The sequence below is a fragment of the Silene latifolia genome, chromosome Y (genome assembly GCF_048544455.1).
Source record: "Silene latifolia isolate original U9 population chromosome Y, ASM4854445v1, whole genome shotgun sequence".
Taxonomy (NCBI): Eukaryota; Viridiplantae; Streptophyta; class Magnoliopsida; order Caryophyllales; family Caryophyllaceae; genus Silene; species Silene latifolia.
In genome coordinates, this window is record NC_133538.1 from 426,237,531 (window position 1) to 426,309,619 (window position 72,089).

A 72,089-nucleotide genomic window follows, 5' to 3' on the forward strand; every position below is an offset into this window, starting at 1 on the left:
TGATCTGGCCTGGAATATGGAGTAGGCCTATAGATGTTTCCTTTGTTGCTCTTCCTACTGCTCCTTTCATGATCCTTTGGTCTACTGGGTGATCCAAGTTTATAGCTTTTATCTTCCTCTAGCCCGATGAAGGCAAGAGTCTTGGCCTGAACGTCCTCGAAGGTGTGGTAGGGATACTTAGTGAGCTCGCTATATAAGTCACTATATGGTAGTAACCCCTGTCTGAATGCCTCCACTGCTGTTCCAACGTCACACCTGGGTATGGATACTTTTTCCTTGTTGAATCTTGCAAGGAATGTCCTGAGAGTTTCATCAGGCTTCTGTGTAACTCGGTAAAGGTTCTTGGATCGTTTCTCCAACTCCTGCTACTTGCGAACTGCTGGTTGAAACTGTGATCAGGTTGGCGAAGGAATGGATGCTCCCGGTTGGCGAGGTTGATGTACCATTGCGAGCATGGCCGGTCGGTCGTTCAATCCCTTACACATGCCGACTTGTCTAAATTCGGCCGGGGATAGATGCGACCAGACATTTTTGTTTATAAAGAGCCACGTGATTTTGTGGATCCGTGGTTCCATCATAGACCCTCATGGATGGAACTACGAAATTCTTTGGTAGGTCTACTTTTGCTATTTCGTCTATGAAAGGCGAATCAGCATAGCTGTCAGGGGCAGCTTCTTCCATGCTGGGAGGTACTCCGGCTATCTTATCGAATTTTTCATTGAGTTTCTTGATCTCCTGAACCACTGCCATCATGATGGCTGCTGCAGATTCATCAGGTTTCTCCTTGTCTTTGTTTGGTTCACCATCACCATCAACATCAACATCAATAGATTTAGAAACACTTGGGCTCCCAAAACTGGAAAAATCGATATTTTTGATGATTGATGCAAATGGGGTTTTTGGTTGGAATCTAGAGCCTGCTCCTTGAGTTTTTTCTAATTTCTGTTTCAGGGCTGACTCGGATTCTCTTAATTGCAGGATTTCTGCTTCAGTTTGGGCTACTTTTTTCTTTCAGGCTCTCCAACTCAGCGATTTGCTGGAGAGCTGCATTCAATTGTTCTTCAACGGTAGGTTGGGCCATTTTTTGTACGATTTTTGAATTTTTGTAAGATAAGAAAAAAGGATTGGTCAGGTCGTCAAGGTCAAATATAAAGCTGTAAATATAATAACAATAACAATAATGAGACAAAGAATTTTGTATGTGGAAAAGCCTTGAATGGGAAAAAACCACGGGCACCAAGCCAGGAGAGGATTTCACTATGTAATTGGGAGGATTAAGTGTATTAGACAACGTCTAATATCTTTCCAACTATATGTGGACGTATGATTTTTCTTGTGCAAGGATCAGATGATTCCAATGTCTTCAAAGTGTTCCTTATATAAGCTCTAATCTTGAACGGCTGCCTGATACTGTATTGAATGCGGATTATTCTCCATTATTGCCTGTAATAATTGTTAATATTCCTCCCTTAATTACTGCATTTACTGCGAGATTTTCTCATTCAATGCCGCACACATCCTTTCATAATATGCGTTTCCGGTCTGATATCGTCCTGATATTTTGACCGTTGTCCTCTCCATGGCCTGGCGCCTATCTTCGTATGCCCTGATAGCCTGACAGCCTGACAGCCTGATGGTCAGGTTGAGATAAGATATTGATCAGGGGCTTCTGCGGATTTCCAGGCCTATCATAATGCAAAGACCTGAGAGACGTCCTAAAGTCGCAATCTCGCCCTACAACTTTGAACCGGTCACTATGGGGTGTGTCTTGGGATCGTTATGTGTTTATCTATGTAAGTTGCATGTCTATATAGAAATGTGTTATGTGAATTGGTGGATGAATGCATGTGGAGGATGGAGAATGTTGTGGTGAAAGGTGATAAGTAATATGAGTATATGTGCTAATGTGAATGGTGGAATGGCATGATAAATGATTTCTAATGTGGCTTATTAGAACCATGTGAAATAGGGCGTTGTTTGCTTTGTATGCATATGTATGTTTGTCAATATATATATATATATATATATATATATATATATATATATATATATATATATATATATATATATAGTTGGTTGGAAAGTGTTGAGTTGAGCATGCGGGTAGTGTACGAGTCAGCATGACTTGATCGAGTAGGTGAGTGACTCGATCGAGAAGCGTGGATATCGTTTCTGGACAGTGTATTGTTTTTGGGCACTCGATCGACTAAGTAGGGGGACTCAATCGAGCAGGGTCACCTCGATCGAGTAAGTATGTGGCTCGATCGAGTGAGGTTTGATGCATTCTGGTCGGATTAAGAGTCGAGGCACTCGATCGAGTAAGTGGGCAACTCGATCGAGTGCCTCAACTCGATTGAGTAAGTTGTGTTGCTCGATCGAGTAGGTTCTGCACAGGTCATATACGTGTTTGAGTTGTGGGATGTGTGTTTATGTTTACCTTTTCTCTTATATAGTTCAAAGATGCCGCCAAAGAGAAATGTGTTGTATGCTAGGGCTGAGAACATGAGCATTGTTGAGATAGTTAAGATGCTAGAGCATCAAGACGCGCTTACTGATGCTTTAAAGAAGTTTGGGAAGGATAAAGAGGCTGGGGTGGACTTTGCTAAGATGATTATCAACATCCCTCGTTTCAACCCAAAAGAGTATATGGGTACAGGTGCACCAATCTTGCTTGATAATTGGCACAGATTCGGCCGGAGAGTGGTGAGATAAGGTTAGGGAGTGTGCCTTAGACCTATATGTGAAACAGGGGTTGTCAGCTATACGTTGGAGTGAGTTCACGAGAGCCATGCATCGAGAGTTTATGCCGTAGCATGTCCGTAGTAAGTTGAGGGAGGAAATTGATGATTTCAAGATGGCTCCGGATATGATAGTGGTTGAGTACTATTACAATTTTAATGGAAAGTCTAGGTACGCAGAGGATACGGGGCTGAGTCAGAAGAACTTAGCATTGAGGTTTGAGAAGGGTTTGACACCTAAGATCATAGAGAAGCTGCCTGTAGGAGTCCTTACTAATGTTAAGGAAGTGTATGAGTGAGCCGGGAGAGCTGAGAGGTTGGTTGAGATGGCTAAGAAGAATAGGGAGAGAGGTTCTGAGAAGAGGAAGGCTGGGAGCGAGGGTGGTGGTCAGTCTAGTTACAAGAGGGGCAACCATAACCAGGCGAGGGCTTACTCTTCGGGGTCGTGGTTCAGTGGTGGAGCTTCTTTTGGGCGTGGCCAAGGTGGTGGTAGTAGCAGCTGGGAGATATCTTGCTTTAACTGTGGCGGTATGGGCCACAAGAGACATGAGTGCACCACTGCTGTGACCAGGTGTTTCTAGAGGCCATCACAAGAGAGTTTCACTCAGGGTTCGTCTCAGAGCTATGCCAGCAACAGGCCGGCTGGGTCATAGAACAATCATGGTGGTCAGAACAACAACAACAGTTGGGGCTAACCGCAATTGTGGTAATTTATATCAGAGACCAGCGACGAACAACAATCAGGGGTCGGCTGCTAAGTCGTCTACTTCTGCCAGTACTGTCCAGAGGTGGACAGAACACCAGTGGCAAGCTTTTCATGATGGAGAAGAAAGGAGCCGAGGATAATGATCACGTAATCATGGGTACTTTTCTTGTTAATGGTATCTTTACTTTTGTTTTGTTTGATTCGGGGGCGTCACAATCTTTTGTATCATCGAGTCATGCTAAGCTTTTGGGTTTGAGAGAGTTTGAGTCTGTAAAAGAGGAAGTTTTTATACCGTCGGGTGAGTCTTTATCTTATGGGAGGTTGTATAAGGGTGTGTCTATGATAGTTGGGCAGGTTGACCTACCAGTGGACTAATTAGAGTTTCCTATGGACGGTTTTGAGATGATAGTTGGCATTGATTGGTTGGGTAAGTATAAAGCTAGGATAGACTGTCACCAAAAGAGAGTCTCTTTGAGAGGTCCTAAGGGAGTTAGTGTGTCTTATTGTGGGTATGTTGTCAAACCCAAAGTCAAAGTGATTGCAGCGGTGACATTGAAGTCTTATCTGAGGAAGGGGTGTCCGTTGATTCTATGCCATGTGAAAGACCATAGTATAGTGAGTTCGACAGTTGATCAGATACCAGTGGTGGGTGAGTTTCCAGATGTTTTTCCAGAGGAGATACCAGGTTTACCACCAAAGAGGGAGATAGATTTCAGGGTGGAGTTGAAACCAAGAACGGGACCAATCTCTAAGGCCCCGTACCGCATGGGTCCTAAGGAGTTGGAGGAGCTGCAAAAACATCTGGATGATTTGATTGATAAGGGATACATTAGACCTAGTGTATCACCGTGGGGAGCACCAGTTCTGTTTGTGAAAAAGAAAGATGGGAGTTTGAGGTTGTGCATCGATTACAGAACAAAGTCAGAGTGAAGAATAAGTATCCTTTTCCAAGGATAGATGACTTGTTTGACCAGTTGAACGGGGCATCAGTCTTTTCTAAGATTGATTTGTGGTCGGGTTACCATCAAGTGAAGATTCGGGATGAGGACATACCGAAGACAGGTTTTACATCGAGGTATGGTCACTATGAGTATGTGGTGATGCCGTTTGGGTTGTCTAATGCACTTGCAGTGTTTATGGATTTGATGAACCTGGTCTTCAGTCAGTTTTTGGATCGGTTTGTTGTGGTCTTCATCAATGATATCTTAGTCTATTCTAAGACTAAGGAGGAGCATGAGGAGTACTTAAGGTTGGTGTTGCAGACTTTGCGTGACAATCAGCTATATGCAAAGTTGTCAAAGTGTGAGTTCTGGCTCGAGAAGGTTGCCTTTCTGGGGCATGTGATTTCAAAGATAGGTGTAGTTGTGGGTCCGGCAAAGATAGAGGCAGTCACTAGGTGGGAAGCACCGGAGAATGTAGCAGAGATCAGGAATTTCTTGGGTTTGGCAGGGTACTACCATCAGTTTGTGAAAGACTTTTCTAAGATAGCCAGACCTATGATAGCGTTGATGAGGAAAGAGAATAGGTTATGTTGGGATGAAAGTTGTGAGACAGCGTTCCAAACAGTAAAGGAGCGTTTGACCACAGCTCCAGTCTTAGCATTACCTTAATGGTGTGAGAACTTTGAGGTATATACAAATGCTTCAAATAATGGATTGGGATGTGTGTTGATGCAGAACGGGAAAGTAGTTGCCCATGCTTCTAATAAATTGAAACCTTATGAGGAGAACTATCCGACAAATGATTTGGAGTTGGGTGGAGTTGTGTTTGCTCTCAATATTTGAAGGCACTATCTTTATGGGGAGACCTTTAAGGTGTTTTCAGATCACAAGATTCTCAAGTACATCTTTACTCAAAAGGAGCTGAACATGAGATAGAGGACGTAGATGGAGCTGATAGAGGACTATGACATGGATATTATATACCATGAAGGGAAGGCAAACGTGGTTGCTGATGCGCTGAGTAGGAAGAGTGTGCATTCTCTATGCACAGCTATGTCTTTGATGAGGTTGAGAGATGAGGTGGGGAAGATGGGGATACATATGATACAGAAAGGGGGATGCTAGAGGGGACTTGACAGTGGAGCCAGATCTTTATGAGGATATTCGTAGTAAACAGGCTTTGGATCCTAAGATTGAGGAGTAAAGAGCTGGAGTAGAGAAAGGGACAGTGTCTCGATTCTCTATTCATACAGTTGGCAGTGTGAGATTTGTTGGTAGGTGGTGTATTCCTAATGATGAGGAGTTGAGAAAGGAGATCATGACAGAGGCTCATTGCACACCATATTCAGTACATCCAGGTGGTGACAAGCTGTATAAGGATTTAAAGAAGACTTTCTGGTGGCCTGGGATGAAGAAGAAAACAGCTGAGTTTGTGGCTCGATGTTTGACATGTCAGAGGGTTAAGGGAGAATAGCGACGACCACAAGGTAATATTCAGTCTCTTGAGGTACCTGAGTGGAAATGGGAGTCTATCTCCATGGATTTTATAATGGGTTTGTCGAGGAGTCAATAAGGTAACAACATGATATGGGTAATAGTTGACCGTTTGACCAACTGAGCTCACTTTGTTCCGATGAAAGATACTTGGACTAAGATACAGTTAGCTTTGGCTTATAGGAAGCATGTGGTTCGTTTGCATGGGGTGCCTAAGGATATAGTGTCAGATAGAGATGCGAGGTTCATATCACGGTTTTGGAGAGAGTTGCCGGAGTTGATGGGAACTACGTTGAAGATGAGTACAACCTTTCATCCTGTGACAGATGGACAGATAGAGAGAACCATCAAGACTTTGGAGGATATGTTGCGAGCTTGTGTGATGGAGTTTGGTGGTAGCTGGGAGGATAAATTGGATCTGATTGAGTTTTCTTATAACAATAGCTATCACACAAGTATTGGGATGGCACCGTTTGAGGGTTTGTATGGGAGGAGGTGTAGGAGTCCGATTTGCTGGGATGATAGAGCTGAGGTCGTGCTTTTTGGACCACAAATGGTACAGGAGATGGTAGAATAGGTTAAGCTGATCAGACAAAAGATGAAAGCGGCCCAGGATCGACAAAAAAGTTATGCAGACTTACATCGTCGTGACATAGAGTTTCAGGTTGGGGATAAGGTTCTTTTGAAAGTGTCTCCTATGCGTGGGGTCATGAGGTTTTGTAATAAAGGGAAGCTGAGCCAGAAGTTTATGGGACCATATGAGATTTTGGATCGCGTGGGTGAGGTTGCTTACCGGTTAGCGTTGCCAGAAGCTTTGGACAGGGTGCATAATGTATTTCATATGTCTCAGCTATGGAAGTATGTGAGCGATCCTTCACATGTGTTAGAGGTGGAGAACATAGAGTTGGATAAGTTCTTGTCTTATCTTGAGGTGCCAACGTAGATTCTTGATCGCAAGGTTTGGAAAACTAGATATGGGAAAACAGTGTTGCTTAAGGTTCTTTGGTCTAACCATGAGGTTGAGGAGGCTACATGGGAGGCGGGAGAGGCTATGAGGGAGTGGTATCCGTCTCTTTTTGATCAGGTATGTGTGGTTACGGGGACGTAACCATGTTTCTTTTAGGGGGTAGGAGATGGTCGCATAAGGTTTAGTGTGGTTTTGTGTTAGTTTTAGTATAATTAGTAGTTGCTTTGAGTCAGTTTGAGTTTTGTTTGGGAGTTTTGGTTATGTTGTTGTGTCGGAGTTGAGATAGAATGTTTTGTTTTCGTGTATGGTGATACGTGCATTTTATATAGTCTTTTTGGCCTATTTTATGCACGTATTTCTATGCTTTTATCGTAGTTTCATGCTACGAAATGCCCCGAATATGCTACTTTGGTTTGTTTTGTCTTATTTGCAAGAATGAACCAGAAAGTAGTGAAAACGAGCCATTTATCGTCCGTTTTGCATGCATTTGGAGGAAGAGTGAATTTGGAGCGGAATTATTGCTGTCTTGGGATGCGTGAAGCCATTTCGGGAGCTAAAAGGACAAGTCAAATTCAAACTAACGAGATTAATGAGCTGCTGAAGTCAAGATTCACTCGATCGAGTACTTAACTGGTCGATCGAGTGGTTTTAGGTCAAATAATCAGTCGATCGAGTACTTTAGTTGGTCGATCGAACTGTTTCATATATGGGTTTAGTCGATCGAGTGCTTTGTTTGGTCGATCGAACGGTCTGAGCTCTATTTTGCTCGATCGAGTGGTTCTAAACCACTCGATCGAGTGGTTTATCCTACGGGCTTGGGCTTTTTAGGTTTATTTCCGTCATTAGGTTAAATAATTCCTATTTTCTTATAGATAGGAAGGTAGGACGTCATTGTAAGCTCTCTCTCCTCTCTTCTCTTCTCCCCTTTCTCGACACTTAATACATTGTTCCAGTTACTTTGTTCTTCCTCTATTCCGGATTTATTTCAGTAACATTTCTCTCCCTTTTCCTCATTAATTTAATGTTTACTTCTCTTCCTCTCTTTATTACTTATGTTCTTTATTTAATTATGTCTAGCTAATTCCTTTAGTATGTTAGGACTAGGGAAGCCGTGGTAGCAATATGTTAGGATTGACATGATTAGATTAGTTTGCGATATGAATTGTATTAGGCAATATAATTGTGATTAGGTTGAATGAATGCATGCAGGAGACCGATTTATTTAGTTACCCCCGACCTGGATCGAAATATTGGAAGGGAAGGCTTGCTTAATTACAATAGGTGAAACCTAATTAGGGCGAAAGCTAAGTTAGGGAGACCCTAGGGCGATTAGAGACCGAAAGGGTATAATCGTAGGTTTAAGGACCGAAAGGTGACGACCTCGCTCTTATTATCAATAATTTAATCGACTCAGTTGACCCGATAGTGTAGCTGCCACGGTAGACCGATTCCTAGCATATTACTCTCTTTTATCTGATTTACCCTTGCATTTCTCCTTTATTTCCTCTTATTCATTTCCCTCTTGCCTTTAGCCTCATTAGTTTAGTCAAAACATTTCAAACCTCCAATTGTGACATTAGACAGATAGAATAGACAAGTAGATAGTAAACCGCCTCCCTGTGGAGATCGACCCTACTTACCGCTGACTTCTGTTAGTAGTAGCTAGGTATTTATTTTTGATAGAGAAACGGCCGTATCAAATTTTGGCGCCGTTGTCGGGGAGGCAACTATTTATTTGTTTAATTCTGTCTGTTTTTAGCCTCAGGGGATTTTTCCCTTGAGGCCATTCTAATCTTTTCTTTAGTGCTGTTTTGATAGGCCTTACGGGTTCTACCTAGACTGTTCTAGGTGAAAGATCATCAAATGGAAAGCTTGAGTACCTTTGACCCATCACCCATGTCCCATTATATGGTACATCAGGTGATTTACTGCGGGAGATGTGGTTCTGCTGAGCACAATGCAGTTCTTTGTATGGCTGAAAATGACGCGGTCTACGAGTTCAAGCGTAGGGGACGTGTTAGCCATTCCCCTGTAGTTGTGCCGCCACATCCACCCTATCAATCGCCACGGCAACAAGATCCTCTTTATATACAGAAAGAAGAGACTGCGGAGCTGAAGTCTTTGTTGGAGACACTTGCATTCCAAATGCAAGATGATGATAGATGCACTTGTGCGCAATTTGATAAGCTCGAGTCCGAAATTGCTCAGTTAGTAGCTGAGTCAGATAGTTGGCAACCAGAAGAGGTATACTTCATTGAGAGCGGTTTTTCCCATGAAGAAACCGTGTTGCCCAATGCTGAGGATGATTTTTATGACTCGGACGACGAATTGCTATCTTATTTCAATAGCTTACGCGAAGATTTAAGCATTGTACAGGAAGAATCACTCGATCGAGTGACTTATATTAGTCGATCGAGTGAATTTCCAGAAGAAAGCTCTCGACCGAGTGATAATTCTGCTCGATTGAGTAAAAATCAGGAAGGAAGTGGTCGATCGAGTGACAATTCTACTCGATCGACTGAATTGGCTAGCGAGAGCATTGATTCGTCATGTGGATTTATTTTAGACGACGATTTTGATGATGACAATGCTTATGGTAAGTCTCCCTTATTCAACGCCGAGCTGGATGCGCTTGAGGCCGCGATCTACGAGACGAATTTATACTGAGGGCGACGAAAGGACAGCTGAGTCGGCATTTGCTTCAAGCACGGATGAGGTATTACATTCTTTTGTCGATGATTCCATTGAGAGCAACCTACCAGAGGTAATTAGCGATAATTTTATTATTATTGTTAATAATCAAAGTACGCTACCTCACTTGACTTATGCTTCGCCTTTTAATGCTATACCCCCTCCTATGTGCACGTTTAATTTAACGAATTTTCACCGTACTTGTCATTTCCATTATGTTAATCTAAAACGAAGCCTTAATTTATCGTCTATTGCTCCCGCGCTCCTATATTTTGTGGATAAATTTAGGAGCTCACATAGGAAATTTGTTAGGCTTAAACAGTTTTACATATTTATTTCCTATTTCTTTATTCCACTGTGGTGCTACTTACATTTTTGTGTAGCACATGCGCAGATGTACGATCTCATGCTGCGCGCTTTGAGCTGTTTTGATTATGACTAATTAGAGAGGCTCGAAGAAAAAGAAGGTCGAGCTGGGACCTGTCTGAAGCTAGCGCTACTCGGGAGGCAACCCGGAGATTTATTTTTAATTGTTCTTCATTTTATTTCAGTTTTAGTTGTCATAAATGGTCTTCGTACCATAAACTATCTCAGTATGCTTGTTTAGTTAGTTTGCGGGCTGTTTTTATTTGCGTTTTGCAGGAACACGCTGAGGATCACTCGATCAAGTACTTTTTGTACTCGATCGAGCGCTTTTGATGATAAATCCACTCGATCGAGTGATTATTTTACTCGATCGAGCACCTGCAAAGAGAGAACTACTCGATCGACTGCTATTCTTCTCGATCGAGCAGTTTTAGACGCCCAGTTCACTCGATCGACCACTGTTCGACTGCTATCGAGTGTTCTTGACTTGGATTCGCTTCCCGTGACGATATTTGAGCTGTTTAGCGACCTCCCACGTTGCTGCCTGGTTTGGGGAGGTCCCTTATTCGCGCAATCTTGTAAGTTTTCCGTATTCACTCTCTTTCTTCCTTTAGTTTGCATTTCCTTTCCATGTTTTGGTGCAATGAGGGCATTGTACAGTTTGGTTTGGGGAGGTTATGCATACATATCTGTGTCTGCATATTGTTTTTATTGCATTTCTGTTATCATATTTAATTTATGCATGCATTGTCCGTTATTTTTATAAAATTTGAAAACCTCATAAAAATTAAAAATTGTTAAAAATTCAAAAAAATTTCATGTTTATTTTTGCATATAGGTTGAGTCGGAACGGTAGATTTCAATGATGATACTGCACTATTATTTGTCTTTTTGCTTAAGCCTTGCATTGAACTATTATGTTTTTAGCTTGGTCTTTTGCATATCTACGAGTTTATGTTAAATTTAGCTGAACATATAGACTTGACCTGAAATTTTGGCAACCTACTTATAATTTCTAAGGATTAGAGCCTTATAAACTCAAAAATATTTATGACCGGTTTCATGTAGGATTGTGAGTAGTTATTCCTTGCATAGTATGTTCATTAATTTGCACGTATATGAAATTCAATTGCTTTTTGCCGTCATACATTCGGGTTAGTGGTTGGTGTCACATGCAGGGAGGTGCTTACAAATTTCCTTTTCTTTCATTTTTACCCATTTAACTCCACATTAGCCAAATTTGCCTGTTGACCCTTAGCTACATTCCAAATTTAGCCTGCCTTGTCAAGCTAGTTTAGATTGTTCTGCGGTATACTGTCCATTGTATCAAATTTTGGCGCGTATTCTGTTGATTCGGAGTTGGTATTCTATGAAGGAAGGGAGGATGTTGAAAAAGACGTGAAAAAGAAAAAGAAAAAAAGAGAAAAAAAAAAGAAAAAAAACGTGAAAAATAAAAAAAAAAATTCGAAAAAAAAAGAAAAGAAAAAAAGAAGAAATAGTGATTTAGAAATAGAAAAAAAAGTTGTTGTTTGATGATACGGTTTCGCTCCTATGCTTTATCTATATCTTTTGAGGAGTTAGTTCAGTTTGCTTTGATGAGTTTTATGCCAAATGAAGGGCATTGTGCTTAATTCATAATTGAGTTGGAAACGGATGTTGTCATATGGTTCTATTTAGGTACTATCTTGATCACCTAACCCTCCACATTCCCATAAATGTTTTGCTTTTTCTTACCCATTGCCTCACTTTACCATATTTTTGTAAGCCCTCGGCTGTGACCGGACCTCGTTTGGTTGGAATGTATGTACGGTAGCAAGAATTGTCTATCATATTAGTGGCATGCATGTTTATGTGTGTCGTAGTTTAGGTGAGCGACTATTTTTCTTTCTCTCTTACATATATATGTTCACCCTTTGCTTCATGAGAGAAGAGTGACCCGTGAGAGTCCATTATTAAAGGTCTTGCAAGGTCGACGGTTCAGCTTTATTATAAACATCTTATAACTCGTTTGCATTTGACTGTTTACTATAAGTGTTTAGTTTGCTTCCATTAAAGTGGTTTAAATGGGCATTTGTAGCTAGCTCTGAGTTATCTTTTCCGTTCCATTAGTTTGCATTTAGTTTACTCGAGGACAAGTAAAGGTTTGGCTTGGGGAGATTTGATACGTGCATTTTATATAGTCTTTTTGGCCTATTTTATGCACGTATTTCTATGCTTTTATCGTAGTTTTATGCTAGGAAATGCCCCGAATATGCTACTTTGGTTTGTTTTGTCTTATTTGCAGGAATGAACCAGAAAGTAGTGAAAACGAGCCATTTATCGTCCGTTTTGCATGCATTTGGAGGAAGAGTGAATTTGGAGCGGAATTATTGTTGTCTTGGGATGCGTGAAGCCATTTCGGGAGCTAAAAGGACAAGTCAAAGTCAAACTAACGAGATTAATGAGCTGCTGAAGTCAAGATTCACTCGATCGTGTACTTAACTGGTCGAACGAGTGGTTTTAGGTCAAATAATCAGTCGATCGAGTACTTTAGTTGGTCGATCGAACTGTTTAATATATATGGGTTTAGTCGATCGAGTGCTTTGTTTGGTCGATCGAACGGTCTGAGCTCTATTTTGCTCGATCGAGTGGTTCTAAACCACTCGATCGAGTGGTTTATCCTACGGGCTTGGGCTTTTTAGGTTTATTTCCGTCATTAGGTTAAATAATTCCTATTTTCTTATAAATAGGAAGGTAGGACGTCATTGTAAGCTCTCTCTCCTCTCTTCTCTTCTCCCCTTTCTCGACACTTAATACATTGTTCCAGTTACTTTGTTCTTCCTCTATTCCGGATTTATTTCAGTAACATTTCTCTCCCTTTTCCTCTTTAATTTAATGTTTATTTCTCTTCCTCTCTTTATTACTTATGTTCTTTATTTAATTATGTCTAGCTAATTCCTTTAGTATGTTAGGACTAGGGAAGTCGTGGTAGCAATATGTTAGGATTGACATGATTAGATTAGTTTGCGATAGGAATTGTATTAGGCAATATAATTGTGATTAGGTTCAATGAATGCATGCAGGAGACCGATTTATTTAGTTACCCCCCGACCTGGATCGAAAGATTGGAAGGGAAGGATTGCTTAATTACAATAGGTGAAACCTAATTAGGGCGAAAGCTAAGTTAGGGAGACCCTAGGGCGATTAGAGACTGAAAGGGTATAATCGTAGGTTTAAGGACCGAAAGGTGACGACCTCGCTCTTCTTATAAATAATTTAATCGACTCAGTTGACCCGATACTGTAACTGCCACGGTAGACCGATTCCTAGCATATTCCTCTCTTTTATCTGATTTACCCTTGCATTTCTCCTTTATTTCCTCTTATTCATAAATAATTCACAAAACATAAACCAATAATATCGCTCGAGAAGTTCCTCTTTTAAGTATATACTAGATTTAATGCCCGTGCGATGCACGGGCCTTTTTTACTATCATGTTTTTATAAACTGGTGATGAACATCACGTTATAGAAATTCCACTACAAATTTCAAATCCTACTCATGGAAAGACAAAATGCAAGCTCTAGGTAAATACTACTATACCTCCAGCTGTATACCTTCGGTTGTATTATAAGTATTGTAGAATCACTATACATTAGTTCGAGTTTATGTATTGAGCATTTTTAAAGTTTATTTTTTTATGTTTAAGTGTGTGTTCAGAAATTTGACAGTTAGCTCAGATTCTTTAAAATGAGATTTGAAAACTTTAGTACGGACCTCGGATTGCACTACTGGTGGTATAGTCTATTGATTGGTCTAGATCATCTCTAACTCCATGTTATCTCAACTATGCCTAGGATACATTTAACTCCATGTTAACTCATGCATTGTAAATTTTTAATATGATTGAATTTCAATTTGTTTCGAAAACTTACAGTTAACGTCGTATTGTCAGATATTATTTGTATGAAAGGTAACTTTGTTACATATTAAAATCTAACGGGCGACTTTTTAATGAATTGAACGTTGACTATAAATATTTCTGCATGTGCAAAATGTATTGCACATATTTTGTAATCCTCGTCTTGTGTGAATTGTATTATATACTCCGCCGTAAATAAAATTATTATAAAATCATGATTCCTAATTATTTTTTCTAAATCATTGTTTTTATTAAATTTTCAGTGAAAATTAAAGCAATTAAGTTAACTTTAATTATATTAACTTGAAAGGATTATAATTATCTTATTATCGATAATGAGATCTTCTCTATTTATTTATATTTTTTTTTTTTGTAAAAATCAGTATTAGAGAATACATTAGGAATATCCTTGTCTTCTCTAATATTCTCTAATATATTATAATAATCCTAATATATATTCTCTAATAATAATCAGTAATTTCGTTTCATAAGAAGCAAGGTTACAACTTACACAGATACATGTATTATATCTAGATCCTTACGAAGCATAACCTCCAAATTAGGCCAAAAGACTATATAAATTTACATCTGCTCGAACACTGACTTAAAATTGGATCCAACGAACAATGTCCTCAACTCTTCTGCTTCGACCAGTGAAAAATCTAATATTCCTTTCGCTCCATATTTCGTACACCTTGTCTAAGATAGATATCTTGCAGATTTTAATACGTGTGTTTTAAACATTGTTAGAGTCAAACTCGTTACCAACCTAGCTGAGTTGGATAGTAGTAACGAACACGGAACACCCATAACCACATGTACGATAACCATTTTATTTTACAACACAAACATTACCAAAGATGTGTCTTCAACCATTGATATTTTCTAGCAGTGTCGACGTGTCGTAAGTCATAACAAAACTTGTTAGTGTTAATCTAAAGTGTGTGTTCTATCATGTATTAGTAGATGTAGCACAACATATTGAATCTTGTTAGGAAGACGTGATAATGGAGCTCTTCTAGTTCCGATTAGCGGCAAAGCGACAGTTTTATCTCGCTCTTCTCCCATACATGATATGTAGACATAATAGTTTTATCAACCAAAATCTTAAGGTGATGGTTGAGGTCCAACTATTATAATTATTCCTATTATGCCTCCTCGCTAAAATGTCCGTTGGGCTTGAAGAGTGGTTAATGCATAGGCTCCGCCAAACCATGTGCTGAAATTCCACTTCATGAGTTATCGAGGTTGCCAGGATTCGAACCCTTGACCTGTCTCTGATACCATGATAGATGAACCATCTCAACCGGATCATTTTCAACCGTAATATTGATGTGTGCTTTACTAACGATGTCAGTTTCAACATTATAAATACACGTGCTCGTTCTTCCGCGTTTATCTCTTATCCTCTTCAATAATCTCCCCATCCTAACAAAAAACAAACAAAATTATTAGAAATCATTTTAAAAGAAATTAAGTATACAATAAATAATGTAATACTCTTTCTGTCTCAACCATTTATTTACCTTTAATTAAAATACTACTCACACAATTCACAAAAAATCAGTTTCTAGAAATTTTCTTTTCAATTGTTTTGTTAAGGTTAACTCTTTTTCCAATCACAATTTAATACTTACACAGTATGCAAAATCGATATGGCAGCACAATAGAAGCCCGATATTATTTAAATATACATATAAACTACGATAAACTTATATAAAAGGTGGTGAGATTTATTTCATGGAAGACATCGATTCTATCGGATACCAGTTTCCTCATTAGTGATCTTGGACATAAGTTTCGTAGGATTCTATTGATTGAATTATTGTATTAGAGCAACTCGTCCATACGACAGTATTATAATAAGTTAATATTTCACATGTATCTAATATTGAAGTTGGCTTAGAATATTAGGTTAAGATAGCATTATCTATTTACTACTCCATACGATTAATATATAAAAAACATGATTTAAGCAAATTACTTACCAGTACAATGGATGAATAGCAAATTAAGTCGGCTAATTTCCATGGCAAATAATTACTATAACAAAGACGTTAAATTTCATAAACAGAATGTAAATAGTTGTGTTACGATTTATCCACCAGAAAAATTGGGATACATAAAAAAATTGGAAAAGTTAATAATTTTATGATCAAAAGTAAAAAAAAATAAAATAAAATAAAACGTCATAAAAGTATACATAATTACCTTCTGTATGACCTTTATAACCATCTTTTGTCTCTTGTCTCATGGATATCTGCATGAATAATATAAATAGTGTATTATAAAAACTTAAAAATCAAAGCAAGCATCATGAGAATCAAAGGGGAAGGGAGATGAACGGTATTAAATAGACTCTTAAATAAGACAAAAATTGTGGAATGTAGCATTTCAGGAAAAAGAAGACGGGGTATCAGCATAATGTAATCGTAAACAATACAATTTCCTATGTATAAATTAGGGGGAAAAAAAGGAAATATGCACACAAGAAATTCTTAGACATCGTATATTCTATATATACACACACCGACAAATTAACTTGTATTCTACTTCTAGTTTCGTGCTCCCTATTACGTTATTATCTATCATTAAACTCACTATTCCAACGTGATAAAAGTTTATGTCTCTCATACTTTATCTATACTTATTATTCTTCTTATTTTATAGTTATACTTATTATTATTATTATTATTATTATTATTATTATTATTATTATTATTATTATTATTATTATTATTATTATTATTATTATTATTATTATTATTTATTTATTAAGGTGTTTCACAAAGGTTGGACTCTCTATAATTGCTCGGAAAAAACTTCCTTTATTAATATATATATATATATATATATATATATATATATATATATATATATATATGTATATAATCAAGATCTTGTACGAACCAAACAATCAGTGCGAAATTATGAACTCACTAAAAACCATTATATTCAAAGGACCACAATTAATTCACTTTTTCCTCCCACAAACCCAATCACGCAAACACATTTACCCAAAACCCAAACTCTGCATCCCCCTCACAAATCAGCCACCACCCCTGACGACTGGCTCACCTCCACCAGAGCCCCGACCGCCCAAATTTGGCCGGCAAATTTACCGACTTCTTGTTGCTGCATGTTCTTGACCATTCTTCTGATCTCGACAAAAGAGTTACACCCCCGTCAACGACAACGTTGTCGACAAAAGTTAAGATGGCGATCCAAAGGAGACGAAGAAGATGCGGATATCCTACCTTCTTCAAACCATGTCGACGCCATCAACACGATGACAACACTTAGCCGACATATAGATTGAGTATGTGGTCAGGATCTCACTCATTTTTGTAAAATTTGTTATTTGAATCCTAGATCTACTAAAAACATGTAGATTTTTTGAAAAATACATGTTTTCTTTGCTTATTAAGAAATCAATTGGTTGTTACTGACAATGAATTGGTGGTGGTGGTCGCTGGTTTAAGTGTTGTTGTCGGTGATAGTGGTGGTGCGCGACTTGAGCTGATGGTTGTTTTGGTAAAAATTTACCGAGTTATTATCTTAATTATGTGAGTGATAGCGATTATTCTTAATGCCAATTGTGGTTTAAATGCAACGACAGAAACAACGAATTAAAGACGAACAAAAGGAATGACACGGAGGATTTTTGGTGACGCGGAAAACCCGGTGTGGGAACAACCGCGGGGGGAGTCGGAATCCCGCCAACTTTGCACTATAATCGAGGTTTTTTGTAAACAATTAAGGAAATACAAGTGTTATATTGCTCGAAAGGTATTGCCAATTTGAGAAGTGAAGTGTTGCTTGAGATAATTGTTTTATGCCCCTTGTACGTTGCTCTTCCCTCGTTTTTATAGCTGCCAGAACCAGATTTTAGGATTATCAAACCGCTCCCTGCTTCTGCTCCTGGATACTCGGTCAATTTCCTTAAGAATAGGGGGTTGGTTAGTTGACTTGATAGATATTTCTTTATTGCATGTGTGATATTTTTTGCCTCAATGTGTGCTTGTTCCTCTTTCAATCTTATGGCCCATAACTCGCCACCTCAGCGATCCCTCTTTCCTTTCGTCTACCAACTACCGCATGCCACATCGTCACCCTATTGCCACTCTTTTTGCCAGTAAAACAATGTCACGTCACGGGGGATAAAATTTAATTTTATCCCTAACAATTGCCCCCAAATTTCCGTCTTAAATATTTTTAGGCGGGAATTTCTGTTTGCGATGCGGAGAACTGACGAAGCTGGGCAGTTATACCTGATGATTACAACTCCCCACTTATGACAAAATGCCGCCACTTTCCTACTTCCCCAAGAACTCTCTCCTCACCATAACTCTTCAACCTCCCTCTTTAATAAATCCCTCGGTATCCTTTCACTTTTCCTATTCCTCTTATTATTACTCCTTCTCTCTCTACTTCTCTCCATCAATCACCTCAACACTTCCTCTTTTCCGGCCGCTACATGTACTTCGTCTCCTTCCTTGCTTTCTTTTTCTTTTTTTTTGCATACAATGTCACAAAAAACCGCTTCTTCAACCTCTGCTTCGGATCCGGTGATGCCGCCTGACGTTTTCCTCTCCGGCGGCGTCCTCTCCGCCAAGCACTCTTGCGATTCTGACTTCACTCCAGAGGATCTTGCTTACATCAAGAGAACATTTGGTTTTTCTGATGATGTGGTATTTCACATTCCAACCCCTGGCCAAAAAGCCGATTCTGTGAGGGAAGAGTGGATATGCTTGTACGAGTATGCTTTCCGTCTGGGTCTGCGGTTTCCCTTTCCTCCCCTGATCCAGGAGTTTCTGAACCTGAATCATTTGGCTATCTGCCAAGTAGCTCCGTATACCTGGCGGACTTTGCTTGCTATTGTGGCTATGAATAGCTGCTTTGGCTATGATATCGGTCTCTCAGATCTCGCCCACTTTTTTTCGGTCAGGTCCCTTAGCCGGGGCCAAGTGACCATCCGAGTTCGGGATGGGGAGAAAAAATGTATTCTTTTTCCGGTGAAACCTGATGACAGAAAGTGATTTACTCATTTTATCTTTGTCAAATTTGACACCCTTCCTCCTCCGACTGACTATATTGTCAGTGCCTGGCGGTCAACTAACGGTATTTGCATGCTCTTATTTCTGTGAATTTTTCTTTGGCGCTTATACTTCCTTACTTGGTTTTTTGTTCAGATATGTGCCCTTTGCTCCATCCTCCGACGAAGCTGCGTCTCTTTCCAAGCTATTTAGTCCACCCCCTGAGCATAGGACCTTCCCCAATCTGGTTAAGGATTCTGCTTCTGCGGTGAAGGAGACAGTAGCTGAGGAAAAAGAACATTGTGAATCAATGTCGACTGGTGCGTTGTTCTTCTCTTTTAACTATGTTCTGTTTCTAGATACTTGATATTTCTGGTTCTGACTTGATCTTTGTTGCTTCCAGGCTCTGCAAAATGTAGAATTTCGCTGGACGATGTCTTGGCCCAGAGAGAAAAGAAGCGGGTCGAAGTTTCCCCCAAGCCAGCTAAGAAGAGAAAATCCACCCGTGCCCCTGGTTCTGGACCTCGTCCCTAGAGAAGATCTGCTGTTGTGGGCCGGGCAAAGGAGCAGACTCCTATTGAAGCTACTCCTCTAGCTGTGAGGCCTTTACTGCCTGGGCACGGGCAGTGTGCTTCTGGGGATTCTCCGTTTCCCAAACCTACTCCTACTTCTGGCCCTGCCACGTCTGCTTCTGCTTCGATCCCAGCGTTTGAAGCCATCCCTGCTACTGAAGCTACTTCTGCTTCCAAATCCACTCCTGCTACTGGGGTTATCGTCCTTACACTTCCAGATGATTTTGGAAAGGCTAAGTCTACGAGTAACCTGGGCTTAATGAACCAGATGCTACTTCCTGCTACTAGGTCTGCGTTGGACAGCAGGGCCTTGCATGATTTGGTGGATCGTGCAGCTGAGCACTCTTTTGAGGTAAACGGATTCTGATTGCTCCAATTTTTTTTTTCTGACGCTCTACTCTGGTGCGACAGTCCTTCCAGATGGCTCTGTATCTGCGGGAGAAGGTACCTCTCCTGGAAGCAGAAAATGCTAATTTTCAGAAGCAGATGAAAGAGGCCAATGAGGGCAGGCTTAAAATTCAGGCTGATTTAGACAAGTCCCAGAGTCTGCTGTTGGAGGAGGCTGCTCAGAAGCAGAAGTTGCAGAACAGTCTTTCTGCTGCTGAAGGGCGGATTTCTGGCACTGAAAAGAATGCTGCTGACGCTGAGAAACGCGCCTTCGAAGCTGAGAGACGTGCCTTAGAGGCTGAGAAACATGCTTCTGATGCGGAGGCTCGTGTTTCTCAGATCCAGGAAGAGAAGGCTTCTGATGTGCAGGAGTTGAAAGAGACTTTGGCTAATGCTCTGTCCTATGCTGCTCTGGAGACAAAGATCAAGTGCATAAAGGCGTTCCAGAATGGAGAGCATTCGGCTTGGGACTTAGGAGCTGAAGAGGAGAGGCTTGCTGCTGATTTCCCTGATGGCCTGAACCTGGATCTGCTAGCTGGTTTAATGGAACCTAGTGTTGCTTCTGCTAGTGATCCAGGTGTTGAGGAAGAGGTAAATTCTCCTGCTCCTGACACTCAGGCAGCTGCTTCTGAAGCTGTGGAGCATATTGACATAGATTAGCTTTTTCTGCGTCTGAAAGACTCTTATCATGTTTAGTTAGTTTCTGGCCATGCGGGGCATAACATCTTAGTTTTATTTTGAACAGTTTGATGTTTTTTGGTCTGGTTCTTGTACCAGACGTATTTTGCTTTTGAACTTAAGTATTTTCTGGTGGATATATCTTTGTGTCATACTGTTTCTGGTGCTTTGGTTTGTGCATGCACATCGTTTGTTTGGCCATCGCTATTTGATTGCTGGCTAAGGGGTCTAGTATGCCCACTTGTCCAGAGGGGCCAGGCTTGCGTGGGTGCTAATGCATCGCGGGAGGCTGGTTGTACCGGTTGTACGTGCTTAGCCACAGACACACGCCTTCTGTGATGAATACAGACTCTGCCAGATTAGTTTGCATTTTATTCACTTGGTTATTTGAAAGAAATAAAAAGGGAATCTATACTTAAAACATTCAAAGTGGTTTTGTGACTTAAAATTTATTAGAATTAAAATACGAATAAGGCTGTTTTAGAACCAGAAGTGTTGAATTCAGAAATAACATTTACAACAAGAAAAACATTCAGAGTCAGAAAATATTCAGATCTAGAAAAAATATTTAGGGACAGAAAAATATTTTATAAATAGGAAAATATTTAGAGTAAGAAAAATGTTTGGAGACATAAAAATACTTAGAGACAGAAAAATATTTAGAGCCAGAAAATATTTAAGGCAATATCTAGAACCTGGCTGAGCAGTATCTGGTAGGCTGAGTACCCAGTTGCTGACCATGCTGGTGACTTAAGTGAAATATTTTTTTTAAGTGGGTGATATTCCAGGATCTGGGAACCATTTGCCCTTCCAAAGTCATGAGTCGCTACGCTCCATTTCCAACTGTGCTTTCTATTTGGTATGGTCCCTCCCAATTGTAGGCGATTTTCCTGCTTGCTGGTTCTTAGTATTCTGAAAGACTTTCCTCAGGACCAGATCTTCTACCTGCAGGGTTCTTACTTTTACGTTCTTGTTATAACTTCTAGCCACAGTCTGTTGGTAGGAAGCCATCCTGATCTGGGCGCTTGTTCTGAGTTCATCTATCGTGTCCAGATTGCTTGCCATTTCCACCTGGTTCCGATCTTCTGTTATGCATCCATATCTGTGGGTTGGGACCCTAACTTCGGATGGGATGACTGCTTCTGCTCCGAGCACCAGGCTGAAGGGAGTTTGTCCCGTGGCAACCTTTGGTGTGGTTCTGTCAGCCCAGAGAACCAGAGGTTTTCGACGATAATTTTATAGCTGGAGTCAGCTTGTCCGTTGGACTGGGGGTTCCTAGGAGTAGATTTCTGCAACGAGACGTTCCACCTAGCACAAAAAGCTTCTGTCTTATTTCTAATAAATTGGGACCCATTATCACATATAATCTCAGATGGAATGTCAAACCTGCATATGATATTGCGTTTAATGAAAGATATCACCTGGGTTTCTGTAACCTGGGAGAATGATTCTGCTTCTATCCATTTGAAGAAGTAGTCCGTCATGGCGAGCATATAGACTTTGTTTCCTGGTGTTCTGGGTAGTAGTCCCACGATGTCCATTCCCCACTTCATGAAGGGCCATGGTGAGATAACCTGGTGCAGAGGCTCTGCTGGCTGGTGGCTAACGTGGGCGTGCCTCTGACAAGCGTCGCATCTTTTTGCGAACTCCATGGCATCTTTGCACATTGTGGACCAGAAGTATCCCTGCCTCAGTGCCTTGTTAGACAGGCTCTTGCCCCCTGTATCGTTTCCACATTGTCTACTCTGGAGAGCATGCAAAACAGCCTGAAACTCTTCCCGATCCAGGCATCTGAGGTAGGGTCCAGCGAGGGATTTCCTGAATAGAACACCATCAATTAGTATGAATATGGATGCTCTCATTTTAAAGCTCCTTACCTCCTTTTTATTTGCTGGTAGGACATCATTCTGCAACCAGTCTAGGTAGGGTTTCCTCCAGTCTGGATTATTTTCTTCACTGCTGGTGCTGCACACCTTTTCTTCTTCCTGCTGAGATTTTAGTGTTGCTGGCTCTAGCACGTGGACAATTGGTATTGTGGAGATAGTTCCTGCTTTGAAGGTTGCCCCCAGGGTGGCTAGTGCGTCTGCTTCTGCATTCTGGTCCCTGGGGATTTGCTTGATGTTGAACGTGACACATCTGATTTTTAGCTCCTTTGCTACGTCTAGGTATGCCATTATCCTGGGATCCCTGGCCTCACAGCAATCATTAACATGGTTAACTATAAGCTTAGAATCACTGCAAACTTGAAGGTGTCTGATTTTCAGATCCAGAGCCAGCTTTAGACCCAGGATTAGTGCCTCATATTCTGCTTCGTTTTTTGTGGCTTTGAATTTACATCGTACAGCCTGGACTATGTGATCTCCCTGGGGTGACTTGAGGACCAGTCCTACTCCTGCTCCCTTGGCATTTGAGGCTCCGTCCACATGTAGCTCTCATACTTTTCTCCTTTATCCTCTTCCGGACTCAGAATGTTCTGCGTCTGCTGGTGCGGAGAGGCGCGGTCGACACGGACACGAAGTCGCGAGCACGAGTCTTTATGGCCGTACGGGGTTCAAACTTCAAATCGTAACTGCTCAAGTGAACGGACCATTTAGCCATCCTCCCTGACAGTTCTGGTTTTCTCATGATAGTCTTGAGAGGATAATTAGTTATCACAGAAATTGTATGAGACTTGAAGTAAGGACGCAATTTGTGGGATGCAGTAACTAGCGCAAGGACAAGTTTTTCTAGTGACGTGTACCTGGTCTCTGCTGGAAGCAGGGACTTACTGACGTAATATACTGGATGCTGTGATCCTTCCTGCTCTCGTACTAGTACTACGCTGACTCCGCTTCATGGATCGATGTGCAGTACGAAATAGTGGCTCTCTGGCTCGGCTTCGGCGAGGGGTGGTGGGGTCTTTGAGATAACGTTTCAGCTCCTGAAATGCTTTCTCATGATCGTCCGTCCACTCAAATCTTTGGCTTTTTCTGAGTACATCATAAAACAGTCTGCATCTGTCCGAAGACCTGGATATGAACCTGTTTAGGGCCGCCACTCTTCCATTAAGACGCTGGACGTCTTTCAGTTTCTGTGGAGACTCAAGCTGCAGAATTGCTTTGATTTGCTCGGTGCTGGCCTCTATCCCCCTTTGTGTCACCATATACCCCAGAAATTTCCCACTGGATACTCCAAAGGTGCACTTTGTAGGATTCAGCTTCATTTGGTATTTCCTAAGGGTATTGAAAGTTTATGCCAGGTGCTGGTGGTGTTGCGAAGCCTGCTTCGATTTGACGACCATATCGTCTATGTACACTTCCATAGTGTGGCCTATTTGCTCTTTAAACATCATGTTTACAAGCCTCTGATAGGTAGATCCTGCATTTTTCAGTCCAAAAGGCATGACATTATAACAATAGATACCTCTCTTAGATCTGAATGCTGTCTTTTCCTGGTCACTGGGGTGCATTTTTATCTGGTTATATCCGCTCCAGGCATCCAGGAATGTCAGCATCTCGTGCCCTCCAGTGGCATCCACCATGGCATCTATGTGTGGTAGTGGAAATGGATCCTTTTGTTCGAGCTTGTGTCCGCCACAAATTAGTGTGATAACATCTATAAATCTCTTATAGGTTCACAAGGGTATACTTCGTATTTTATCAGTTGATTAACGATTACCTAATAACGGTTGGCTTGCTAGAAAGTTTGACGTTATTATCATACTGATGGCGGTGATCAACTGGTCCCTAAAAGTCACACCTAAAGGATGTGTTTGAGAGATGTGGTTATGAAAATGTAACCACATTGATGCCTTATATGACTAAACAGTTAGTCAATGTGTTGATGAAACGATTATTTAATGCCGATTAAATAATATTAGTTGAGACGAATTAACTGTCAAGTCGTAAATTGAATATAATATGTTATATTTAACTAATGTATATAATGTTAGCTTGGACGAATTAATATGTTAATTCGTAATTAAATGTAATCGGTTATATTTAATTAGCTAATTATAAATATGCGATATTTATTGTTAAAGTATTTTTTACACGAGATTGTTATAATATATGTTGTCAGGCCGGATTTAATAAATCGACTACAATCAGTTATGTATGGACTTATTAAAACGGGACAACATGTATGACAATTAATAAAATGTACACATTATATATAATTTTAGAATAACCAAAAATAAGAGGATTTTATCCTAAATTGTGGTTGTTGCTAAAACAGAAAATAAGAAGAAATATCCTCTTATTTTCGGATATATGGGCCGAAAAATTAAAAAGAAAATTCTACCCTATTTCTCTTCCTCTTTCACGGTTAAAGGTAGATGAAGGGGACGATTTTTCTAACCTAATTTTAGACCGAGTCTCCTCTCATCAAAGAAAAACAAAAAAACCTAAAATTAATCAGTTAATTGGGGATCGATCCTAGCAAGAAGCAAAGGGCATATCTCATATCATCTTGGGTGCAACTAATAGGTGAATATCATTGCGATATTGTTCTTAGGCCGATTTTGCTAGGACCGAAGGTTGTTTCTTCATTCTCTACTTTTGTTTATGCAATTTATTTTATGACTCGTAATCATCTTTATAAATTCGTTATAATCCTTAATAATAAGGGAAGTATACAGATTATTTCCCACAAGTGGTATCAGAGCAAAGACCACGAATTTTATTTTTTGATGATTTTAATAAAATGAATTTAAACAATAGGTTGTTGAATCGAAAAATAAAAAAAAAATATCACACGGCTGAAAAAAAAATTTTGCCGAGGAATTTTTTATTTCCCAGCCGATTTTTGTTCTTATTTTTGATGCTATATTTCCATTTTTATTTTTCATGTTGTTGTTTTAATCAGTTAAAATAATTATATGAAGAATTGGTAGATGTTTGATTTAATGAAGATTAAATTATAATGTAAATGGAAATCGTCTAGTTGTTGATGATAAATTGTTTTTGCTATATTGTTTTTGGCATAAATGGTTCTAAATTGTAGTTTAGAATCATGTTTCATAAATTTACATGTTTAAATTATAAGGTGAATATGCCAATCTTGTTAATAGCAACAATAAACGATTTTGTTCATCAATATCATGTTTTTGTTGTAGGGCATTTTTGCCGCGAAAGAAAAAAAAAGGACTGTTTTTTAGGGTTTGCTGAAAAAATTTGCTGAAAAAATTGGTTGTTTTTGTTGGGGTTTTGAGAATTGCCGAAAAAAAGGGAAAGACATTTTTTTTCTTTGGTTTTGCTTAATTGCCGAAATAAAAAAAAAATGGCTGTTTTTTTTTTTTTTATTCCAACCGAGAGCAAAAGAAAAAAAAAACACTGTTTTGTTTTCCCTGTTTTTTTGCCGAGACCCAAATAAAAAAGGGTTTGTTTTCGTTTTTTTTGTTTGGTTTGTTTTGGCCTAGAGTGATTATACATTAAATTTACAATGTATGATAAATTATTGTGAAGCGGTTCATAATTCATAGATACCTAATTATTTTAAAGAGGTTTAAAATAATGATTGGATTAAATTCATATTACAAGTTTAATGTGAATTAAGATTAAAATTAATGTGATTAATTGAGGAATTGTCACTTAATTTGATCATTTAAATAGGTGGTTTGGGTAAAATTAACCTACATAATAAAAGAATTATGTCTTGCATGTTTAATTTTTTTTAGTTGATGCATTTTATTTTAGTTGAATGAATCGTTGAATGGTTTTATTTACGTATTTTTGCAATCGGTTGTAATTTGTAATACCTAGTGTGGCCTTAGTCAAATTATGTTTTCGTAATGATGGGAACATAATTTTTAATGTAATTTGAGATCTCGTATCTCCGTTTGGTTTTCTTTTATTACGGTTTTGAAATTAGAATGTAAATAGGTTTATTATGTAATTTTAAATTGTAATTTTTGAGAAGACTAAAGATGGAGATTGGAGCTCACTCCCGCTACATGGATCAAGATGGAACATCAAGACAAGCTTCTTGGGTCCAAGGATGGATTCCAAAGTTGTGTTTATGTTCATTTTGATAGGATAGGCCACACTAGGACTTTATTTTTGTTTTACGTTTTACCGTTCTTATTGCTTTTCATTCACATGCTAGTTAGTGCATCATTTTCCGCCTAAAACCAAACCACCTACTAAAATGCATGAAAATTGAATCATATAGATTGTATGTTAGTTTTCATTGACATACAGATGTCACTCAGTTTAAGCCATCACCTTAGTTTATTCATTTATGCATGCTAGATATTAGTTCACTTAAAATGAATTAAAACAAAGTTGATGGGATCTTCCTCTAAAACGGAAATTGAGACTAGTCTTTATAAGGGCAAACAACTATGAATCCCTTCTTCGTTGGTAGGCATAATATGACCCCTTCTACGTTGGGTAAGTAGTTTGTGTTGACTTAGTTTATCTCAACATTATAGTCCGAAGAGTTTCTCGTGATTATGATGGACTAAAGATAGAATTTACAGAAATTTACCGACCAAGAATTCTAACAGCAGAATTAGCCAAAAGGTTGGCTTATCAATTTACAGATAATTGAGTCTTGGAATCATTTATATAATTCTTGAGGAAGGTCAATTATATAAATGCATGAGTCTTCGCGTTATAACATAATTACATTAGACTTAAAATCAAATCGATGCATATGCTTATTATTTATTCTTCTTTTCGCAGTGTAGAACACGTTTATATTACTGTTACAACAAATGGCTGGAAATAACGAAATCCCAATGCCAAGTGCCACACTTGGACGCGAGTCCTGGCTGAAAGTTTTTATAGACAACATGAATCAGTACACGCGACTGAAGAATGACGGATCCAACTTTACGGACTGGGAGGCAGCGCTACGGAATGCTGGCATTGCTGACGGTAAGCTCACGTACTTAACTGAGCCAATACCGGTCAAACAAGCCCACAATGCAGGAGTTAACGAGTCACTTGCTTATAGTTATTTCATCATGGAAGCGGGTGCGATAAAGAACGTACTCATCTTTGCAATGGAAACCAATTTGCAGAGACGCTTCATTGCCCAGGGTGCAAACAAGATTTTCACCACGCTCACTAACGAGTTCTCAAAAGCACCGAGAATCGTTACTTATGAGCATACCTGTCGCTTCTTTTATGCAAAACTCCAAAAGGGCCAACCGGTTAGCCCACACATTCTTAACATGATTGAGAATGTCGAGAAATTGGAGGCACTTGATTGCAAAATCAGTGAGAGCATTGTCATTGACCGGATGCTTCATTCTCTTCATGATGGTTTTGCCCTTTTCAGGACGAACTACTACATGAATGACTTAAAGAAAAGTCCTCATGAGCTACACTCACTTCTCGTACAGACCGAGAAGGATATGAAATTGAGTGGGAGCATGAAGCAGGATGTTCTCACGATTTCCATCATGGGTAAAGGTAAGGGCAAAGCTCCAGGCGACCTAACTGTAGGTAAGCTAAAGTTCAAAAAGTCAGGAAACGGTAAGAGTGGGCATGGTGAGACTAGTGCCTCGCAGGGCAAGGCAAAGAGCAAGGGCGGTGACATTGAGTGCCACCATTGTCACAAGACTGGACATTGGAGGAGGAAATGTCCCGTGTACCGTGAGGACATAAAAGCAGGCCGCGTCGTTCCTGTTGGTATGTCATCTTATATTCATATGATTGAGATTAACCATGCAAGTTTCGGAATTTAGGTACTTGATACTGGTTATGGTTCTCATCTGTGTAATCATTTACAGGGCCTAAGAAACATCACACCTCTCGGAAAGGGTGATGTGGACCTGCGAGTCGGGAATGGAGCTAGAGTTGCTGCTGTCTCGAAGGGAACATATGTAATCCAACTCCCTAGTGGTTTTGAGTTATTTTTAAATAACTGTTACTATGTACCCAATTTATCTAAGAACATTATTTCAGTTTCCGTACTTGATAAAGACGGATTTTCATTTTTAATAAAGGATAATAGCTGTATTTTCTCTTTCAATGAAATGATTTATGGCAAAGCGGTTTCCATGAATGGAATTTATATCTTAGATAAAACCACGGAAGTATTACACATGAATAATAAGAAATTAAACGTTGGCAACAAAGATCAAACCTATCTATGGCATTGTCGAATGGGACACATAAATGAGAAACGTGTAAAAGAAACTCGTCGATAATAGGACTATTCCTGCATTCGATTTTTCTACATATGGCACGTGTGAATCATGTCTCATTGGCAAAATGACTCAAATTTCCTTCAAAGGTGTTGGAATGCGCGCTAGTGACCTATTAGGACTCATACATACTGATGTTTGTGGACCTATGTCAATTACCGCTAGAGATGGCTATAGATATTTTATCACTTTCACGGACGATTTGAGTAGATACGGATATGTCTACTTAATGAAGCATAAAAGTGAGTCCTTTGAGAAATTCAAAGAATACCAGAACAGGGTTGAGAACCAACTGGGTAGAAAGGTTAAAGCACTCCGTTCAGATCGGGGTGGCGAATATCTTTCAAACGAGTTTGATCAACACCTTAAAGACTGTGGAATCGTTCTACAGTTAACTCCACCTGGAACACCTCAATTAAATGGTGTGTCCGAACGGAGAAATCGAACCTTACTTGATATGTTTCGATCCATGATAAGTCACACTGTAGTACCTGATTCATTATGGGGTTTTGCTCTTTTGTCAGCTGCTCTTATACTTAACCGAAGTCCGACTAAAGCTGTCGACAAGACTCCACATGAAATGTGGAAGGGAACGGTCCCGAACTTGTCCTTTATTCGGTTTTGGGGCTGCGAGGCTTATGTTAAGTGGAGACACGAGGATAAGCTCAGCCCGCGATCGGTCAAGACATACTTTATAGGTTATCCAAAAGGAACGTTTGGTCATTACTTCTATTCGCCTACCGAACATCGAGTTTTTGTTGTGGCTAGTGCGACGTTCTTAGAGAAAGAATTTCTCGAGAACAAGACAAGTAATAGAACCTTCGAGCTGTCGGAGATTCCAGAACCAACAACCGAGGAACGTATGGAGGAAGTTGTTCCTCCAAATGATGATACGGTTAATATTCCTGAGGAACCTAGGAGGTCGGGTAGAGTCTCTAATCCTCCGGACAGATACATTGGTATGGTCGAGGAGAATGACGTTTTGCTCCTAGAGAGTAATGAAACCGCTACCTATAAAGGTGCTATGGCCTATTCCGACTCAAAGCTATGGCTCGAAGCCATGCAATCCGAGATGGACTCCATGTATGAGAATGACGTATGGGATCTTGTTGATTTACCTAATAAGGTAAAACCTCTATAGTGCAAATGACTTTACAAAATAAAGCATTCTGTAGACGCGCAACCAGATACCTATAAGGCACGACTAGTGGCAAAAGGTTTCACTCAATTGCACGGATTGCATTATGATGAGATTTTTGCACCTGTAGTCATGCTACGTTCCATTCGAATAATCTTAGCGATTGCCGCTTTTCATGACTATGAAATTTGGCAAATGGATGTGAAAACCGCCTTCTTAAACGGTTATTTGGAGAAAGAGTTGTACATGGTGCAACCCGAAGGTTTCATAGATCCTGAACATCTTAAGAAAGTATGCAAGCTTAAGCGTTCCATTTATGGACTTAAGCAAGCTTCTCGGAGTTGGAATCATCGTTTCGACCAGGTGATAAAAGAGTATGGTTTCACTCGATCGGTTGAGGAACCATGCTTATATATCAAGTCGAGTGGGAGCAAGATTGTATTCTTAATATTGTATGTCGATGACATACTCTTGATTGGGAATGACATTCCTCTCCTATCTTCGGTAAAAGGATGGTTGAAGAACCATTTCCAGATGAAAGATATGGGTGAGGCACAACGTATATTGGGAATCCGTATCTACCGAGATAGATCACGACGGACGTTATCACTTAGTCAGGGGTCTTATTTGGATAAGATTCTTGAGAAGTTCAGCATGACCAACTCCAAGAAGGGGAACCTTCCAATGACGTCTGGGATGCCGTTGAGCAAGTCTCAGTCACCCACGATGCCTGAAGAGATTGAGCGCATGAGTCGTGTTCCTTATGCATCTGCAATAGGATCAATCATGTATGCCATGATATGCACACGTCCAGACGTGGCATATGCATTGAGTATGACGAGTCGGTACCAAAAGAATCCAGGTGAAACACACTGGATAGCTGTTAAAAACATCCTCAAGTACCTACGGAGGACTAAGGATATGGTATTGACTTATGGAGGAGATACTAAGCTATGCGCACCTAATCGATTCTGTGAGATGCTAGCTTCCAAACGGATCGAGATGATTCAAAATCTCAGTCCGGGTTCGTCTTCACTCTTAATGGTGTTGCGGTCACCGGAAGAGTTCCAAACAGAGCTTTGTAGCAGATTCTACCACCGAATCCGAGTACTATGCCGCTTCGGAAGCAGCAAAGGAAGCTATATGGATTCGTCAATTCTTACAAGGACTTACGATAGTTCCTAGTTTGAATGACCCGATCACCATCTATTGTGACAATAGAGGTGCCATCTTCCATGCTAAGGAGCCAAAGTCTAGCAACAAATCTAGACATGTACATCGGAAAGCTCACCTGATCCGTGATTACGTGGAGCAAGAAGAGATAGTGATTGACAAGATAGCTTCGGATGATAACATCGCGGACCCTCTCACTAAACCGTTGAATTTTGATAAGCATGAAGGGCACGTTATTTCCATGGGAATTAAACATGTTCCTGAGTTGTAGTAGTTGATTATGGATTTGACACATTATCTTTTTCATATACTATTTATAACTTCATCGTTTTATTATAATATTTTGTTTTTCATGTGGATTGTACCGACAACATTGAACGCCACAAAGTGAACTGAATTACATTATATTTTGTTTGGTCCGTAATCGCCCATATAAGCTGATAACTCTGGCTATTTTATTGTGCAGTCGATTGATGGTGGGTTCAACGAGCCATAAGTCAAACGGTTGACCGATCGATCACAGATGCGAGATTATAACGATACCTCGTAGGACAAATTATTTTTGTGACAACGTAATGGAGTCCTAAATGTTTAAAAACATTCGGTGCCAGGTCGTGGATAGGACATCCATTGTGTTCCTAGAGTCGATTCTTTTGACTATCGACTGTCTCTTGAGATTAAGGCAGTTTTTGGGTGACTTTGGTTTCTTTCTCATGGTCTGCCGTAACTGGAGACTAAGTAGATTTTTTCTGGGTCATTTCATACTGTTATTACATCTGCAGGATTCGAGTTGAGGAAAATATCCAACCCTTATCAGGTGTAGTTATTTCTCAGGGCCACTCGAGGAGTTGTAACTGAAATGCATGGCCATGCTCGAATGTTGATTCGTTTATCAGTTAAGTTACTCTCTAGTTGGGGAAACCACTCTTGATAATGATCTCTTGTAAAATACGACCTTTGTGAATACGGATTTTGCAAATTGTTTTACATTGAGTGGGAGAAATTTTAGGATATGAGAATCGGTTATTGCACATACACTTGTGAGGACAAGTGGGAGTTTGTTGGAGCTTGTGTCCTCCATAAATTAGTGTGATAACATTTATAAATCTCTTATAGGTTCACAAGGGTATACTTCGTATTTTATCAGTTGATTAACAATTACCTAATAACGGTTGGCTTGCTAGAAAGTTTGACGTTATTATCATACTGATGGCGGTGATCAACTGGTCCCTAAAAGTCACACCTAAAGGATGTGTTTGAGAGATGTGGTTATGGAAATTTAACCACATTGATGCCTTATATGACTAAACAGTTAGTCAATGTGTTGATGAGACGATTATTTAATGTCGATTAAATAATATAAGTTGAGACGAATTAGCTGTCAAGTCGTAAATTGAATATAATATGTTATATTTAATTAATGTATATAATGTTAGCTTGGACGAATTAATATGTTAGTTCGTAATTAAATGTAATCGGTTATATATAATAAGCTAATTATAAATATGCGATATTTATAGTTAAAGTATATTTTACACGAGATTGTTATAATATATGTTGTCAAGCCGGATTTAATAAATCGACTACAATCAGTTATGTATGGACTTATTAAAACGGGACAACATGTATGACAATTAATAAAATGTACACATTATATATAATTTTAGAATAACCAAAAATAAGAGGATTTTATCCTAATTTGTGGTTGTTGCTAAAACCAAAAATAAGAAGAAATATCTTCTTATTTTCGGATATATGGGCCGAAAAATTAAAAAGAAAAATCTCCCCTATTTCTCTTCCTCTTTCACGGTTAAAGGTAGATGAAGGAGAGGATTTTTCTAACCTAATTTTAGACCGAGCCTCCTCTCATCAAAGAAAAACACAAAAACCTAAAATTAATCAGTTAATTGGGGATCGATTCTAGCAAGAAGCAAAGGGCATATCTCATATCATCTTGGGTGCAACTGATAGGTGAATTTCATTGCGATATTGTTCTTAGGCCGATTTTGCTAGGACCGAAGGTTGTTTCTTCATTCTCTACTTTTGTTTATGCAATTTATTTTATGGCTCGTAATCATCTTTATAAATTCGTTATAATCCTTAATAATAAGGGAAGTATACAGATTATTTTCCACACCTTTGGGCAAGCTTTATTTAAATCCGTGAAATCGACGCAGACCCTCCACTTGCCGTTGTTCTTTGGAACCACCATCACATTAGACAACCATTCTGGATATTTTACCTCTCGAATTTTTCCTGCAGCAAGCAGGTTATCTACTTCTTTGTTTATGACCTGGTTCCTTTCAGAAGAAAATTTTCTTCTTTTCTGCTACACAGGTTTATAGCTTGGATCCACACTTAGCTTGTGAGTTATCACACTTGGGTCTATCCCTATCATATCATCATGTGACCAAGCAAAGCAGTCTATGTTAGTTCTCAATAACCGAACAAGTTCTTCACAAATATTACCTGTACATTCAGATCCAATGAGCACGGTTCATTCTGGATGCAGCGCGTCCAGGATGACTTCGTCCAGCTCTGCTCAATGTACTCGTCCTGGATGCACTGGCTCTGTTTTTTCTATGCGGGCGAGCCGGTTGTCGACTTTAGAGCCACCTTATAGCAATCCGTAGCTTCTTCCTAGTCCCCACGTATCTCTTGCACCCCCCAAGGCGTTGGAAACTTCAGACATTGGTGGTACGTTGAGGGAATTGCTTTCATCTCGTGGATCCAGGGGCTGCCAAGGATCACATTGTAAGTAGAAGGTCCGTCAATAACCAGATACCTTACCTGTTTGTTTACACCTCCGGCGTAGGTTGGGATGACGATTTTCCCTAGGGAGTGCTTTGTTTTGCCACTGAAACCAGCCAAGGGAACTACCGTCTTTGCTAGATCTTTCTCAGTGAATCCCATGCCTTTGAGTGTCTCTAACATGATCAAGTTGACGGAGCTTCCGGTATCCACCAGGATCTTCCTCACCTCGCAATTTCCTATGGGAAGCGTGATGATTAGGGCATCGTGGTGCCGTTCTGAAGAAGGCCCTGCATCTGTTTTGTCAAAGGTGACTGACGGTAGATTCTGGCGATTAATCTTGCATGAGCTTTCTGGACAGTCTCCTTTAGTTCTGGTTGCGTGCCTCTTAGCTGCTAAATAGGTCAGCCCACACAGCTTTGATCCACCTGTAATAACATTCACAGTTCTAGTGCAATGAGGAGGAGGGGATGGCAGAACCTGATCCGCTGAGTTTACTCTGGTTGTGTTTCTGGGTAGGAGGTGATCCAGGTTTCCTTGGTCATAGTGGAATTTGACTTCTTTTTTGAGGGAGTGGCATTCATCGGTGTTGTGGGTGTTGCTGCCGTGGAACTCACACTTCTTGCATGTGTCCCTACTGCTGGGGTTTCCTTCTGGAAGTTTTGGCCATCTGACTCTGCGTCCCAGCTCCTTCAAGGCTTTGAATAGTCCTGCAAGATTGGTAGTGAAACCATACTCACTTACTTTCGGAGGCAGATCTGCTTCACTCTTTCCTTCAGAATTTCTAGAAACTCTATTCACGCTCCTGCTGTAGGGTTTGGGTCTTTCACTCTTCTTCTCTACTGGAGCTTTTCTGGATACTAGGTCTGAATCATAGATGCCTCTGATTGGTGCAGAGTCTTCCTCCAATCTCATGACAGCAATTGCCTTTGTCTGTACTTCCTCAAAGGTGGTGCCAGGGCGCTTCATCAGATCCTTGTAAAGATCTGAATCCTGGTGCATTCCTGGCGAAAGGGTTGTATAGCGGTTTCTATATCACATCTTGGGATAGCCACCTTCTCCTTGTTGAATCTATTCAAGTAATCACGGGTGGACTCCTCGAACCCTTGCACTATCCGGTAGAGGTCACTGGCCTGCTTCTCCGGCTTTCTGCTGCTGGCGAACTGCTGGTTGAAGGCGTTGACTAAGTCGGCGAAGCTGGATATGCTCTTGTTTGGCAGGCCGACGAACCACTGCAGGGCTACTCCCGACAAGGTTGATCTGAATCCCTTGCACATACAAGCTTCCTTTAGAGATCCAGTTGCGGTTATCACCATCATTTTCTGCTTGTAGTGGTTGATATGGTCAAGTGGATCTGTGGTTCCATCATAGAGTGTCATAGCTGGCGGCACACATCCTTTAGGAACACCGACTAGCGCTATGTCGTCCACGAAAGGTGAGTCTGCGTAGCTGTCTCTGGCTGCTTTCTCCTACGGACGGGCTACGCCTGGTATCCTATACATCAGCTCCCTCAGCTCCTGTCATTGCTGCTCCAGTGATTTACCTGCTACTGCAAGAGGGTTAGAAACAGGCAGGAAAGAACCAGCAGGTGTACCTCCTAGCTAAGGTGCTCCAGAAAATTGGCCTGGTGCTGGCTGAATGGTTGCTGATGTTGCACTGATTATGGATCCAGCCTGCCATCCTGGTGTCTTCTGTAATCCTCCGATCCAGGCTCCACTGGTGAACTGGTTGCAGGATGGAATTGCTGTATTGAGGACAGGTCCAGATTGCCATCCTGGTGTCTGGTGTGCGGGGGTACCTGAAAAGGGTGGAAGGTCAGATCCTGACGGGGTGCTAAACAAAACGTTACCTGTTGTCTGTTGTAGACTGGGTGGATTATCAAATGATAGTCATCCCAATCCTCTGGGCTCAATTGGTTCGCTGGGTGCTACCCCTGCTAGGTCTAGTTTGGTGACTAGTTCTGATGGAATTGATCAACCCGATCCTCCATCGTTGATTCTGGTCGGAGCCTCTGGTGCTGATGCTGGTTTGGGCTGAACTGCTATTACGATCTGAGCAATCAGGTTCTGGTTATCCTTCCTCAGATCCTCAACGGCTCGACGCAGAGTGTCCATCCCCTGAATCATCACCTACATCGGATCAAGCGCTGGAGATCCTCTGCTTCGGAGAACTTCTGTGCCTGAGCCTGCGTGGGTCTGGCTTCTGGATACAGCTTCACCTCTGCTGGGGCTGCTTTCCCTACTGTATTTGGACTGACTAGATGCACCTGATGCCTTTGGAATCTGTGGTGGCTTCTGAGACTGGGGCATGGCTCTGGTCGACATGCAAACGGGGATTATCTGGCTGGACGCTGGGGATGCACTGACTGATCCTGCGGATGCAGAAGTATGTCCTGCTCCAGAAGACAGGGCTGACATGCTCTGGCTGTTGGAAGGATTCTGGCTGGTTCCATACATTGTGACGGCTGGTTCGGTTTTGCGAGGTTTGGCTATAGAAAATGATCACTATGCCCCACGGTGGGAGCCAAACTGTTTTGGTAAAAATTTACCGAGTTATTATCTTAATTATGTGAGTAATAGTGATTATTCTTAATGCCAATTGTGGTTTAAATGAAATGACAGAAACAACGAATTAAAGACGAACGAAAGGAATGACACGGAGGATTTTTGGTGACGCGAAAAACCCGGTGCGGGAACAACCGCGGGGGGAGTCGGAATCCCGCCAACTTTTCACTATAATCGAGGTTTTTTGTAAACAAGTAAGGAAATACAAGTGTTATATTGCTCGCAAGGTATTGCCAATTTGAGATGTGAAGTGTTGCTTGAGATAATTGTTTTATACCCCTTGTACGTTGCTCTTCCCTCGTTTTTATAGCTGCCAGAACCAGATTTTAGGATTATCAAACCGCTCCCTGCTTCTGCTCCTGGATACTCGGTCAACTTCCTTAAGAATAGGGGGTTGGTTGGTTGGTTGACTTGGTAGATATTTTCTATATTGCACGTGTGATATTTTTTGCCTCAATGTGTGCTTGTTCCTCTTTCAATCTTATGGCCCATAACTCGCCACCTCAGCGATCCCTCTCTCCTTTCTTCTACCAACCACCGCATACCACATCGTCACCCTATTGCCACTCTTTTTGCCAGTAAAACAATGCCACGTCACGAGGGATAAAATTTAATTTTTATCCCTAACAATGGTGAATCGTCGTGTAACGATGGTGGCATCCTTCTCGCCGGCGTCGTCTGAGTAGGTAAGGATATTGCCGACGTGGTCTTGTGGCATAAATAATATTAGTGAGATCCAGTATAGTGTTATTTGGTGGCAATGATGGTTAGTTTGGTGTTTGTCGGTGATGTGTACCTGGTTGTACTAATATGATTTTTCTACCATGGTTATGTTGGCAGTAGGTTCAAGTGGTTGTCAAGGCTAAGGTGGTGGTCGTGGTGTGTGAAGTGGCGTGATTGTGTCATTGTTGGTGGTAGTAGTGGCGGTGGTGGTGGTGGTGGAGGCAGTGTGGTCGTTGTGGCGGTGGTGGCAATGGATACACAGACTACCACCCTTGATACATGCGGTATAACTACTATATACGTGTGGTATTACTACTGGATACATAGTATACGGTAGTATACCATGTGTATCCGGAAGTATAAACTTATGTATCCAGAAGTATTATACTGTGTATCTGAGTAGTTCGTACGGTTCACACCGTACTTTAGTTCGTACGGGATCTCGCCCATATATATATATATATATATATATATATATATATATATATAGAGAGAGAGAGAGAGAGAGAGAGAGGGAGAGAGAGAGAGAGAATTCGTTTTCATGTACCTAGAACTAGTTATTTTCATGCACCTAGTAATGATTTTCATGCATGTATTAATTTCCATGCACTTAGTATTCATTTTCATGCATCTATAACCGTTTTAGTATAAATAATTTTATTTTTGTACATTAAGCTTATATTTTGTTAATAAAATCAGTAAATGTTTTTTAGTTATACTAAAACATGTGTTTGAATAAACTAAACTAATGATAAATGATCCATCAGAACTTTCGAAACAAGGTTTGGTGAAGATTTAGTAAGGGTTCACACGGTTCTCATTATGTTGGTGATTCTCATCGGATCCTGACCCTACATATAGATTTGGGATCCTGGGAGAACCACCAAGATAATGAGAATCGTGAGAACTCCACCTTACGATTCTTTTTAAAACGAAAATGATATATTTGGATCCGGCATCGAATTTATGTCCAGAGAAACTATTCCTTGGTCTAAAAAGTATAAACTAGTGACGAAAATCGAGCCTAGATACATTTCATTAATTTTCATGCACCTAGAACCTATTATTTTCATGCATCTAGTAATGATTTACATGCATGTAACAATTTTCATACACCTAGTATTCATTTTCATATATCTATAACCGTTTTAGTATAAATAATTTTATTTTTGTACATTAAGTTTATATTTTTTTAATAAAATTAATAAATATTTTTTAGTTATACTAATTAATGTATTTGAATAAACTAAACTAATGGTAAATAATCCATCAAAACTTTCGAAATAAGGTTTGGTGAAGATTTAGTAAAGGTTCTCACGGTTTTCATTATGTTGGTGGTTCTCACCGGATCCAGACATATATATATATATATATATATATATATATATAGAGAGAGAGAGAGAGAGAGAGAGAGTCGGGATCCGGTGAGAACTCCTAAATATTTGAGGATCGAGGATTAGTGAATACAATATCACAGGTTCTTCAATACAATATCACGAAAAATATGACCTTTGTCAAAAAAAAAAATTATAATTTTTTTTTTGCCCAGGTGTTTTTTTTTTGTGATATTTTATCAAATAACCTGTGATATTGTATTGTAGAACCTCTGATATTGTAACGAAATCCTCAATCCTAAAAAAGATAGTGTATCCTCACATCATCCCATGCATATATATATATATATATATATATATATATATATATATATATATATATATATATATATATATATATATATATATATATATATAAGGGTTCTCATATGTCCTTTTATATCATATAAAGCCCTAAGTCTTTATAAGAGCCCTTAGATGAGTCAATCCAATGGATGAGATGAAGAGAGAAGGGGGTTGTTTTTGGCAAAAAAAAAAAGGAAAATCATGATTGTATGAGAGAGGGTAGACAAAGGCTATTGTTTGTATACTTGTGTCAGTACAATCCATCGGACAAAAGCAATAAACAAAGCCAACAAATTCATTTTGCATGCTTCCCTCTTCCTTTCACCATTCAAAACCTCTCAATAAGGAAAACGCATAAAAATCATCAAAAAAAACCCTAATAATTCTGCAAACCCATTATAATTTATCAAAAAAAGAAGATAAATTTATTTCCCACTGTTTATCAACATCATTCCGCAGAACATTTAGCTGAAGAAAAAAAAATTGTCATTGTTCATCACAAAAACACGATCAAAATGACAGTAAGTGTTCATGAAATGGAACATATGCAGATTGAAGTTGCCGTCGATGGTGAGTTCGAAATCTTGGTTGTTTATTTGCTTTCTTAATCTAAGCTTTATTGATTATTGTTTTAGCTTGTTGTTCATGAATATCATTTAGCTAGGTTCATCGTGTTCATCAAAGCACTTCTTTTTTTTGGTATCATTGTTGTTTCATAGTGTTCATTAAATTTGTGATAATCATATATTCATGTGGGTTTATGGAAATTTAAAATATTAATGAAGGACGTATTATAACTTCAGTGGGTTTATGTAAAACTCGAAACCATATATGTATAACTTCAATTATACATACTGTGTATACAACGTCATGCAGATTTTACTTTTTTTTAAAAATGTAAATATTAATAAAATTTTACATACAACGTGTTATAACTTCAGTTGGCTTTTTTATAACTCTTACACTATTTTGTATAACTTCAGGTAACAGACTATATAACTCCTGGAATTCTTACCCTTAATTTTGAATTTAAAATATTATTAAACAATCTAATTTGATAGAGTTATTCATGTTCCGACTGAAGTTATACATTCCTTACATGTACAATGAGTTGAAGTTGTATATTTCTTGGTTACAATTTCATGGATGTATGGACTTAACTTCAGTGGGTTTATGTAAAACTCTAAACCATATATGTATAACTTCAATTATACAGACTATGTATACAAAGTCATGCAGATTTGTACTTTTTAAAAAAAATGTAAATATTAATAAAATTTTACATGAACGTGATATAACTTCAGTGGGCTTTTTTATAACTCTTACACTATTTTGTATAGCTTCAGGTAACAAACTATATAACTCCTGTAATTCTTACCCTTAATTTTGAATTTAAAAAATTATTAAATAACCTAATTTGATAGAGTTATTCATGTTCTGACTGAATTTATACATTCCTTAATTAAAGTTATACTTACATTGCTTTGAAGTTGCATGTAATGTATAACTTCAGTCAGGATAACTGTAGCTTCAGAGAGGTGACTTTTAACGTTAGGTTTTCTTTTATAAAACTCTTAGACCTTCATATAACTAGCAAGGTTAAAATTACACAGTTTGTAGAGTTACAGTTATACTAATAGAGGTTCAAGTTATCTTGTTTTGGATTTGGAGTTATACATTATATTCTTAGAGTTATTCATGTTCTGACAGAAGTTATACATTCCTGAATTGAAGTTATACTTAAATTGCTCTGACAGAATCAGTGGGTCGTAAGGGTTGGGAAACAGAAGCGGAAACCGAGTATTGCAAGCATTTAGCAAGTGAGTTTACTCCTTTTGTAGGACAATAATTTTTTGAAATCGATGAGGTATTGGCATTTTATAAAATTTATAAACTGGCCTGTGGGTTTGATGTTCTGAAGTATACGACGAAAAAATGGCATGACGATGAAATCAAGTCAAAGTTATTGGTTTGCAACAGAGAGGGATTCATATATGTCCCAAAAGGCGAGGTAGTAATAAAATAAATTGAGATCGGAAGAAGGGAACAGGAAATGCAATGGGGATTAACACATGCGAAGTAGAGGAAATATACAATCAAGAGGGTAGGGTGTAAAGCACATATCAGGCTAGTTATGAAGGATGGCGTATTGGTAATTGACCGATTTCACATGGGGCATAATCACAAGCTTGTATCTGTTGAGGATCGGCAGTTTCAATAGATGTAGCGGAACATAGAAGATTTTCACTAGTACCTGATAATCTACAACTCAAGGGGTAGTCAACTATTAATCAAAACTCCAGTAATTGAATGACAAACAGGATTAGTTGATGTTATACATAAATGTGCAAGAGTTATACATAGTGTACTCTAAAGTTGTACACCAAGATCCTAGAGTTATTAATAATTAGAAGGTTCAAAATCCATTACTGGAGTTTTACATAAATATTGCAATTGTCTGTACAACTTCAGCCAAATTATGTATAACTCTTAGACCCTTCTGTATAACTTTTAAAAATTTGATGTATAACTCTTAGACCCTTCTGTAGAGAAGTATGTATAACTTCAGCCAAATTTATGTAAAACTCCATTGATGGATTATGAAACTTCTAATTATTTATATCAATCTAGAGTTATTTAGAAAGTTGTAAGAGTTATACATCAATAAAACTGGAGTTATACATAAATAAAACTGGAGTTGTACATACTGTTTTATGAAGTTATACAAAAAGGTCTAAGAGTTATATATAAGAAGTTTTTGTCGAGAATTCATTGAAGTTTTGATTATTAGTCAGCACTAATCAAGATATATTTTCCATTGCAGTTGAGGATAGGAGCAACAAGGACGTATAACATGTGTAAGAAACACGTAAATGGGCTCGAGAATTGGTGCTACAATAACTGATTTTAAGAACTTCCACAGAGATATGAAATGCTTCATCCATGAACGGGACGGTCAATTATTCATAGATCAGTTCAAGAACATGGCAGAAAATAGGCCGGGGTTTTATTTTGATTATGAAGTTGACAAAGATAATAGCCTTCGTAGGGCAATCTGGGCTGACAGAACGACTAGAAGGAACTACTCAGTATTTGGAGATGCAGTATCGTACGACCCAACATACTCGACGAACAAGTATGATATGATTTTTACGCCACTCACTCGTATAGATCACCAAAAGCGATCAGTAACATTTTGTGGGGCGTTGATTGCCCTTGAAGACCATGAATCATTCCAGTGGGTTTTCACCAGGTTTTTGAATGCCATGGGGGGAAAGGAGCCCCAGTACATTATAACATATCAGGATGCGGAAATTATTAAGGTCGTGGCCCTTGCCTTCAAGACTGCACGCCACCTGTTTTGCATGTGGCATATAATGAACAAGGTGCCAGCGAAAATGAACAAGGTGCCAGCTCAGTTCGGGGTGACAAGGGAGGATTATAAGGAGTTCCTTCGACAAATGAACGACATTATATGGGACGACAACCTAGAAGCAGTCGACTTTGACGCTAGGTGGACGGAAATAATGGAAGCGCATGTTCTTGTAAACGAAGATTGGTTTACAGAAGCATACGATAACAGGAGTCAGTGGGTGACGGCGCATTGCAGGGACTTGAACATGGGCGGTGTAATGAGGATAACATAGAGATCAGAGAGCATTAATAGTTTTTTTAAGAAGTTTTAGCAGAAGTCAGGTACGTTAGTTGAGTTTTGGATGCGTTTTGAAAGTGCTATAGACCATCAACGGCATACGCAGAAGAGCCTTGACCATGAAAACCGACACTCAACACCAAAAATTGGAACGCATTTAGCCATAGAGGAATACGCATCAAAAGTGTATACCCGTGAGGTTTTTAAGGAATTTCAACAAGAGGTCATTTGCTCGATCGATACATGTAGGACCGAGGGTTATGCTGAAGTCGATGGACTTGTGATGACTGTCGTCAAGGATTCCTGCAGAGAGAGAAGTTTCAATGTAGAGTACAACCCAGGTAATAATAAAGATTTTGTTAAAAGTTATGAAATATATAGCAGATAACTGAAGTTACACGATATATTGCTAGAGTTACATTGTTCGAACAAAGAAGTTATACATTTGGCTTAATCCTTATCTATGTAGTAGTTGACTGAAGTTGCTTGATATCGTTCTAAAGTTACATTGTCTGAACAGAGAAGTTATACATTTCTCATCGTTCTAAAGTTACACTGACTGAAGTTATATGATATTGTTCTATAGTTATACTTTGTGGATAAAGAAGTTATTTAGTTGTCAAAAACTTGTTAATTTAATTTGATTTCAGGAACACTTGTGGCACGGTGCACCTGTAGAATGTTTGAAAGGAAGGGAATTCTATCCCGTCATATAGTATGGATTTTGTCGGCTAACGGCAAGAAGACAATACCAGATGATTACGTTGCTGCAAGATGGACAAAGGATGCACTTTAATTCAGATTATCAGCATGTGATGGTGAACTAACGAATATAAATAGTAGCGTTGATGGAAAAGAAGTTGAGATGGTGAAGTTATGGTCAAAAATTCATGTGACCATTGGTTTACTTCGTGGCATGAGTGTGACTGAAGTCGTGAACTTAAGCTCCTTAATTAGAGAATTCAAGGAGAAACTTTTACCGTGCAAGAAAGGTTTAACTAGGCAACAAGAATTGGAGCAAATTCTTGGTTGCCCCGCCAGTGAAGGGTTAACAATATTTCCACCAAAATAATCCAAAAACAAAGGCAACGGTAAAAGAATAGTGTCAGCTAAGACTAAAGCCATTGCCTTAGCTAGTAAACCAAAGCGCATGTGTAATAACTGCAAACAAATGGCACACCACGATAAATGGAACTGCCCTAACCCATTTTCAGAGCATCCACCATCATCTGAAGAAGTAGAAGAAGAAGAAGAAGAAGAGGGGAAACATAACAGAATGTAGTGGTTGGCAATAAAGAAATACCTCCGTCTCAACAAATTTTTTACACTCTTTTTCTTTAAAAGGTAAATAATCTGGTGAGATGGAAGGGGTATTAAGTAGCTAGCTTTGGTCTATTTTGAATGGAAGTTGCACTGAAATTATGTAATATGCACTAGAGTTAGTTAGTTCAGGTGTATTAATTTGGTAACTTCAACTTACAGATTGTATGAGTTCAGTCATATTATGTGCAACTTCAAGTTCATGTTGGAATGTCCATTTGTATGATTATTAGGAAATCTTGCAAAACTCCAGTGCCTATTATGTATAACTCGTAGCATTTTTTGTATAACTTCACCTAACTTCCCTCATAATTTGTCCAGTGCCCGTTATGTATAACTCTTTGGCCATTATGCACAACTTCTATTCAAATTATGTGTAACTTTAACACGATTTTGTATAACTTATATTTTAATTAAAAACACCAAAATGAAATAAAAACCATCTATTCACAAAAAGTTGCCTAGATTATTAAGGAGTTTCTTGACAACAGACTAGAGTTGCAAAAGAGAGACTACAAAATGAATAGAAAAACATTCTATTTTTTGACAGGCTTTATGGCCAATATCTTGTTAATTTTACGTCTGGCTTCTACTTGCTTCAGGATCTGATCTTTCTCACCTATGAAACTGTTGACCCTGTTCAAAATTCTTGTCCCTATGATATTCATGTCAGCTAGGACAAGGGTCGCTGGCAACTGAATTACCAAATACCGACGGTTCACCTTCCTCTCAAGATCCACATGACGAAAAGTATCACCCTCGTACATTAACATGTGCATCATTGTGAACAAGCCAGACTCCGTGTCGTTGAACATTTGCTTCTGCCAAGCAAACTGAACCTGACGAAATTGGAACTCCGGTATGAATTTCCCTCTGTCCTTGTCTCTAGATTCCAAATAGTCGCTCATGTGGCTCACCTGGCACAAACAACAAAAGTTATCAGAGAAATTGTAAAGCAGAAACAAAACTGTTAAGTTGAACGTAATAACATTTCACCTTCACTTACAATTATATGACACGCTTTGCATATCTCCGACCTCTCCGCATTAGGGTAGTACTTATTGTCAAGAAGATCAATAGTACGTGAATTAAATTTGATACACGCACAAGCATAATGGGCTTCAATCTTAATGGGTACGAAGATTGAATCTGTCGCCAAGCTAAATCAGATACACTGTCTTATCTAAAAACGTCCCACACTGTGTACAACTTTTCAGTGTTCTGTATTTGTAGTTCAGGGTTTCGTACAGTCTCCAATATTGTTTCATGTTCAGGTAGAAGTACATGTATGAGAAAAGCAGTGAAGTTATAGGGGTTGTGCAATGGAGTTGCACAGAAAAGCAGTGAAGTTATATTGAGGATGACTAACTTCATACTGGGAATGTGTAACTTCTCGTTAATGAATGTATAACTCCATAAAGGATATGTATAACTTTAGTTTTATATTCCACTATCAAAGTTATACATATCATACCCATTGAAGATACACATGCATAGTTATTAAGCCAAGGTAAAGGACTAATTACAATCATACCATATGACGGATACCGAAAAGAGACATCCTTGAAAACTCGCTCTCCTCATTCTCCAAATGATTATGCAACATAGAACAACACTCAATCACTGAATCATCCATTGGCGTCTCAGGTAGCATGGACAATATTTGAAACTTATTAATCCTTGCATGACGAGCATAGTACACCAGTGGTTCACTGTGGTTCAGACAACATGTGCTAATCAATCAGGATAACTTCTACTAAATGGAAATGTAACTGCTATTAAAATGACTGCTAAACTTCAATGAGGAAACGTATAACTCTTGCCATTAAAACTTGTAATTAGGTGTAAGAGTTATGTCAATCTGCATAACTTCAACGATCATTATGTATAACTCTTAGCCATTTATGTATAACTTTATCTCAAATTGGTACTTTTATAATGTGTAACTCTAATGCTTTGTTTCTGTAACTCTTAAACCTCTATGTATAACTGCAAGTCAAGGATGTGTAACTCCATTAACAATATGTATAACTTTGCTTACCAATTTTCGAAACTATAGTCATCAAGGAAGCAGTAATCTGCCACTTGTTTGCGATAAACCGGGATATCCTTGATTAACTACTTGTTTAACTTGAGCATCTTGTAGACCACTGTAAGCTTGGGGTCCGGTTCCCCGTAGAACGTGGTGCAACCAAGTCCATTGCCCTTACCACGGAAGTGGCTATTAACAGCTGAAGGGGGCCGACTAGACGGCGTCCAACCCAGAGCTACTTTGGAAGGTGGAGTTTTATTGGATGAACTGACATTAGCGCAAGGGCGTTTTGCAGTACTTTTCCCTCCGTCGGATCTGATACCTCTCTTCCTTCCACTTGTGTTACCGGTCACCCGCTGTGCCTCAATCATGCTTGCCAGTTCACCGTCTTTGACCGCCTTAAAATATGATACCCTAGATAACACGTCTTCCCCTTCCTTGTTAATGTCACTAAGGACAAGGGTGGCAGCAATTTCCATGCGCATGAGGTTATTGCTATCCTTTGTCCCTAAGGTACATTCAAATAGCTCTCCACGATAAAGCAACATATGAACCATGACGTAAACACCACAGTCATTCTCAGAAAACCCTACTCCCTGCCAGTTGAAGTTCATGTTTACAAAATTAAACCCTTGAACTTTCTTCCCGTTGTCAATCCCTTTGGAGACCATATACTTTCCCATCTTATCAGCCTGGCAAACTTTAAGCAAGGCGTTTAAAGAGAAGACCATTTAACAAAACCACTGAAAAAATTAAATTAGTCATCAATTAAACAAATCTTACAGTAATACGCGCAATCCCTCCATATGGTAACGTCAGAAGATCGTCGCCGTAAGAACGATTATCAAGATAGTCGATCTGCTCAGAGAGGAAATTTATGCAAATGTATGAGTAATGACCATTATCGCCAGTACTTACCGGGACGAAAACCTAAAAAAATGCAACAAAAGGATTAGTTGATGACATACAAGCAGGGAAATCCATTACTTCAGTTATACATAATATAAGCTGAAATTATACTGAAAAGTCTTAAGAGTTATACAAAAAATTTTTTGAAGTTAAACATAAAGGTAAAAGAGTTACACATAATATAACTGGAGTTATACATACTGTTATCTGAAGTCATACAAAAATGGTAAGAGTTATGCATAATATAACTGGAGTTACACATAACGTGTTAGAAGTTACAATTTATGTGAAATGAAGTTGCAACAAAAAACATTGAAGTTATAGTGACAAAATTCCCAAGTTTTATGCAAAATTCTACTAAATGGATGACTAACTTCAGGCTCCATATGTGTAACTCCTAATCAATGAATGTATAACTCCAATATGGAAATGTTTAACTTCAGCTGATAAAGTTATATAAATTGATAAATGAACTCACCATATCAGAGTCCAGTTGGAATGGACTAAAGCACGCCTCTTGCCATAGGTCCCACACGTAACGAAATGATTCAGATTGATCAACAACCTCATTTTTTTTCCTTCCCAAATTGCAATTGCAAGTTCCTATTAAAATGATAGACGGGTTGTCAGACTAGATCAGACGTTACGTACATAAAGTCACAAATTACTTGCTTAGTTCGGAGCACATTTACAGCGTGACCCAGCCCAAAGAAACAGCGAGAACTTGCAATAGGTGCGGTGTTCTCAGGCATAAGCTAATTGAGTAGTATACCCCAGCAGTCCATGATATTGTTCATGACCTGAACTCCGGGCATCAACGTCTGGAGATCCTCACGAGGTATGAAATATGGCTCATTATATGTTACCATTGCTTCCCTACAAAGGATTAGCCAATTAGCAACTAAGCAAGTATTGTTCATGACTTGTTGAAGTGTCATATTGAAATCTAGGAAAACTCGTCTTTTACTTACACTAGGTTATAGTTGTGAAATTGATCAAAGACATAATCCATTACATCCTTCCTCACACTAAAAACTGTCTTGAACCGTTTCTTATTAAATCGCAACAACTGTGAGCATACGTGCTGGTCAGGCTTGGGTGCCCCACAAGGATACGAACTATCTAGGTTCTCGGGTGAAACGTCCATACATGGAAGGGGGACAATTAAATGAAGTAAGAAAGGATGGTGGATTATGTCACTTCTTTGTCCACACTACTCGTGAGCTCTTCAACTCCTGCTAATGCCTCCTTCAAATACGTCGTGCTGATGAAAGTCATAGGGATATCAAAGGGACTCTATTCCGTTGACTGATCCCCCGGGTTGACCTTCACACCATCAACAGCAACTACATTTTCACCCATGTTGACAGAGTGTTGTTCCACATTTTCAATTGCGGCCTTTTGTACAGTGACCTGAATGAAAACAAGCAAAAGTAAACCCCATGCTATTTATAATAGAAGTTACAGATTGAACAATAAAAGTTATACAAAGAGGTCTAAGAGTTATAGAAACAAAGCATTAGAGTTACACATATCATAAAAGTACCAATTTGAGATGAAGTTATACATAAATGGCTAAGAGTTATACATAATGATCATTGAAGTTATACAGATTAGCATAACTCTTACACCTAATTATAATTTTCAATCAGAATGACTGGAGTTGTACATACTGTTAGCTGAAGTTGAAATTTGAAGCACTGAAGTTATAATAAATGGCATAAGAGCTACACATAATTAGTACAGTTTCACAAAGAATTACCTCGGCAACTGGACCACTCCCGGCGGCTGGAGGTCCACGTAAAGCTTCATTCATTTCAACAGTGGAATACTTACACTCCATCATTTGTCGTGTATCCATTGGCGTCGCTGAAACCGCAGATTTTTCCTTCTTCTCTGACAGTTGATCGTTAACCGCAATTGCTTCCCTCTCCTCTAGTTACTCGTGTGACAAACTTCTAATAGTTTATTTCATTCCCATTCCATGTACTTGGTCATTCACCTCATCACCTTGGACAAGCCCACTTTCAGCTGCCTCTGACCCCTTGAAAGCTAAGTCGATTTCCTCCTCTGTGTACTTCGCCTCCAACAACAACTCTCTTTCCGTTTGGACCGAGCTGTGAACATCTTGATCCTGTAACCCTAGGCTATCATCTGCCACTCCTATAGAGTCTATTGTAGCACCTCCCACTTCCTCCATAATCTGTGACCATGAAACTACAACTGATTTCATAGGCGCGTCATCTTTGTCCGACTCTCCACGCTAATCAGCGCAGGGCTTATCAACCCTGCCACCCCAATCATTAGCTAGATTAGACAGCACTTCACTTATTTGACGCATAGATGCATCAATTTCGTCATCTGGTTTTGGGGACTCGCGATCTCCCTCTTGAAATGCAGGTGCGTTACCAACAGAAACCTTCAGTATTTCTGCAATATATTCTACTTCAGCAACGTATTGTTGAACCTTTTCACCCTCAAATAATTCTTGGGAAGCCTGACTAGGTGATGGGCTAGTCGGATCACTTGTTGCGCATTTGATCCTTGCAGTGGAGTCTGCGTACCATGAGTAAAACACAATAGCGTTCCTTTACATCTGTAGATAAAGCTCGTGCATACGTTGCATTGAAGAAGTACAGTAAGTTAGTTATGTTATAATAGATGGGTTCGTTCCGTTCATTCAAAATCCATCTGCACAATATATAAACCAAATAGAACTTACATCGACAGCCCTAGCTTTCAATTCCTGGTCATCCTCGACACCTGGTGGTAGTTCAATCTGAATGAGCCTGTTCTCGGGAGTTAAGCGGGGGGGTGATGGCAACAGAAGTTTGAGTTCACCAGAGTCACTGATGGTGATACTGTCCAAACTCAAAATATTTGAGGGCCCTTGAAGGCACCTCGGATACTTGACCTTAGATAAAGTTAGCCTACCCAATTCCCCTTTAGACACCTCAAATTTTATCCTACTTGCAAGTCTCTTTTCATCCCAATGCTTAATCAGAGGGAGATCGTGGGCTCACGGACTTCCGCGGTAATCATATCGCTAAAAACAGGTTATCATAAGGAAGGGGATGCAGCCACCTATCATCAATCTGACCCAGCTTTGACCAGACTTTCCAACACATAAGAACACCAGTCAAAATGCGCAATGGCTTGAGGGTTTTCTACAGCCCTTAAAAGCTTTAAATCTATCCCGTTGTTTGGGGTAGGTGCGAGGAATAAAGACATACAGAACAAAACAAAGAGCCGGCAAAAATGATCGTCCGCCTCTTTCTATTCCTCCAGTTCCTTGTGAACTTTGCCTAAATTTATTGAACTAGAGGTTTTCTCCACTCCGTAAGCTTGCCGCCATTTGTCCTTGAGCGCCTTATTTTCAGGACTGTTGGACCCCTTCTGAGAGCCAGTTGGTACAAGCGGAAGAGGATTGGGGCCAAAAGGTATCAAAAACAGTCATGCACGTCATGCTTACCGATCATAAACTCCTTCTTCCGAGAAGCCCTAAACACAAATGACCCATCAGAGAAGGAATCCAAATATAGCCGCACGTGTGCAAGTGGAAAATTGCTAATCTTAAGCTCTAAAAGACCACCAAACCCAATCTTCTTTACTGCAGCCACCTGATCCTCATTAAGCTTTTCAATCAAACAAAACAAACTTTATAGGTCGACACGAAACCATGGTTTCGTGTACTCTCTTTACCCTTGACTTGGCATCAGCCTTCTGGGGAAAAACAATGATAACAAACAAAATTAGACATACTGTAGTTGCAGTTATACATAAAGGGCTAAGAGTTACAAAATTAGAAGTTTCACAATTAATTACTGGAGTTATACATACTGTGACTTTAAGTTATACAAAAAAGGATAAAAGTTATACAAAATATAAGTAGAGTTATACAGATAGCTCAAAGAGTGCCAACATAATTAGTTATACAATCAATTACTGGAGTTATACATATTGTGACTTAAAGTTATACAAAAAAGGGTAAGAGTTATACAAAATATAAGTAGAGTTGTACAGATAGCTCAAAGAGTGCCAACATAATTAGTTGTACAATAAATTACTGGAGTTATACATACTGTGACTTAAAGTTATACAAAAAGGGATAACAGTTATATATAATATAGGTTGAAGTTATATAGAAACGTCTAAGAATTACACAAAATTAGAAGTTTCACAATCCATTATTGGAGTTATACATACTGTGTAATGAAGCTGTTTAAAATGGGGTCAGAGTTATACAACAAATGTCTGGAGTTAAAAAAGGGCATATTTTTTTTACCTTGGTATAAGGTTCCTTGTCAGTACTTTCTACCTCATCCATCTGAAAAACATAGATGACAAAGAGTATTAGTTGAACTAATAATACCATGAGTTGAAGTTATAAAAAAAGGGGACTTAAGTTATACCAAAAGGGATAAGAGTTATACATAATTAGAATTTCACAATCCATTGATAGAGTTATACATTCTGTACACTAAAGTTATTCAAAATGGGATGAGAGTTATACAATAAATGTCTGGAGTTATAAAAAGGTAACTTTTTACCTTGTTATCAGGTCCCTTGTCAGTACTTTGTACATCATCCATCTGTTGATGACAAACAATATTAATTCAACTTATACATACAGTGAGTTGAGGTTATACATAATTCTATAAGAGTTATACAAATAATACGAGATATTTTTACCTTTAAATCAGGTTTCTTCGCCGTTTTCTTGGCATAAACCATCTGAAGAAAACAAATGATGAGAAAAAGGATTACACAACTGATGAAGAAACTTACAAAATTTAACAATTTCGTCTTCTAAACCATAATTGTGAATTGAAGAAATCAACAATAGAAAAACCATAATTGTAAATTGAACAAATCAAATAAACTCGTTTATGATAGTTTAAAAAGGCAATAATTAACAAACAACAAATAAAAATCACTAAATAAGAAAAAGAAAAATACCTTATCAGAGAATGAAGAGTTTGATGAAAAATTTGATATAAAATGGCAAGTTGCAGGCGAGTTGAAGAAAATGGCGAGTTGAGTAAACTGGTGGTGATGAAATATGAATTCTATGGGAAACGAGGAGGGAAATGATGGAAGACTGATGGGATGTAACAGTAGCATGCATCGGGTAGTGGGTAAGAGGAGAGAGGTAAATAAGGAAATATATGTTGGGTGGGTCTAGTGCGCTTTTTGTGTAAAATCTTGACCATTGGTTTGCTTGATCCAACAGCCATCATTAAGACTTATGGACTTATTAACATAAGAGGACTTAGTTGATCTCTACTATATATATATATATATATATATATATATATATATATATATATATATATATATATATATATATATATATATAGAGAGAGAGAGAGAGAGAGAGAGAGAGAGAGATATATAGTAGATACCCAGTGTTTTAGCAGGATTTTCCCTTAATAGGTCCGGCTTTGATTAAAGAATAATTTGGGTATCTAGCTCTATAAGTTTGGAATATTGTAAATGAATAACAGGGAAAGATTAAGTATAAAGAATAATGTTTATCTTATTTAGATAAGCTGGATACAAATTTGTTTAAGTAACTGTGTGCTCGTAAAATAATGAAAAATAAGTAGTGAAGTGGTTTAACACTGATGAATGATGAATCAAATTATAAATGCCAGATTACAATATTTATAGTTATACAAATATAAACGTTACATTGATCTTCAACGTCTTCCTCTCTTGTTGGAGCTGTTACCGGATTAATAGGGCACATTCCCTATTAGTTCGGTTGACTCGTTCTCCTTTGATTATTTCTTCAACTCATTCTCCTCTTGTATGTCCAGGTTCATTGGTGATATAGCTTCATGGTTAGACTTGGTCTTCCTTGATAATAGGACATGAACATTCATCTTCATATAATCGTTTTGTTGCTCTTCAGCTTAATCCAGCCTATTTAGGTGTACTGCCAGGCTATTCCGTGCTTACCTTCAGGCCTTTCTTCTGGGACTAAGTAGCCTATTCATCCTGTAATATTCTTCATCTGCCTGACAGTGGTTAGAACTGTCCGGTCTCCGTTTGCCCCAATCAGCCTTGTAAGGTCAAGCCAGGTTACAGTCAGGCCAAGCTAAATTGGGCCTAACAATTGCCCCTTGACATTTTACCCGTGCTGGATCAGGCCTGGGGTGAGATGTCAACTTTACCGGGTTAAGCAATAAAAAGAATTATATTTACTCAATGACTCTTAGACTCCTAGTTACCGTTAAACACTTGCAACGGCTAATTTGTGTGATGTCATGCTGACAGTTTTGCAATTCCTAGGGTTTTTACACCGTTAACTCCTTCTATAAATACGATTCTTGTGATGAGTTTGTTTTCCACCAATTTTCTTCCACTTTCTTTGCTAAATTTTTCTCTAAAATTCTTCCCTATTTCTCCTGAGTTTTTATTCTGCTAACTTATAAAATAAAATTCATCATAATAAACTAAAGTAGAAAAGGATATGGGAGCCAAAAAACGTCCTGCACCCTAGAAAGCTGCTGATGAACCTGAACCTAAAGACGTCTAGGAGGAGGAGATTGTTGAAATTGATCCTCCTGCTCGTGCTATAGCTTTTAAATATCAGGATTTTATCTTTTCTGCCCTTCAATCTTTGGATCCTTACTTTCCTAAAGAGAACTTATTGAAAACAAATTATGATAGGATTTTAAGGGAGAAAAATATTATTCCTGATTCGACTGAGGTATGGATCCCTGAATCTTGTCCAGTCAGAGCTAACTGGGTGTCACATGGTTGGTTCTGTATTTTTAAATGGGCGTTTAAAGCAGGCTGTAAGTTACCTTTTACCCCTTTAATGATCGATACCATTCGTGCTATGGAAGTATCACCTTTTCAGATTATGCCAATGGTTTGGAAACTTATCCATTCTGTTGAAAATTTATGTGCTAAGCACAATCTCACAATTACCATTAACGATATCAAGGCAATTTATCATATGAAAAATCCTTCTCCAGGTCGTTTTAATTTGAGAATCAAGTCAAAGATGTCTCCATTAATCACTAACCTGGATTCTGGAGATGATAAAAGCTGGGCAAAGACTTTCATGTTTGTCCGGACTGAGAGCCTGGGGTCAGGCTTTGATTACCTGAGATATTCCCCTATGGAAAGTGGTAGGTTTCCTGTACTGTTAATTTGCAATATATATTATAAGAAATTAGGATGTTCTGAGTTTTCACCTTTGTATTTGATGATTTTTGCAGCTCCTGATTGGAACTCGATCCCCTCGATGAGGAAGCTATTTCCAGGGTAGAGGCTTTCCTCGCTATTCCTGAGGAAGAGAGGGCCTGGCCTGCTAGTCTGGGCAGGGAATTATTGCCCCGGTATATGAAGACTAAGCTGAGCGCTGTCAGGGTGCCTAAAGGCAAGCCTAGTTCCACTGCTCTTTCCTGTATGTTTTCTGCATGTTTCTGTGTTTGATTATTGTTTTGTTATGTCTTCTCTTCTCATATTTTTGTGCATTCTTTATATATTCAGTGTTCAGGTCTTCTGCTAGGTTGGCCAGCTTTACTGCAAAAGATTTAAAAGCTGGGGTGGCTAGAATTGCTGAACAGTCTAAGAGTCAGGAGGCTAGTGGGAGCGATAAGACGCTTGATATTTTGGTTTCTGATGTCCAGCCTCCCCAAGAACCGCCCAGGCTAGTATCACCGGAGGTTGTTCAAGCTCCTAAAAGGATAAGGGAAGACGTTATTCCTGAAGAGGAAGGGGGAGAGAGAGAGCCTATTCAGGCTCAATCAGGAGTGTCAGGAAAGTGCCTACCAGGATTGATGATATAGATGCTGCCCGGGCACGGATAGATGAATTTTCTGCAAAGATGGGCGGCCAGCTTTTGTCTGCCAATACCCTTGAGTCGTCTACTAGAGTGGTTTCTATTCTGACTTCTCTTGTGACGAAGGCTGCTGAACTCGCTGCTCAGGCTAAGGAGGTTAGTTGTAAAGGGATGTTTCAGTTGTTCATGTTAATTTGTGTTGCTTTGTATCGAGCTGATTAATTTTCCTTCTTGTAGGGATTGGATGTCGGGTTGGCTACTGCTTGCCAGTTCAGGGATGCCCAGGCCAGGATTCTTACCTTGGAAGAAAAACTGGATAAGGTTAACCGTGAGCTGCACACATCCAGGGGTAATGAAGTAGTGCTTCAATCTCAGCTGGCGACAGCTAGAGAGACATCCAGGGCTGCTATAGTTTGTGAGGTGGCTGCAAAGAATGCTGAGAAGGTTGTGAGGCAGGAGTTGGAGGCTGTTAAGGGAGAGTTGGCTGTTGAGAAGCATGCAATGCAGGATCAGCTAAGGAAGAATGAGGAGCTTGGTGCTGAGAAGGAATTAGTGGAGGCGCGGCTTGTTGATCTTTGCTCGACTTTTTTTGGGAAAGGCCGGGTTGATGCTATGAGGGATCCGGAATCGACCAAGGGCTAATTGGGATCCGAACGGATGAGACAAGATTGGGCACTCGGTATCCGGATTTGGCCAACATGGGTCGGGAAGAAGAAGTGGACTCTCCTCCTTCCAAAGAAAAATGTGATCGGAAATGGTGGATGGTTGTGAGTCGATTCTTCGGTGAGAAACCTACTTAGTTTGGAGTTTTTATTTTTTTCCTTCTTTTTGTTTTGGCCCATCCAGGGGGGTGTTCCTGGAATGAATATTTAGGTATTTTTTTGCTCATCCAGGGGGGATGTCCCTGGAATGGATAATTAGGTTTGTGGCAAGGCCAGCTATTTTGGGTAAATAAATATTTGGTCTTTGTCGGTTCCTTTTTGTGTTTTGATAAGGCATTTGTAGTATTGAATGCCTTACTGGATCTGGCCAGTTATTCTGCTGGATCGGGCCAGTTTTTTGTGCTGGATCTGGCCAGTTTATTGTGTTATGGGTGGGGTTATTGCCTGTCTGGAGGGCTTATCCCATGCTTGTCTGGAGGGCTTATGACCCATCTATGTTATACAATCCAGGAATAGATTTTCCAGGTTTGTATGTTAAGTTGAGCTCAGTATTTTAAGGCCTGTTTTGCAACTGAAAATAGGGTATCAGTTGGATATTGGTGGGGTGGCCCCCAATCTTTAAGATTTGTTTTAAATAAAATGCAGTATGTAAAACAAGTATTGAAGATTCTACTTGGTAAAAATAAGTATACGAATATTGACAAGTATTTGGGCACATAATAGAAGAAATTATATAAGGCATTTATTCATATAATGGCAAGTATCATACATTTAGTTTCACGTCAGGTCAGGCAAGAAATGTGAACATGAAAATTATACCTGGACCGGGAGATATATTCTATATGTGAAACAGTTTTAAGTGTGCAATATTCCAAGCTCTTGGGATCATTTGGCCGTCCATGGTTTGTAATCTATAAGCTCCCTGGCCGACTATCGAGTCAATTAGGTAGGGACCTTCCCAGGTTGGGTCCAATTTGCCAACATTCTTTTCTTTTGTGTTTTGGAAGACTTTCCTGAGGACAAGGTCTCCTTCCCTGAATACCCTGGCTTTGACAGTCTTGTTGTAGCTTTTTGCGACTCTTTGCTGATATGCTGCCAATCTAATGCTGGCTGCATCTCTTAACTCTTCCGTTAAGTCCAAGCTGTCCTCCATTGGAGGTATATTGCTTGTTATTGTGTTCAGGCTGCATCTGGCTGATGGAATGTCGACCTCAGCCGGGATTACTGCTTCACATCCATAGACTAAGGAGTAGGGGGTTTGGCCTGTGGATGTTTTAGGCGTGGTTCTGTCAGCCCAGAGGACCAGGGGGAGCTCTTCAGCCCATCTGCCTTTCCTTCTTTCTAGCTTCTTTTTTATGCAGCTGATTACTACTTTGTTACTGGATTCTGCCTGACCGTTAGCTTTTGGATATCCTGGCGTGGATGTTACTAGGTTAATGTTCCATTGAGCACAGAAGGATGCTGTTCTTTTTCCCACGAATTGCGTGCCATTGTCACATACTATTTCAGAGGGGATGCCATATCTACATATGATATTGTGTTTGATGAATGCTATGACATCCTTCTCCTTGATTTGCCTGTATGAATCAGCTTCTATCCACTTGGAGAAGTAATCAGTCATTGCTAGCATGAAGACTTTTTGTCCGGGTGCTTGAGGTAGTTTCCCTACTATATCCATGCCCCACTTCATAAATGGCCAGGGCGCGGATATGAAATGTAGTTCCTCAGATGGCTGATGGATATATGGTCCGTGAATCTGACAAGCTTTACATTTAGAGCTAAATTCCAGACAATCGGCCCTCAAGGTGGGCCAATAATAACCTGTTCTGAGTACTTTGCTTGCCAGGCTTCTTCCACCTTTATGATTTCCACAGTATCCTTCATGGATTTCTGATAATATTTGCTCAGCTTCTTGTGGCTCCAGGCATCTGAGGTATGGCCCAGCCTGCGATTTCTTAAAAAGCACGTTGTTAATAATAGTATATGAAGCAGCTTTTATTTTTCGTGCTCTGGCATCTTGTTTATTTAGGGGAAGGATTCCCTGTTGTAGCCAGTCATAGTAGGGTTTTGTCCAAGAATTAGCAACATAAATTGGAAAACTTTCATCTTGTTTATTTATTGCAGGTTCCAATAAATGTACGATGGGTATTTTGTCGAAGTCAAGGGGACTGAAGTTGGATCCTAGGCCGGCTAAGGCATCGGCCTGGTATTCAAGTCCCGGGAATTTGGTCAATATAAAAATTGCAGAATTTTGCTTTTAAAATTTGAACAATTTCCAAATAGAGTATCATTTTTGAGTCTTTTGCAGTATATATTCCGTTTACTTGGTTGGAAATAAGAAGGGAATCAGTACGTACCTTTAGGTTTTGCACACCAAGGTCAATACATACCTTTAATCCAGCTATTAGGGCTTCATATTCTGCCTCATTGTTGGTAGCCTCAAATGCACAGCTTATGGCCTGTACTATCTTATCCCCCTGTGGCGATTTTAGTACTACCCCCAGGCCTGTGCCTCTCATATTGGCTGCACCATCGACAAATAGGGTCCATTCTAGGTCTGTTTGGTCGCTGGTCAGTTTATTTACCTCTTTTATCAGGTCGGGTTCTAGGGTTGGACTAAAATCAGCCACAAAGTCTGCTAGTGCCTGTGACTTAATTGCTGTCCTTGGTTCAAATGTTATGTTGTATGTGCTTAGTTTGGATGACCATTTGCACATTCGTCCAGGACAATTCTGGCTTCCTAAGTACAGACTTGATAGGAAGATTGGTTCTGACTATTATAGGGTGGCTTTCAAAGTATGGTCTTAATTTTGTGCAACACATAATTAAAGCTAAAACATATTTTTCAAGTAGGCCATACCTGATCTCTGCATCCAGTAGACTTTTACTTACGTAGTAGACAGGATGTTGTTGGCCGTCTGCTTCTTTGACCAAGACTGCACTGACAGCAGTTTCTGTGACTGACAGGTATACTGTCATGGGTTCATCTTTGACTAGTTTTGCCAGCAGGGGAGGAGAGTATAGATATTTTTTCAGGTCTTCAAAGGTAGCCTGATGATCAGGGGTCCATTGAAAGTCCTTGTTCTTCCTTAGCAGGTTATAGAATGATTTGCACCTCTCTGATGATCTTGAAATGAATCTGCATTCGGGCGCTATTCTTCCAGTAAGCTTTTGTATGTCTTTGACCGTCTTTGGTGGTTCTAGCTCCAGGATAGCTTTGATCTGTTCAGGGCTGGCTTCTATTCCTCTTTTTGTCACCATATAGCCCAAGAATTTGCCTGCTGAGACTCCAAAGTGGCATTTTTGTGGGTTGAGATTCATATTGAATTTCTCCAGTATTTGAAAGGCTACTTCCAAGTCTTTGACGTGGTCGTCTGCCTTTTTTTACTTGACTACCATATCATCTATGTAAACTTCCATGGTATCTCCTATTTGGTCTTTGAACATCATGTTGACTAGCCTTTGATAGGTTGCACCTGCATTCTTTAATCCAAAAGGCATAGCAGTATAACAATATATTCCTCTCTCAGTGATAAAAGCTGTGCTTTCCTGGTCTGCAGGGTGCATCTTTATTTGATTGAATCCGCTGGAGGCATCCATGAATGTTAACATCTCGTGGCCTGCAGTGGCATCCACCATTGCATCGATGTGTGGCAGGGGAAATGGATCTTTTGGGCAGGCTTTGTTTAGGTCGGTGTAGTCTACACAGACTCTCCATTTGCCGTTTTTCTTTTAGACGACTACTACATTTGCAAGCCGGTTAGGGTACATTACTTCCCTGATCATTCCCATGTCCAGTAGCTTGTCAACCTCTTGGTTGATGATTTCATGCCTCTCTGCAGCAAATTTTCTCCTCTTTTGCTGTACAGGCTTAAATGATTTGTCAATATTCAACTTATGAGTTATAATATCAGCATCTATGCCAGTCATATCAAAATGAGACGAAGCGAAACAGGACATTTTGGTTTTAAGAAAGCTGACCAGATCGGGTCTGACCGAGTCCGGTGCATCAGACCCTACAAGTACCTTCCTGTCAGGGAACTCTGAATCCAAAATGACCTCTCCTATTTCCATCTGTGTTTGTGCAATATATTCTTCCCTGACAGGTGACTTTAATTGCTATGCAAGGGACATTCCTGACTTTGAAGGTTTCAAAGCCTGGGTGTAGCATTCTTGAGCCGTCCTCTGTTCTCCCCTGATTGTGGTTATCCCCCATTCTGTTGGAATTTTCACACATTGATGGTATGTTGATGGGATTGCTTTGACATTGTGGATCCATGGTCTGCCCAGGATTACGTTATATGAGGATAGGCAATCCATTACTCCAAATCTTTCATATGAAGCCACGCCTTCCACATAGGTTGGCGGTGATTTCTCCCAGGGGTGTTCTTTGTTTCTCCGCTGAATCCAACCAGGACGCTGGATTTCTTGATGATCTTTCCTTCATCTATCTTCATAGCTTTTAGGACGTCAAGCATCACCAGGTTGATTGAGCTGCCTCCGTCTATCAGGATTCTTGATACCTTAGCTGTCCCAATTTGCATGGTGATTACCAAGCTGTCATGGTATAGATCTGATATTCCTTGCAGGTCCAAGTCATCAAAAGTAATAGCGGGCAATGACTTGGACCTGGAAGGGGGCTGAAGTCTGACTCCCTGGATATTCTTTTGGCAGCCGAGCTGGTTAGACCACAGATCTCTGATCCTCCATTTATGAACTTGACTTCATAGATGGGGGGAGGAGGAGGTGGATCTCTGGCGTTCCCTGAATCTCTTTTGTTTTGTCCTTCATCTTTGTTCTTTGGCTACTGGATTAAGTCCTTCAGATAGCCTTTCTTTAGAAGATATGCCACTTGTTTCCTAAGTTGGATGCATTCTTCTGTAGTGTGCCCAATGTCCTCGTGGAAGTCACACCATATCGTTGGATCTTTCCTGGGGTTGTCGGATTTCTTGGGCCATCTGACTGTATCTCCCAGGCTTTCCAGGTGTTTGATTAATCCTGCAGTATTAATAGAGAAGTTATATTCAGGAATAGTTGGTAGGCTAGAAAGGTTACCTTTGTGTTCTTGTGCCATGTTGACTTCAGATCGTTCAGGCCTGGAATAGGGTGCTGATCTGGGGTTGCCTCCTTTCTGGTAGGAGCTTTTCCTGTTAGTGTGTCCATAGCCTTGCTTTCCTCCGGACGAGTTTGTCCTGAAGTTGAGATCTTCCTCCAATCTGACATGCTCTAGGGCGATGGATTGAACAGTGGCAAAGGTTGGGCATGCCTTCTTGGTCAAGTCTGCATAGATGTCACTGTCAAGCAGGACTCCTTACCTGAAAGCTTCTACCGCTTTTTCTTCATCACACCTGGGAATGGCCACCTTCTCTTTGACAAATCTGGCCAGGAATTCTTTGAGAGATTCTTCAGGAAGTTGCTTTACCCTAAACAGGTTACTGGGTCTCTTGGCCATATCTCTGCTGCTTGTGAATTGTTGATTGAAGGCATTGATCAATTCTGCAAAATTCTTGATACCTCCATTTGGGAGATTAATGAACCATTGTAATGCTGCTCCGGTCAGGGTTGTACCAAAGCCTTTGCACATGCAGACCTGCCTGAGTTCACTGGGTATTGAGGCAGCCAACATCTTCTGTTTGAATATAGCAACGTGATTTTGTGAATCAGAGGTTCCATCATAGGTTCTCATGGATGGGACGGTGAATTTCTTGGGGAGATCGATCTTTGCAATTTCATCTGCAAAGGGCGAGTCGGAAAGCTATGAATTTCCACTTCACCACAGTGGTCCGTACTCCGGGTATATTTTCTATTTTGTTTTGGAGTTTTTGGATTTCCTGAAGCATAACCATCATTATTGCTGCTTCAGTTTTGTTTGTTTCATCATTGGAAATGGTTGGGGTACCGGATAATGTATCCTTCTCCGGGGTTCCAAAATTGGAGAAGTCAATGTTTTTGATAATGGATGAGAATGGGGTTCCCGGCTCGAATCGGTCCCGGAGCCCGAGGCCCGATTTTCCAATTTTATCCTCGAGGCTAGACTCGATTCCTTCACCTATTGACTTACCTCGCTTGACCCTTCTCTTGAATTGCCTCTAATTCTTTGATTTTAGCCAAGGCAACCGTTAATTGTTGTTCTGGGGTGAGTTTCACCATTTTTGTGTGTGAATATTAAACGAAAAAATGATAAAGGGAATTTTATTGGTTGAAGAACTAGATGCCCCACGGTGGGCGCCAATTGTTTTAAGCGAGGATTTTCCCCCGAATAGGTCCGGCTTGATTAAAGAATAATTTGGGTATCTAGCTCTATAAGTTTGGAATATTGTAAATGAATAACAGGGAAATATTAAGTATAAAGAATAATGTTTATCTTATTTAGATAAGCTGGATACAAATTTGTTTAAGTAACTGTGTGCTCGTAAAATAATGAAAAATAAGTAGTGAAGTGGTTTAACACTGATGAATGATGAATCAAATTACAAATGCCAGATTACAATATTTATAGTTATACAAATATAAACGTTACATTGATCTTCAACGTCTTCCTCTTTTGTTGGAGCTGTTACCGGATTAATAGGGCACATTCCCTATTAGTTCGGTAGACTCGTTCTCCTTTGATTATTTCTTCAACTCATTCTCCTCTTGTATGTCCAGGTTCATTGGTGATATAGCTTTAGGGTTAGACTTGGTCTTCCTTGAGAATAGGACATGAACATTCATCTTTATATAATCGTTTTGTTGCTCTTCAGCTTAATCCAACCTATTTAGGTGTACTGCCAAGCTATTCCGTGCTTACTTTCAGGCCTTTCTTCTGGGACTAAGTAGCCTATTCATCCTGTAATATTCTTCATCTGCCTGACAGTGGTTAGAACTGTCCGGTCTCCGTTTGCCCCAATCAGCCTTGTAAGGTCAGGCCAGGTTACAGTCAGACCAGGCTAAATTGGGCCTAACACCCAGTATATGTGGAATCCGAAGAAAACATCTGATGATTATCGGACTACAACATGTTTCGGAAATCGATACGTTTGATCGATGGTTTATATAATTACGTGTTGGAAAGCTTAGAAAATTGTTTCGAAAATGAAAAACATGGTAAAACATTTTAAAAATACTTGGAGTATTTTATGCATGACGACGGGGTCGCAATGACACTAATTAGAGTCAAAACCGACACCGGACAAAAAACCGACTCAAAATTTAAATCCCGACTCAACACAAAATCAAACCCGAGTCAAACACAAAACACCCACCCTAAATAACACCCAAACACAAGTTTAAATGACTAAGCAAACACAATCAACCACAAAACACATCCTAACAAAACCTAGGATAGAACAAAACACAAATTCCAAATTTGCGAAAAGGACATGACAGCCCTTGTATCGCCCACATGCTCGCGCCTCTTTGGGTGGCCAGCATGGCTATAACGCCCAAATTGCACAACACCACACATTCCTCTATAAATACCCCTCAAGCACCATCGTTTACAACCATGCGAGAGTCCGCCCCTTCTTTCTCCCTTAAAATTCTAGACCTCGACTTCTAAAGTAAAAAACCGGCACATGTTTTTTACCTACCGATTGAAAACACGAGCCTTACACATTGTTTGGTACCGTCATCGTGCATTAAAAACACTTGTCTTACCACTTTTACCAACTATACTCACACTAAAGCAAAGCAACACTCCATATTTACAAAAGGGTTTTTCAAGTCGAGCTTTCCGACTCATAAGTTTTACACTTCGTCGATTTCTCGTAAAGTAACCGAACATGTAAGTATGATGGTTTAATTAATGCTCTTATTTCATGTTCTTTGTACTATTTTCATGACTTTAACATCATAAAACATGCATAACACGATTCATTACTTGGAAAGATCGAGCCAAAATCGAGTTTTGGCCTGAGATAGAGGCTTATTGCCTTGCCTAGGGGCTCGCGCCTAATATGGCTCCTCAGGTTAGAACTGAACGTGTTTGAGTTCATCATTCCTCAATGTTTTATTTTGTTTTTCTTTCTTTTCTTAAAACGGTTTTTACCATTTCAAATCACTTTTATGATAAACATTTTTAACCGTAAATCATAATCACCCTTGGTTCTTTCTACAATGACGATTAATTCCGTGATTCAGTGACATTATTTGGTTAATTACACTTTAAAAGGTATTTTAACACTCTTTTCCTCATTTTAACAAATTTTCTCTTTTATTCACATTTGCAAGCATTTTAGTCATATTCATAATCATCCTTGGTTCTACATACCATGTCGGTTTAATCCCGAGTACGATGATAAATATCGGCTAATTACAAAGTAATGAATCTAATATTATTAGTTCATATCAAACACTTTACATTTTATTTCATCTTATTTCTCTCTTTGTCTTAACCATATTTCATGCTACCCTTGGCTAACATATGTGCCATGTCAATTTAGTTCGAGTACAATGAAACGGTTGAGCATATACATTTTGTATGTTTATTTACAAAACTATTCATGTCAAGCTTGCAAGTTCAAAACCGCAATGAATATCATCAACATAATGATGAATATTCCGAGTCACATTCTACAAGTTAACACAAAAACGGTCTTAGCGACCTCTTCAACAAAAGCGGTTTTCAACAACATTTTAAAACGGTTTAAACAACTTTTTGCAAGACCAGAAGGCTCACTTGGGCTACAGTATGACCCACGCCTCAATGTCCTTCTGTTCTTCATCCTTTACAAAACCAGGGGGAGCCCCTTGCACCGCTCATAGGCTCGCGCCTCAAAGGCTGCCTGGCACTGCTTCTATTTCGTTTCCAGCACTTGTCCACGACGATCTTGATTTCGGTTAACCCGAATACATGACGGATCAGATTAACGAGTTTATATTTCACATTTCACATTTTAAACACACCCTTTCTTTAGAGAAACGGAACGTGTTAAGCACTGTAAACCTAAATTGGTAAATGAATGTTTAATTTCCGTCTTTGCATGCAAATCAACGTTTAAATCCAACTTGACATCAATTACATGATATTTGAATAAACAACTGACATAGCAAATTTCACATGTTAGGTTTAAACTTATGGATGCGCATTCATGTATTTTACCAGTTTTATCAAATTTTGCACTTAACCAACCAAGATCGATCAGTATAGGCCACTACCGCTGGCGGAATTGGGTATTCGATTAAAGAACTTCCCAATACGTACCCTCACCTCTTACTCAGAACCTTTGGATCGTGGATGGCCTTATCAAGGGCATATGAGAGTCATTCTAGCGATAGGATGCTAAAAGAGGGACTAGTCCTTATCTTTAGTACCTATGTCTATCACTGCTTTGTGCTTCATTTGACTGAGGTATAAAGTGGATTTCGAACGGTTTCCAGGCATCCCATAATTGCTTGGTGGCAACTCCGAACATCTCTACATCGTTTCCGAGACTTTTATCGAGACGAAACCGACTTATATAAAGCAATTCGGTCGAAAGCATTTCTATGTCCCCGAAGGTGGCTTTCACATTGCCGTATGTCCACGGATTGGCCTGCGGGTGGCCCATGTCCACAGACACACATATCACAAGTTCGTCAATACAATATCGCAGGTTACTCGATAAATATCACACAGAAAAACACGTGCTAAAAAAATTAAATTAAATTTCTTTTTTGTCAACAAATTTTTTTTTTGCGCAGATCTGATGATTTGTGATATTATATTGAAGAACCTGTGATATTGTATTGAAATCCTCAATCCTCAATTATTTAGGAGTTTTCACAGGATCCCAAATATATATATATATATATATATATATATATATATATATATATATATATATATATATATATATATATATATATATATATATATATATATATATATATTGTTTGGGCTAAAATTAGCACAACAAAGGAGGCCCACTTAATAAAATGAAAGCTATGGAAGGAGTGATAAGGTGGAAGGAAGCCCGCGGATGGAGAAAGGGGGAACGGGCTCAAGGGAGATCAGGAGCCCATCATGGAGAGTGTCCGGATTAAGGAAATGGGAGTTAGGGAGAAGATAGGGAGAAGTTAGGGAGATCAGGGAGAATTAGGAAAGGCGGCCAAGTATGGAAAGAGTTCTTATGGAAATTATATTCCCTTTCCATATTCAAGTAGGACATATCTAGGGTTCTTGCCCTATAAATAGCCCAAGGAGCAAATCAAGAAGGCATTCATTCAAGACACCATATTCACACATCCACACTCAAGATCACACCTCGACATATCATACTCAAATATACGTTCGTCTAGAATCTTGCAGGCCTGACGCCTAGGGCCAGCAGGATTAGCTTTGTGCCACGATTGTAATCATCCTCCTATTCATATAGTGCAATACTTGGCAGGGTACCGTCCCTCCCGTGGTTGTTCCCACATTGGGTTTTCCGCGTCACCAAATCTTACGTGTCAATTTACGTTACGCACTTTATTTTTCTATTTATTTATTGACATACGAACAATCATACAACCAACCAACGAGTAAGACTACATTGACCCTAATTAATCGACTTGGGTAAAAATACCTAAACAGTTTGGCGCCCACCGTGGGGCATTGTGGTCGTCAATCGTTGATATTCTAGATATACAATGGAAAAGCAAGCATCTGAAGCCGTGTCAGGGAGTAGGTAACCATCGCCACCACCACCGTCTACCCAAAATCCAACATCAACAGTGGCCACGCAGGCTCCCGGACACACCTCAAAAATCATACCGACAACAAAAGCCTCTCTACCTCCCAGGACTCCTGCTGTCGTGGCCCAGGCCAGGTCAGATAAGGGAACAGCAAGTTCAGGCCTCACTCCGCCACCTAGTCCCACACATATCTTACTCACTGGCGTGGAAAATCTTTAAAAAGCTATGGAAAACATGAGAGAAGACCAATGGAGAGCAGATGCTGAAGCAAGAAGGAGAGACTGAGAGCTCTGGGCACAGATTGATATCCTAAAACAAAGATCTGTCACTCCAAAAAGTGGGACAGTGAAGGAAGATCTCCTTTGGTAGATCGACACGGAGCATCGGCAAAAAGTGAGATACCAAATTTGAACTAATAACAAGATTAGATTTGGCTACGATGCGTCGATGGAAGAATAACCTCACGAGGGTTAGAATACCTCACACCAGATAGCTGCAGCCGGCTAACTGCATAGGGACACAGACAGGTGGCCTCCCCGTCAGCAGCCCCGCAACAATCGATCAGACACCTATAGTAGGATCCGAGTCAAACCAGCAAGTGAACTGGCAACAGGGGACAATCGTTACTACAACCCCCCTGGCTGCCGGAGCCTATCAGAACCTTCAAGAACCCGGATCAGGAGGAAATATGCAGAGAGCTGACAGACGGACCCCAGATTCAGCCAGTATAACCAATCTGCAGTACTTGGAACTAAAGGAGACGCTGAGTAGGGTCCCAGGGCTACCACCCCCACTCGAGAAAGCAGCTCTAGACAGTTACGCCGATTCACCATTCGTGGACACCATATCCATCACGGCCATGCCAAAGGAATTCACAAATCCAAATATGCCTCTCTTCGACGGCACAGCAGATCCCTTTGATTATATCAGCCAGTATAAGCATAAAATGATGACGGTAACAGCTATAGGGCAAGTCAAGGAGGCTTGCATGTGCAAAGGATTAGGGTCCACCCTAACAGGACCGGCACTTTGATGGTTTGTGAGCACCTTGACAGTCAATATCTACATTTCTTTGAATTGGTGAACGCATTTACTCAACAGTTCGCAAGCGGCGAAAAGCCACGAAGCACGCAGAGACACAGACGAATCGCCCAGGGGGCAGGAGAAAGCATTGGCGAATACAATACTAGGTTCAACAACGAGAAGGTAGCAGTACGAGAATGTGATGCCTCAACAGCAGTAGAAGCCTTCAGAAGAGGCCTCCACCACGACTCTGACCTATGCAAGCAGTTAACCATGCATCCATGCCATCGTTTCGAGGCAGTACAGGAGAAGGCAGTTGCCGCAATCAGGTTGGAGGAAGATGTCTTAGCCAGAGCCAGCTTGCTAAGCGCGCCTAGTATCTCTAGTACCTCATCCGTGGAGAAATCAGGAAGAAAGCAAACCACCAGCAAGAAGGATGAGAGGTACAGACCATACGGGATGGGAGTCAACATAATCGAAGAAAATCAGCTACTCCCCACTCTGGCAGAATACGGATTCACCACAAGAATCGGATGAATCTTGAAGGCACTCAGGGAGATGGGAGATGGAGTCAGATGGCCCAACCCACCAGTAGGAGAGCAAGCATGGAGGAAGGACAGCAAGAAGAAGTGCGAATTCCACCGGGATGTTGGGCACAACACTGAGGATTGCTACACATTACGAAAAGAGATCAAGCGCATGTACAAACAAGGAAAGCTGAGCCACCTATTACCACGTGGGGGCAAGCAGCAAGATAAGGTAGGCTCTGCTAAGCCGGCAGACCCACCCACATGCACCAAAATCATAAACGTGATAACAGGCGGCTCAAACTTAAGCGGGCTGACATATTCAGCAGCTAAGAGACGTGCTACAGAGACCAAAGGAGATAGGCCAGCCAATTCGTGCAAAATTTCTCACAGTGACCTGCCAGCAGTCAGCTTTGATGACGGAGATGCATACGATGAACGAGAACATCGTGACGCACTTATTATCACCTTATCAATGACCAATTGCACAGTTAGAAAGGTCTTGGTTGATACAGGAAGCTCGGTCAACTTAATCATGCTGAAAACTATAGAAAACATGGGATTCAGCGAGAAGGATTTACAGAAGAAGACTATTCCGCTAGTAGGCTTCAGTGGAGAAACAGCCAGCTCGCTAGGGGAGATAGTCATCCCAACCTATGTGGGAGGAGTCAACAAGCGGTCGTGCACTGGTTATAGACGGCCCCTCTACTTACAATGTCATCTTGGGAAGACCATGGTTGCACCAGATGAAGGCAGTCCCCTCAACATACCACCAGTGCATAAAATTCCCCACACCATTACAGAAGCAGCCTATCCAGGACGAATACATCGAACCTCCAGCAGAAGACCTGGATCAAATCAACTTGGATAAGCTGCACCCAGAACGAACCGTGCTCATTGGAGCAGGATGCACAGGAAGCTTAAGACAGCAGCTAGTCAAGTTCCTACAGGATAACATGGATTGTTTTGCATGGTCACACGATGACATGATAGGAATAGATCCGTCCATCATAACACATAAGCTTAGTGTGGACCCAAAGTGTAAGCCCGTCCAACAGAGAAGAAGGAAGTTTGCAGCGGAGAGAAATAAGGTAATCAACCAGGAAGTAGATAGCCTCACTGGCAAACAAGAAAATAAGAGAAGTAAAATATCCGTAATGGTCATCTAACGTAGTGGTGGTGCCTAAGAAGAATGGGAATTGGAGAGTATGTGTGGACTTCACCGATCTCAACAAAGCATGCCCTAAAGATCCATTCCCGTCGCCTCATATTGATGCAATGGTGGACGCAACAACTGGACACGAGATGTTAACATTCCTGGACGCATGGAGTGGATACAATCAGATCAAGATGGATCCTGCAGATCAAGAGAAGACGACATTTATGTCTGAAAGAATAATATATTGCTACAACGTCATGTCATTCGGCCTAAAGAATTCAGGCTCCACATATCAAAGGTTGGTTAACAGAATGTTCAAAGAACAGATAGGAAGAACAATGGAGGTGTATATCGATGACATGGTGGTGAAATCAGAGAAGGCCAAAGATCACATGCGGCATCTGGCAAAAACATTCAGCACCCTCAGGGAATACAAAATGAAGCTAAACCCATCTAAATGCACCTTCGGAGTATCTTCTGGCAAATGTTTGGGCTATATCGTAACTCAAAGAGGGATAGAGGCCAGCATCGAGCAGATCAAAGCCATCTTGCAGCTGGAGTCACCTAAAAAGCCTAAGGATGTTCAAAGACTAGCTGGGAAGGTAGCATCCCTGAACAGGTTCATTTCAAGATCTTCAGATAAATGCAGGCTGTTTTACAACGTACTAAGGAAAAGCCAGAAGTTTGAATGGACCTCTGAGCACGAGCAAGCCTTCAGAGAGCTGAAGCACTACCTCAGCAGCCCACCGCTGCTATCAATGCCAAAGCCAGGAGAACCATTATTCCTATACCTAGCCGTCACAGAAGTGGCAGTGAGTGCTGTCCTGGTCAGAGAGAAAGAAAAGGAGCGAGAAGCTTGATATACTACGTGAGCAAGTCTCTGCTGCCGGCAGAGACTAGGTACACATCTCTTGAAAAGTTAGTACTAGCATTGGTAGTAGCATCTCGCAAATCTAGCGCCCTATTTTGAGTCCCACATCATACATGTCGTGACCAATTACCCGCTAAAAGCTATCATGAGGAAGCCTGAATCACAGGCGGAATGTCAAAATGGTCTATCCATCTCGGTGGGTACGACATTCAATATGACCCCAAAACAAAGAATCAAATCACAAGCACTTTGGCCGACTTCGTATCGGACTTGATCCCGCCACCCGAGACCGGGGATACAGAGATCCTCACCTTAGAAGGAAGCAAGCAGACAGAAGTCTGGCAGATGCATATTGACGGAGCCTCCAACCAAAGGGGGCAGTCGTAGGATTAATCCTGCGTTCACCACAGGGAGACCTGATAGCACAAGCAGTAAGATGTGAATTCAAGGCAACCAACAATGAAACAGAGTACGAGGCCTTGATATTAGGAATGAAGCTAGCTTTGGAGTTAGGGGTCAGGCACCTGCTCATATCCAGTGACTCTCTATTAATAGTCAACCACGTGAATGATGAGTTTATAGCCAGAGATTCGAAGATGATTTCATACCTAAAAGTAGCAAAGGAACTAAAACAGAAATTAGAAACTTGCAAGCTTAAGTAGATCCCCAGAGATCAGAATGTGGAGGCAGACGCCTTAGCAACTTTGGGGGCAACATTTAAACCATTAGAGCTATCCAGCATTCCAATAGCACACATGCTGGAACCGTCTATTCAGAAGGCGGACGAAATAGACAGAGGTGAACTAGAGGATCCACAGAGAGAGAACGAAATCCAAGCAGTTATAGAGGAAGGTGAGAACTCCCAGCCAAACAGGCAGGCACCTAACCAAATAGCCGATCAAGTAGATGACTGGTGCACACCTTATCTAGACTGGCGGCGCCATAACAAGCTACCAGATGACAAGAAGGAAGTGAGAGCTTTCAGAGTAAAGGCCTCCAGATTCATACTTATTGATGATACATTGTTCAGAAAATCGCTAGCAGGCCCCTACCTACGGTGCCTGGACAAGGAAGAAGCACAGACTGTGTTGCATGCTCTCCACAGTGGCGAATGTGGAAACCATGCAGGGGGCAGGAGTCTGGCAAATAAAGCCCTCAGACAGGGATACTATTGGACTACAATGACAGCAGATGCAGCAGAATACGCACGAAAATGTGATGCCTGCCAGCGCTCAGCACCAATGATCCATCAGCCAGCAGAGCCCCTGCACCCTATTATTTCCCCCTGGCCATTCATGGCGTGGGGCATGGATATAGTAGGCCCTCTACCATGGGCCACAGGAAATAGAACCTGGATGCTAGCAATGACAGATTACTTCTCCAAGTGGATAGAGGCAGAAGCATTCACGGAGGTAAAGGACAAACAGGTCATTTCATTCATAAAACGAAACATCATTTGCAGATTTGGTATCCCATCAGAAATCATATGTGACAATGGCTCACAATTCATCTCAAACGATACCGAGGGATACTGTGCCAGGTGGCACATCACCTTAAAAAAGTCAGCACCTAGGACTCCAACGTCTAACGGGCAAGCTGAATACAGCAACAAAATCATTATGGACAATCGAAGAAGGAGGTTACAGGAGTTAGGAGGAAAGTGGGCAGATGAATTTCCACTAGTGTTATGGTCAGACAGAACGACACCAAAGATAGCAACAGGTCAAACACCCTTCAGCCTGGTGTTTGGCGTAGAAGCAGTCATTCCGTCAGAAGTTCTAGTTCCCACTCACAGGTATGAAAATATAACAGGGGAACTAAACAATGCAGAGATGACCAGAAGCCTGGACACAATTGACGAGCTGCGAGCAAGCGCAAAAATCCGTCTGGCTGCCTACAAACAGTCTGTGGCCAGGAGTTATAACAAAAATGTGAAAGTCAGGCTCCTTGAGGTAGGAGACCTGGTTCTCCGAGAGGTGTTTCAAAACACCAAGAATCGAAAGGCAGACAAATTCGCCTACAAATGGGATGGACCATACCAGGAAGAAGGAGTTGTTGGCCAGGGCGCATATAGACTGATGACTATGGACGGTCAAATCTTACAACGCCCATGGAACATACTTCACCTGAAGAGATATTACTTTTAATAATAAGTAGACTCTACTTTCATAATGATGTACTATGAAAAGCCAAACCGTCTTTTAAAAATTTTAATAAAAATCCGGTAGTAGGCATACTGCCAATTTCACTTTTATTTCTAGTGTCTCTAGTTATTTTAAGATTTTAAACTACTATTATATGGTGTGGTCTGGAAGAGTCCTGGGACCACAATTGCTCTGGTACCCCATGAGATGGCGACAGGTACTTCACATCATTTTAATAGATTCTCTTATTTTCAGGCTTCTCTAAGTTCACCACTTTGAATTCTGGTATCTATGGTACTTTGAAAGGATGTCTAGCAGGACTATCAACTACAAACGCGGGGTGACAAGGCACATGGCACTCCAACATGCCTAACCTATTTTCTCCACAAGGAGCACCCTCACCAGGCAGACTGTGGAACATACGAAAGGGAGCCTGGTTGACAGCTGAATACGCTTACCCAGCTACCCCTGATACCACCCCCTGGACGTAGCTCGCACTAATCGCAATTAATCAGGGCCCCAGCATGCATGCACACGAACATGGAACGTATGGATATCTGCGCTACCAGAATCCTGCAGCGTCCCATCGGTCCAAGAATGACGATAAACTTGCCTCAATGACGCCCCTTTTGGCTTTAAACGAGATGAACACACCTTGCGTCATGAACAAGGTTAAGTAGTCCAAAACTGCGGCATACGCCTAAATCAG

At 40.1% G+C, this 72,089-nt stretch overlaps 2 protein-coding genes across 2 annotated transcripts; one reads left to right on the forward strand and one right to left on the reverse strand.

Moving 5' to 3' along the window:
• Positions 1-33,565: 33,565 nt before the first annotated feature.
• On the reverse strand, positions 33,566-34,678 carry LOC141632505 (uncharacterized). The gene has a single exon (XM_074445051.1). The coding sequence runs from the start codon at positions 34,676-34,678 to the stop codon at positions 33,566-33,568; it is 1,113 nt and encodes a 370-aa protein (XP_074301152.1).
• Positions 34,679-54,384: 19,706 nt separating this feature from the next.
• Positions 54,385-54,998, forward strand: LOC141632506 (uncharacterized). The gene is made up of 2 exons (XM_074445052.1): positions 54,385-54,512; positions 54,594-54,998. Exons 1-2 carry the CDS (start codon positions 54,402-54,404, stop codon positions 54,996-54,998), a joined length of 516 nt encoding a protein of 171 aa, XP_074301153.1. The 5' UTR covers positions 54,385-54,401.
• The last annotated feature ends 17,091 nt before the right edge of the window (positions 54,999-72,089 follow it).

Excerpts from the sequence above, each read along its gene's own strand:
- LOC141632505 (XM_074445051.1), bottom strand. The coding sequence starts at position 34,678 with ATGCACCAGGATTCAGATCTTTACAAGGATCTGATGAAGCGCCCTGGC.
- LOC141632506 (XM_074445052.1), top strand. The coding sequence starts at position 54,402 with ATGGGCGGCCAGCTTTTGTCTGCCAATACCCTTGAGTCGTCTACTAGA. Across the intron at positions 54,513-54,593 it reads TCGCTGCTCAGGCTAAGGAG|GGATTGGATGTCGGGTTGGC; the intron begins GTTAGTTGTAAA and ends TCCTTCTTGTAG.